General features: G+C 39.7%; 1 protein-coding gene and 1 long non-coding RNA gene across 3 annotated transcripts; both read left to right on the top strand.

Moving 5' to 3' along the window:
• Nucleotides 1-23,075: 23,075 nt before the first annotated feature.
• On the top strand, nt 23,076-26,744 carry rbm15.L (RNA binding motif protein 15 L homeolog). Its single transcript, XM_018241134.2, has one exon. It carries the CDS (start codon nt 23,219-23,221, stop codon nt 25,709-25,711), a length of 2,493 nt encoding a protein of 830 aa, XP_018096623.1. The 5' UTR covers nt 23,076-23,218; the 3' UTR covers nt 25,712-26,744.
• Nucleotides 26,745-27,894: 1,150 nt separating this feature from the next.
• Nucleotides 27,895-50,995, top strand: LOC108704556. Of its 2 annotated transcripts, XR_001933626.2 has the most exons (4): nt 27,895-33,240; nt 34,600-34,786; nt 41,736-41,968; nt 49,578-50,995. It is a non-coding gene; the product is annotated as an uncharacterized LOC108704556 (long non-coding RNA). The 2 variants fall into 2 exon arrangements; XR_001933625.2 differs by lacking the exon at nt 49,578-50,995 and having other exon boundaries at nt 41,736-43,350.
• Nucleotides 50,996-72,089: the final 21,094 nt, after the last annotated feature.

The following is a 72,089-nucleotide window of genomic DNA, read 5'->3' as shown; positions in this document are numbered from 1 at the left end:
TTGGAAAATCCGATTTGGTCACCTTATGTGAAGCCAGAGGTATCTCTATAATAGACAAATCCAAATTAGAATGTATAGAGGCCTTGGAAAGGGATGACTTCCAACAGGGCCCTGAGGGGGATTACAGGCGCTACGGGGGGGCAAGGAATTCTGTAAGCAACTGACAGACAAAATGCCCACTATGTATAGTGTTGTGTCCCCATTCCAGTTTATGACAGCGATCCAGGGCCCAGATGAGGACACCACGGTCTATTGGCAGAGGTTAAAACAAGGGGTAACAGATGCAGGGTTTGAGCCAGGTCCAGATGCCCCAGAGAACACCCAGTCAGTATCGCCCATCCATCTAATGTTAAAGGCTAAATTTCTGGCTGGATTGGTGCCTAAGCTAAGAGATAGGCTAATGGTTGCACGACCAGAGGCCCATTCTATGAGTTTCCACTCCCTTATGGCAACAATCCAGGCCATAGAACTGGACCTGCATGCCAGGAAAGAGGCCAAGTCGGCCAAAATCATGGCAGCTCTTGAGCTAATAGCCCAGGACCACCATCCCTATACTAGGAAAAAGAAACTCACCAAACGTACTAATATAACTTGTTTTAATTGCTATCAAAAAGGACATTTAGCGCGCCACTGTCCAGAAAATGAGGACAAGAAAGAACAAAATTCTCCTAGTCCTTATAAAGTTGTTCCTGACCGGCCTCATGCACATAACCCAAACCCGGGGAAATCTTACCGTAGTACGGAGGGCCCCCCGGGAACCTACCATTTCATACCAGACCCTGAAACAGTTAAAACCTTCGGAGCTGCTACACAGTCCCATAGCTTCGCCCACTAGGGGAAAGGCAAACCGGTGTCGGCCCATTTCAATCTATTTCTTGAGGAATTGCCATATCCTCTGTCCTGCCTCATCGATACCGGCGCAGCCAGGACTGTTCTAAAAACACAAGATCTAAAAGGCAGGATTCCACTCTCTGGCAACACAACCCCCACCATTGGGCTTACAGGTCATCCAGTGACTCTTAGGGAGACAAAACCATTGTACTGCAGGTTAGGTCAACACACCGAAGCAGTCAGATCTCTATTAGTTTCAGATGATGTCCGTATCAACCTATTGGGAGCAGACATTCTGTCGGAGATTCAGGCCAACATCACTTATACCCCAGAGGGTGTTGTGGTAACTAGTGCACTCACAGACGAGTTGCTGTGTGCAGTGGTGGCAGTCCCGTATACTGGAGAACCTGGTACACATTTGTCCCTGGATGTACTAGCTGAGATAGACCCTAAGGTTTGGGCGGTTGACAAATATGATGTCGGCTTGCTGCCAGTACCTCCAGCCACTATACGGATTGCCCCCGGTTGCGTGCTACCAAAATTGCCACAGTATCCTCTGAGTATAGCCGAGATGGACAGTCTCAAGATCCAGATTGATAGATATCTCCAAATCGAGGACTTAACCCCAACACAATCACCCTGTAATACACCTTTATTTCCAGTGGCAAAAAAAATCAGCCAAGGGTCAGGAAGTCACTTACCGACTGGTCCATGATAACAAAATCATAGTCAGTGATGCCTCGTTAGTGCCTAATCCTCACACATTACTTGCGTCCATTCCTCCTAAAGCTTCGTACTTTAGTGTTATCAACTTGTCTAATGCCTTCTTTTCTGTTCCACTAGATCCACTGGGAATAAGGCTAGCAAGGAAAAATTGCAGTTTTGTAAGGAGAAGGTTATTTTTCTAGGCCTCTGTAACTCAAAAGGGACCCAACACCTGACAACACAACAGATACAGACTCTCAAAGACTTCACCCGACCTCGTAATGCCCGACAGTTGAGAGCCCTTCTAGGTCTGATCAATTACAGCAGAGATTGGATCCTTAATATTTCATTCAGAATGGGTCCTCTCTATACTTTCTGTGTTATTACAGAAAGTTGGTGACACAGTTTTAGATTCCCCTCTAACCTTTCTCATCCCACACTCTGTCCAAGAGATTCTCAACCAGGTCCAGACCAAACATCTTTCAGCAGCACGTCTGACCAAATCTGAAGTGACTCTCCTTACCCCTACTAACCTCACACTGAGACGATGTACAATCCTCAAACCATTTTGACTCGGAAGAAGAGGGGGGGACGAAGGGATTGTGACTGACTCTAACCCAACCATGACAGAACCAACAGACAATCACAACTGTCTTGAACTCATGGAACCCGAGACAGAAGCAGTACAACATCCACCTCCCTTAAGGTCGAGGAATGTGACGGGCGGATCCACGCCAGCCACTGCAAGAAGCTGCTGGACTATCAAGTGCAATGATCAGGTGCATTGTTTCTATATACACTTGTTGTTTAATGTATTTTGGATACTGTTATGAGGAGTCATATCCGAATTTACTGTTCAAGATGCATTTACAATTAGCAAAGGCAGCAAATAGGTCCAACTGCTGGGTGTGCTCCAAACCCCCTCCGAGCCAGAGCATCCCGGCGATGGCGGCAGTACATGCCCTTTATGACATCAGGGTGGGCATGAGAAAATTTAGTCCTTCAGGTAGATCAGTGGAACGCAATTTGTCCATAGAATTTAATCAGACATTCTTAGATGGTAATGTCACCTATGGTCTTGATGTCAGCCCCGAGGCTTGTACTAGACTTAACAGACCCGTGTGGGTATCCGGTCAATTAGGCCAGTCCGGGATTTGTTTTAATATCAGCTCTGGTTTTTGAGCCAAGTCCCTGGGGAGGACCGAATGCCCATCTGGGATAACCATCCAGATCGACCATAGAATCCCTGACAATAACAACCTAACCACCAGACATGATTATGTCTGCTGGGGGGGAGGGTGTGACATTCAGGAGAGTGCAGAAATCCCATTATCCATCCAGTTGTTGCGCAATGCCCGTAACCGTAACCCCAATGACCTTTGTGTCTCATTAACTGGGCCCTATTACTTTTTGTGTGGCCAGGCTGCCTATAGAGTTGTTCCCCCGAATACTAGAGGGTCATGCTCCTTAGTCAGGTTAGTCCCTGCCTCCTACATTGCCGACGGTCACAAGGACCTGATGGTGCAGAGGAGGGTAAGTGTGGGAAGAAGGATCAGGAGAGAGCTATTCTCCGCAGGGGACCGTGCATGGGCATGGTTTCCGGCATGGACCGGATGGGGTATAGAACTTATGAAGCGGCTAAATAATTTTTCCATCATAATGGACGAGATGTTTAATGAGACAGTCGAAGCCATGAGAGAAATTTCTTCTGAACAACGACAGCTGAAGACCCTTATGCTTCAGGAGAAAATGGCTCTCGACTATCTTTTAGCATCAAAGGGGGGTTTCTGTGAGTTCATCGGGGAGGATTGCTGTACCTGGGTGGAAGATACTGGGGACAAGGTTCAGGCCCATCTTGACAAGGTGAAAGCGTTACAGGGACAAGCACGCACTATTGCAGAGGAGGGTTGGAACCCCTTTAAAGGTTTAGGGGGCTTCGGTGATATGTTGTTTTCTATTGTATCATGGCTTAAAGAAGTTGGAGTGTATGTCCTGATGCTGCTCTGCTTTCTTTTCCTCTTCTATGTGACGGCGAGAATGACCTGTTGTTTGGTGAACCAAGTTGCAAAGAGCCGTGCAGAGGACCATGTGATGATTCCATAAAGAGCCATCGCCTGAAGCATCCAGGACCCTTTACCTCAGGAAGATCAGCACAGGAAGAACCACCACCTTTTTTTTAACAAACTATGGACTGTCCCTAAAAGAACCGACTTCTTCCCTTCTTGGAGACTTTTTTTGGGCTGTTCTTCTCAAAGAAGACATAACCAAAAACCTTGTATGATGACATCACCTCCCTGAAGGCCAGTCTGGACCTCATGATCAAGATATAAAGAAGATCAAGAATATTAGGCCGGTTCTTTTTAGTGCATTTGTAGTGTAGCATGTTCCCTTTTCTTTCTGTACCCTTTAGAAGCTTTGGTTGGAGTGATTGTAGCGTTAGGAAGCCGTTGCCGACATATGGTGAAAAAGGAGGGACTGACGTGGAAATTTCTCATATTTCGCCATATGGCCGCCACCGATGCGGGATAAGCGTCTTTACGACCGACCTTTGCACAGTCGCCCGATCTTTCCGATTCCCATCCGATTTGTGTTCAACAGGCATGACTGCAGCATGCCGGGTGTGGCTCCGGTTGGGATTGAGGAATACAGACCACTGAACAAAGGTGTACTTTTACAGTACAAGCCATGCTAAGATCACTCTGTCTGTGTATATGTATATTACCGGGGGAAGTGCCTTTTGTCTTGGTGTCTTTTGTTTGCCTAGGGAAGTCTACCTTCCCCCCCCTCTTCTAAGGACATGTGTGCTGGTTCCACCAATTGATTCATAGCATAACATGCTCATTGATTGGATATATTGTAAGACCACCTTTTGTCTTAGTGTATAATAAACCACTGGCCATTGTAGAAGGAGGCAGAATACTGGACCCCAGCTAAGAACGACTGCTGTGACGTTATTTCCGGGGGATTGCGCAACATCACCACACGATACATCAAGGTTTCCGGATCGATTGTCCATTAAGGCAAAAGATCATTTAATTCTACTACAACAAGTCTGACCCTGCCCTTATATATTTATACCTAGTTAATATATCGGCTCTTCTCCAGTGTAAACAATCCCTAGTTGGCCAGTCTTTCGTCACAACTAAGACTTTACCAGTTTTGTTGCCTTTCTTTGCACTCTCTTTAAATCCATAATATCCCATTTAAGCACTGGAGACCAACAAAGGCATGGCATATTCTAGTGTTTTGTAGTGCACTGGAGCTTTGGAAAAAATGACCCTCTCCTCCCATAAGACTATACTCCTTTTAAAGGGATTCTGTTCATGTTTTTTTTCTCCAAAACACATCAGTTAATAGTGCTGCTACAGAAGAATACTGCACAGAATTTTTTTTTATTAAATTTGAAATCTGACAATAGGCTAGACATGTTGTTAGTTTCCCAAGTGCCTTGTGTGTTTTTTGTGACAGGACTGCATGATGATATATTTTTGGTAAACTGTACATGTACATATGTTTCTTAGATGACGACATACATGCCATTTAGTTTCTAGCTATGCCACTGAACAAATACAAATTTAACTGAACAGTAAACAGGTACAGCACTCAAAGGTCAAACCCCCTTTTTGGGGGGTTGTGCTGTCCATCACAGGACTATTGTGTTAAGACATCTAGTGGTCATTTGTGTAACTGCAGTTTAGCTCCTCTCATAAGCAACCAGGAAGTGTCTTACACTTGTTAATAAAGTTTTTTGGCTGGTTAATAAAGTTTCACCCTCAGGCTGCAGGAGCCATCTTACCTCTCAGGAGTGTTCTAGGAAGTTCATCTGTCTTCCCTCCATACATATATGCTTGTAAGTCTGCATATTATTTGTTAGATTTATTGTGCATTGCATCACTGTATGTTCGATGTGAGTATTAGCTGTTCTTTCTCTGAAATGTGTTTATAAATGCCACATGCAATCGCATATTGTAATTTCAGTCTATTTGATTGTATTGCAGTTTTACAAAATAAACAACTCCACACGGAAGTATATTCAGTTTTACCTAAAGAACACAACCTCCTTCTGTCGAGTTATGTTCGCTAGCTGTCAGCTAATCGTTAGTAGGACAGCATAGTAAAAAAGCATACGTATACGTAACAGGCGAAGATAAAGAGCTGTATTTGAATTCATACATCATGAATCCAGATAAGAGTATGGACATCTCGCAACAAACTTACGAGACCAGGTCCCACGTGTCTGGCTCCAGATATTCAGGACACTCCAGCAGATCGTCTGCAAGCTCTGCAGGCCTCAGAGCAAGAGCAAAAGCTGAAGCAGCACGCGCAGCGCTCTCATATGTCGAAAAAGAAGCCGATATGATCAGACAGAAAGCGGAGTTAGAGGCTAATATGCATATACTGCAGATTCAAAAGGCAGCGGTATCAGCATCGGCAGAGGCTGCAGTATACGAGACTGCTTTCGGCTTGGAAGGAGATCAGCTCCACGATGTTCCAGAAGTAGCAATTCATGATCCAGTACAGAGAACTCAGGAATATGTACAGAAACACACTTTGGACCAAGTCAAAACAGAGTATCCTTCTATTGAACCCATCTCCAGCACAGTTCCACAGTTCCATAACTCAACATATAAGCAGCCTGTTCCAGATACATCTGAGGCGCCCCCTGCTGCTCATGATGATTCAAAAAATGTTCCAGCTTCAAAGGTGCGCGTTCAAGAAAACATGGACTATGCTAATCCTCAGTATCCATCAAGTGACCCGGGTTATCATATGCCCTCTGTGAGAAATGTCCCCTTAGGATCATCAGAGACAAATGATCTAGAGAAATACCTAATTCGTCGAGAATTAGTAAGCACAGGCCTCTTAACATTTGACGATCGTCCAGAGAACTATTGGGCATGGAAGACATCATTCCAAGGTATCACCAGAGATCTCAACCTCACAGCCAGAGAAGAGCTAGATTTGCTGACAAAGTGGCTTGGGCCAGATTCATCTCGGCAGGCTCAAAGAATCAGGTCGGTGTACGTTCATAACCCTTCAGCTGGGGTTAGGATGGTGTGGCAGAGACTAGAAGACTGTTACGGCAGCCCTGAAGTAATTGAAAATGCCCTAATAAAAAACTGGACGATTTCCCTAAAATGTCTAACAAAGACAATCTAAAGTTGAGAGAACTTGGCAACATATTGTTGGAGGTGAATGCAGCTAAAACAGAAGGCTACTTACCAGGACTGGCATACCTAGATACAACTCGTGGGGTTAAATCGATCATTGAAAAGCTTCCATATAGTCTGCAAAATAAGTGGATTTCTCAAGGTTCTAGGTACAAAGAAGTTAATCACGTTCCCTTCCCACCATTCAGTTTCTTCACCAACTTTATTGTCAACCAAGCAAAAATCAGAAACGACCCAAGCTTCATATTCTCAACGTACAGCTAGAGATGTCGCGAACTGTTCGCCGGCGAACTTGTTCGCGCGAACATCGGGTGTTCGCGCTCGCCGGAAGTTCGCGAACGTCGCGCGACGTTCGCCATTTTGGGTTCGCCATTGTTGGCGCTTTTTTTTGCCCTCTCACCCCAGACCAGCAGGTACATGGCAGCCAATCAGGAAGCTCTCCCCTGGACCACTCCCCTTCCCTATAAAAACCGAAGCCCTGCAGCGTTTTTTCACTCTGTCTGTGTGTGCTGAAGAGATAGTGTAGGGAGAGAGCTGCTGCCTGTTAGTGATTTCAGGGACAGTTGAAAGTTTGCTGGCTAGTAATCGTTTTGATACTGCTCTGTTATTGGAGGGACAGAAGTCTGCAGGGGTTTGAGGGACATTTAAGCTTAGGTAGCTTTGCTGGCTAGTAATCTACCTTCTACTGCAGTGCTCTGTATGTAGCTGCAGTGGGCAGCTGTCCTGCTTCTGATCTCATCTGCTGACTGCTGCAATAACAGTAGTCCTTGTAAGGACTGCTTTTATTTATTTTTTTGTTGTTTTACTACTACTACTACTACTACTATAAGAGCCCAGTGCTATTAGTCTAGCAGTGTTGGGGAGTGGGACTGGTGTGCTAATCTGCTGCTCCTAGTAGTTCAGCAGCACCAACTTTAATTTTTTTTTTTTAATATTCATTTTTTTTTTTATTTTACTTTTTTTTATTTTACTACCGCTGTAGTAGTGTATAAGTTGACCTTTTAGGCATTATTTGCCCTGTAGGCATTATTTGCACACTGTTTTCTTCAACCCGCCATCTAGCTGTGTGACCTTGTTCACATTCTGTCTAAATATCCATAATATTACCGTCTCCAGAAAAAACACCGGAGTGACTTTTTTCAAGCAGCCATAATATATTTTACGTAATCCGTATCCACCGCTGTAGTAGTGTATACGTTGACCTTGTAGGCATTGTTTGCCCAGTTTTTTTGGCCGCAGCCACTGAAGCACAGAGGCCAGAAAAAATATGCCATATAAATGCTGAAAATAGTCATTTTTTGCCATACGTTGACTCAACGTATATGGCAAAAAATTACTATTTTCAGCATTTATATGGCATATTTTTTCTGGCAACTGTGCTTCAGTGGCTGTGACCAAAAAAACTGGGCAAACAATGCCTACAAGGTCAACGTATGGCAAAAAATGACTATTTTCAGCATTTATATGGCATATTTTTTCTGGCAACTGTGCTTCAGTGGCTGCAACCAAAAAAACTGGGCAAACAATGTCTACAAGGTCAACGTATGGAGAAAAATTACTATTTTCAGCATTTATATGGCATATTTTTTATGGCAACTGTGCTTCAGTGGCTGCGTCCAAAAAAACTGGGCAAACAATGCCTACAAGGTCAACGTATGGCAGTTGTTTAAAGAGAACAGTAGATTACTAGCCAGCAAAGCTACCTAAGCTAAAATGTCCCTCAAATCCCTGCAGACTTCTGTCCCTCCAATACAGAGCAGTATCAAGCAGATTACTAGCCAGCAAACTTACTATCATCTGTCCCTGAAATCACTAACAGCTCTCCCCCTACACTATCTCTTCCAAGCACACACAGGCAGATTTTTCAGATACATTTTTGCCCTTGATCCCCCTCTGGCATGCCACTGTCCAGGTCGTTGCACCCTTTAAACAACTTTAAAATCATTTTTCTGGCCAGAAATGTCTTTTCTAGATGTTAAAGTTCGCCTTCCCATTGAAGTCTATGGGGTTCGCGAACCGTTCGCGAACCGCTCGCATTTTTGCGCAAGTTCGCGAATATGTTCGCGAACTTTTTTTCCGACGTTCGCTACATCCCTACATACAGCAACCAGATGCCAGCACACACAGAGAAGACAGGAGCTAAGTATGGTAACAGACCTTCCGTGTCGGTCAGAAGGACAGAGGTGTTAGCCACGGATTCAGCTGTGCAGATTACTAACTCTGAAAAGAAATCTATGGACCCAGATAGTCCATGCCCGATCCATAGAAAACCTCACCCACTGTCAAAGTGCCGTGGATTCAGGAGAAGCATATCGACGAATGTAAAGCTTATTTGAAAGAAAATAATATCTGCTTTAAATGTTGTGCATCCACCAAACATTTTGCTAAAGACTGCAAGGCCAATATAAAATGTAGTGAGTGCAAAAGTGACCAGCATATCTCAGCACTGCACCCGGGCCCAGCTCCTTGGACATCAGAGACTATTGTAACCGTCAAAGAGCATGGCGGGGAGGACAATGAACCTATTTCATCCACAGTTGTATCCAAATGTACAGAGGTATGTGCAGAAGGGACAAGGCCCAGATCCTGCTCCAAGATTTGTTTAGTAACTGTATATCCCTCTAACAAACCTGACTGTTCTGTAAACATGTATGCAGTATTAGATGATCAAAGTAACCGTTCATTAGCTAAATCTGAATTCTTTACTGTGTTTAACATTAGTGGTGAAGCATTTTCCTACACTCTAAAAACGTGCTCGGGTACTATGGTGAAAACAGGGCGTAGGGTATCTAATTTTACTATTTAGTCTATAGACGGGAAATCACAGTTAGAACTTCCCACTCTCATCGAGTGTGACATGTTACCTGATGACAGGTCAGAAATACCAACACCTGAGATTACACAGCATTTTCCTCATTTGGAATCATTAGCAGACAAAATTCCTGCACTTGACCCTAATGCTCAAATACTCCTCTTGTTAGGAAGGGATATCCTGAGGGTTCACAAAGTACGTGAACAAGTCAATGGACCCCATAACGCCCCCTATGCACAGCATTTAGATTTGGGTTGGGTCATAGTTGGAGAAGTATGTTTAGGAGGAACTCATCCATCAACGGGTGTGAACTCATTCAAGACAAATGTACTACCTAGTGGACGCACTTCGCTATTCAGCCCATGCTCTAGCTTTATGCAAATAAAAGAAAACTTTAATGCTTGCAAACAGCCTTTCAACCCGCTCTATGCTATGTGAAAACGGCAACTCACAGCATGGACAGTTTAGACCATAATGTGTTTGTTACAACTCCAAATGATGAAAAACCTGCTACGTCAATTGAAGATAACATGTTCCTTGACATAGTTGAAAAAGAGATGTTTATAGATTAAACTAATCATTGGGTAGCACCCCTACCATTTCGTTGCCAAACAATAGAGAGCAAGCTCAGAAGAGACTTCTTGCTTTGCAGCATTCATTCAGAAAAAAACCTGAAATGAAAGAGCATTTTGTTAATTTTATTCGAAAGATCTTTAGCCAGGACCAAGCAGAGCCCGCTCCACCGTTGCAACCAGATGAGGAAAGTTGGTACTTACCCATCTTCGGTGTCTATCACCCTCAAAAACCAGGGCAGATCAGAGTGGTTTTTGATTCAAGTTCTCAGTATCAAGGTATCTCACTGAATGACGTACTTCTTAGCGGACCTGATTTGAATAATACATTGTTGGGTGTACTCATGCGCTTCCGCAAAGAACAAGTTGCAGTGACTACTGATGTACAGCAAATGTTTTATTGTTTCATGGTTAGGGAAGACCACCGCAACTACCTGAGGTTCCTTTGGTACCAAGACAATGACCTTAGCCAGGAAATATCAGAGTTCAGAATGAAAGTACATGTCTTTGGGAATAGTCCTTCTCCAGCCATAGCCACTTACGGACTCAGACAAATAGCGAAGCGTGGAGAAAGTGAATATGGCAAAGACGTAAAACAGTTTAACTTAAGAAATTTCTATGTAGATGACGGACTTATTTCTGTGCCTACTGAAGCTGAAGCAATCAGTCTCTTGCAGAGGGCCAGAGACATGCTGGCAGCATCAAATCTCAAACTGCACAAGGTAGCATCAAATAGAAGTGCGGTAATGGAAGCATTTCCTGCAGATGACAGGGCTAAAGAGTTAAAAGACCTTGTTCTAGGTGTTGATCCTTTGCCCCTTCAACGAAGTCTAGGAGTAAGTTGGAACCTACAGACTGACAGTTTCACCTTTCAAGTGTCCAGGGAAGTAAAGCCATTCACACGGAGAGGTATCTTGGCCACAGTGAATAGTCTTTATGATCCACTTGGTTTTGCGACTCCGATCACTGTACAAGGTAAAGCTTTAGTTAGAGAGCTTTCAGTAGATCAATGTGATTGGGATACCCCACTCTCTCCAGACAAAGAGACTCAATGGAGAACGTGGACAGAAGATTTGATTCATCTTGAAGGTTTCAGCATTCCCAGACCCTATGTGCCAGTGTCGTTTACAGCTACAAGGCGAAAGGAGGTATGTGTTTTTTCTGACGCTTCTACTATGGCAATAGCAGCTGTAGCTAGTTACAGACAGCGATGGTCAATGTCATGTTGGCTTTATTATGGGAAAATCCAAACTAGCTCCTAAACCAGCCCATACAGTGCCACGTTTAGAGCTATGTGCAGCAGTTTTGTCAGTTGAGTTAGCAGAACAGATTGTTGAAGAAATGGACTTTGAACCTGACGCAGTTGAATATTATACTGACAGTAAAATTGTACTAGGTTATATTCATAATACTTCCAGAAGATTTTATGTGTATGTTTCAAACAGAATCAATCGCATCAGAAAATCCACTAGTCCAGATCAGTGGCATTATGTTACCACTATTCAAAATCCAGCAGATCACGGGACTAGACCAATTCAAGCAACCCACTTGAAACATACTAACTGGTTTTCAGGTCCAGATTTCTTGTATTATTCAGTCACAAGTCATCAACCTGAAGCCAATACGTTTGACCTCGTAGAACCTGGTTCTGACTGTGAGATCAGACCCGAAGTGACAGCCTTAGCAACTGAGGTACATGAACGTCAGTTAGACTCACGTAGATTTCTCAGATTTTCAAATTGGAAATCTCTTGTGAGAGGTATAACTACACTTATTCACATCAGCAAGTCATTTTCTTGCAACACACAAAAAGATTCATGTAAGGGCTGGCATTGCTGTAGAAAGTTATGCCATCCCTTAGATTACTTGCAAGCAGAGACTGTCATTGTCAAGTGTGTCCAACAAGAGGTTTTTTCAGAAGAGATTAAGTCTTTGTCAAGGACGAAGAAAGTCACAGATCAAAGCCTGATCAAATGTCTGAATCCTATAATTGACAAAGAGGGACTACTCAGAGTAGGAGGGCGTTTGTCTAATTCAGACATGGCCGAGAGTGAGAAACACCCCCTCATAATTCCAGCCAGCCATCATATAGCCACCCTCTTAGTCAAACATTACCATGAGAAGGTAGCACATCAAGGTCGTCATTTTACTGAGGGTGCATTACGTTCGGCAGGCCTATGGATCACAAGAGCTAGAAAACTAGTCTCCAGTATCGTTCATAAATGTGTTATCTGCAGGATGTTGAGAGGAAAGGTGCAGGAACAGAAAATGTCAGATCTCCCACCAGACAGGCTCGTTGTAGCCCCTCCATTCTCACATGTTGGGCTTGATGTCTTCGGGCCTTGGAACGTGATGTATCTCATATGGGAGGAGTGTGGGAGAGGATGATTGGCATAGTCAGACGTATTTTAGACTCGATGTTGGCACAAGGCAAAAATGTTAGACTGTCACATGAAGTGCTGATTACTTTGTTAGCTGAGGTTACGGCCATAATGAATGCTAGACCATTAGTTACCATTTCAACGGACCCTGAGAAACCTGAAGTTCTTACACCAGGAATGCTTTTGACTCAGAAAGCTTGTCCTATATCAGCACCACCTGGTGAGTTCACTTTGAAAGATCTTTACAAGTGTCAGTGGAAGCAAGTTCAGAACCTTGATATTTTCTGGAAACGATGGAAGCAAGAGTATTTGTCATCACTTCAAACAAGAAGGAAGTGGAAAGAGGAGAAACCAAATGTTCAAGAAGGACACGTTGTCTTGTTGAAAGACCCTCAAGCTAAACGCAATGAATGGCCAATGGGTCTTATTGTAAAAGCCATTCCCAGTGGTGATGGGAAAGTTTGCAAAGTGGAGGTTAAAGTCATTAACCACGGAGTTGCTAAAGTATATCTCCGACCTGTTTCAGATTTGATTGTCCTTTTTCATAGTAAAAAGTTATCGGATTGAATTTACAGTAATTCTTAGGTATATTATAGTGGCATATATTTACGCCAGGCGGGGAGTGTGCTGTCCATCACAGGACTATTGTGTTAAGACATCTAGTGGTCATTTGTGTAACTGCAGTTTAGCTCCTCTCATAAGCAACCAGGAAGTGTCTTACACTTGTTAATAAAGTTTTTTGGCTGGTTAATAAAGTTTCACCCTCAGGCTGCAGGAGCCATCTTACCTCTCAGGAGTGTTCTAGGAAGTTCATCTGTCTTCCCTCCATACATATATGCTTGTAAGTCTGCATATTATTTGTTAGATTTATTGTGCATTGCATCACTGTATGTTCGATGTGAGTATTAGCTGTTCTTTCTCTGAAATGTGTTTATAAATGCCACATGCAATCGCATATTGTAATTTCAGTCTATTTGATTGTATTGCAGTTTTACAAAATAAACAACTCCACACGGAAGTATATTCAGTTTTACCTAAAGAACACGACCTCCTTCTGTCGAGTTATGTTCGCTAGCTGTCAGCTAATCGTTAGTAGGACAGCATAGGGGTGGTGGCAATATTTGTGCTAGACTAGGTAATGGGCATGCTGGTACATCCCACAACAATGCCTTGAGTGCTTCTGTCATTCACCCTTTTTACAGATCTAAGGAGAGAATATGGATCGTTAATTGAAATATAGAAGAGCTAACATCTTTTCAGTGGCACATGTAGTCAGATACTGGTTTCATGAACACTATAAAAAAGTAAGTAATCATTGACATTTTTACTAATAACTAATCATTGACACAGATTCTGGTTTCATGAACACTATAAAAAAATAACTAATCATTGACACTTTTTATATTACAAGGTTGTTTCCCTTTCAGTCATAAATTATATTACAGATATGGGATCTAGAAGCCCTTTATCAATAAAGCTCTGAATTACAGAAAGTCCACCTCCCATAGACTCTATTTGATCCAAATAATCCACATTTTTATGTAATAATAAAACAGTACCTTGTACTTGATCCAAATGAAGATATAATTAATCCTTATTGGAAGCAAAATCAGCCTATTGGGTGTATTTACTTGATTTTCTACTAGACTTAAGGTATGAAGATCAAAATGAAAGAAAGATCCATTATCCGGAAAACTCCAGGTCCTGAGCTAACGGAGAACAGGACCAATACCTAATTATTACAGAGTGAATCATGTGCCTGCTAATTGTAGTTTATCATTTGGAAGGTGAATTAGAATTGGGAACAGTTAATCATGCAATACTAAGGGGTACAAAATAGTTTCCCTTATGGTGCCTTTGAATAAGCACTTGCATTGTACAATTCGGGAGGCTCTATTGCATAAAGATGTGTTGCCCTCTGCTGGCTGATAGAGCTCCTTATTACATTTAATTAACCAAAAATGTTTTTGTTTTTTTAAATATGAAATTGCTCTTAATTTGTTTATGGTGTATTCATTAGGATGAGTTGAATACATAATTGGATTTATATGTTAATCTCTTGACCTGTCCATGCTATTTATGCACATATGCTCCCTCCATATGCCTCTCATTAACTGGAGTGCTCTGCAGTGTTTTCCAATATTAAAAAAGTTAAAACCAAATGCTTGGCTCCTAAAGTTACATATGCTATGATAAGGGGACAGTATGCCACCTCTGTTCCTGCCATATAAGGCCCATTTTACAATGGATGGTATATGAAGCATTAAACAAAATTATTGTACAGGTATGGGACCTGTTATCCAGAATGCTCGGGACTTGGGGTTTTCCGGATAACGTATCTTTCCGTAATTTGGGTCTTCATGCCTTGAGTCTACTAGAAATTCATGTAAACATTAAATAAACCCAATAGGCTGGTTTTGCTTCCAATAAGGATTCATTATATCTTAGTTGGGATCAAGTACAAGCTACTGTTTTATTATTACAGAGAAAAAGGAAATCATTTTAAAAAATTTGGATTATTTGGATAAAATGGAGTCTATGGGAGACAGCCATTCCGTAATTCGGAGCTTTCTGGATATCGGGTTTCCGGATAAGGGATCTTATACCTGTACTAGGTTTCTCCCTATTAACAAAATCTCATCATATTTTCCTACCAACTTTTCTGTACCTGGAAATTATAGTTATGTGCAATAATTTTCATCAGACTCTTTATTACATGAATCTTTTTAAGGAACTACTTAATGGTAGCATCATTATTTGTGTGAAAAATAATTGATTTCAGTATTTTATTGCATACACAGTATATTGGTGCAAATAGTTTTTTATGCTGGCAGTTGAGTCAGAAAGTGTTTACAAAACACATCTCAACTATAGGCAATGGAAAAATTGTTCTCACAGGGTAAAAACAGTTATGCATATGTTTTCCTCTTGCACCGTTTATTACATACTGGGGTATTGTGGCTAAAGAACTGTTTTAGGAACAGAAACGGAACTAGAGGGGGAAGGGCCCTGGCGCAGGACGCACAGCCGGGCCCCCCTCCGTACACCCGGAACTGTCTGGGAATATGCGCCACAAAGCGGCGCGCGGACTACCGGGGGGCCCTGAGGGGGTGCACCCTCTGCTCCCCTGGAAGTTCCGCCCCTGTTTAGGAATGTGTAAAGTAACTATGCACTCCAGTTCAATGAACTGCTCTGTAACCCTCTAGAACCCTGCAGTGGTTTCAAAAACAATTGAGAGACAATGCGATAGAATAGAAAAATAAAATAGAGCAACACATTAGTTGCAACATGTAGAATATCATTTATTAATAAAAATTTTTGTGGTCTTCAGAATGCAGAACAGACCACAAAAAAAATCAGCAAAGTCTGCAAAGGGAACACTTAAGAAATATAAAGAATGGCTACTTGAAACATAGCTTATCTGACAGTTTTCTTAAAGTATACATTGCACATGCTATCTATTTGTACTTGGCTTTTAATGTATTCAAAATGACGGTAATTTTATGAAAAATTCTAATGAATAAATACCGTATATATAAATATATACCCACTAGGGGCCAGTAGAAGGTAACGATTATGTTTGAGAAATTGTGTTTACACATGAAATGCATCAGGCTGGAGCAGACCAGCCTGGCCTGGTCGACCAGCCCCCCCATCCCTCACACGCATGAGCACCAGTGGCATTCACCGGTGCAAGTCTAGTTCCAGGTCCGGTCTAGGTGAGGCAGAAGCTGCGCAGCACCCCCCAGTCGTTGCGCCTGAGGGGGGCGTGGCACGGCGATGGGGGCGCGGTTTGCGCCAACATATGCCAATCTCTTCATGGGATGGTGGGAGGAGAACCAAGTCTTTGGGGGTGACAGTATACTCCTTGAGCATATCATTTTGTATCGACGCTTCATAGATGATTTGATATTTGTATGGGGAGGAAGTAGGAGATTATTGGTAATTTGAATAATGAGACTTACCAATTGCTTCGACATGGAGAATATAACATATTTAGATCTGTCAGTGAGTATTAAAAATAATATAATAGAGACTACAGTATATACGAAACCTTATTCTGGTAATTCTTTATTGAGAGCAGACTCCTGCCACCCCAAGCATTTCAATGGAGGGATCCCAAAGGGACAGTTCATACGTTTGCGTCGTAACTGCAGTACTGAGAAGAAATTTGTAGAGGAGTCTTGTAAATTACGGGATAAATTTTTACAGAAGGGGTATGATATGAAAGTGTTACAAAGAGCTTTTGAGGAGGCATTGAGATGCAAACGTGTTGATTTGATAAGTAGGAAAGATAAGGAAGGAAAGAAGAGGGAGGAAAAATACTCGAGATAATATAAGAATTGGGACTTCAGATATAATCAGAAATTCAGAGGGAAAACAGGAACAAAAGTTAATATTGAGCACCAAAATAGTACACAATTCAATAAAATAAAGCAGATTGTCAATAGACATCTCCCAGTTTTATATGGAGATAGTACATTCAAACGACTATTGGAACCAGGTGTACATGTAGTAGCGAGAAGGGCACCTACCCTAAGAATGAGTTTATCCCCTAGCGTGGCTAGAGAAGAACGGAAAACTGATACATGGTTACACAAATGTGGGTCGAATAGATGTGTCACATGTGGGGTGATTATGGTGGCAGATACGTTTACATGTAGTAAGACACATGAGACATTTCAGATCAGGAACTATATTAATTGTAACACCAAGACTGTGGTCTATTTAATAACCTGTTTGAAATGCCACAAGCAATATGTGGGATGTACCATTAGGTGTCTTAAGAATAGAATAAGGGAACACCTCAATGCCATTAAATCGGATAAAAAAACACTCCAGTTTCGAGACACTTCAATGAATGTAATGGTGGGGATGTGAAATGAGTATCAGTACAGGGTATAGAAAGAGTGTCTATGGGGCCCAGAGGAGGAGATCTACAGGCTAAGTTATTGAGAGCGGAAGTAAAGTGGATATTTAAATTACATACCAGACAGCCGGAAGGATTAAATTCAAGATTTGACATAAGTTGCTACTTTTAAGTTACATACACCAAACCAACAATGGAATCGCAACATAGTTTTACAAGTGCTACTAAGTAGTATTTCATAATAGATAGTGTAGCAATACAGACATAGAGGGTTATGGAATAAAGAATAATTATGATTTGTTTTATATGAACTCATGAAGCATGAAATTTATGTATTTATTATATTGGAATTTATATGGAATTGTATTTATGTGTATATGAAGTCTGATTAACCAAATTGATTTTAAATTAACTGATGAATACGTTTTTTAAATGTATGTAAATAGTTAATATGTTAATGAAGGAGATGTGTTTAAAAGACATATATGCTAATGAGAATGGAGGTCTCTGAGGAAGTGCGTAGCCACGAAACGCGTCAGACCTCGGACGCTAGATGTTTAATCAGATGTGAAAATAAAGTTATACCTTTTAACCATAACCTCGCGAGTGGGCGGTTCTTCTTAGATGCCGGTGTGCGCTGCCACAAATCCCTGTGTGCTGTGAAAACGTCTGCTTAGTGACGGACTCGGGCGGCTGCACCCGGGTCACCACGTGGACAGGGTAAGACTCAGAAAATATATTTCACCTATAAGTGATTTAATGTTGGATGACGGGAAGCCCGATAGGACATATATAATTGTGGAACTCCAGTGCAGGGTCTGGGGCAACTAGCACCTGGGCCACTAGCCTTAAATGGTGAGCAACGTCAAAGGTGTTTAGAAGTTCCTCGTGAGGGTTAAATTCCCTGTGCCTTGTAGTTAATTAACCGTGTAAATCTTAATAGAAACGCTGAACTGGAAGTGTGGTTGTGCCCGAGGCAGCTGCTTCTTCTGCCTACCCTTAGTTCTGGCCCTGGGCTGGAGAGCTTTATCTGTACTATTACACAGTACCATAGAAACTTAGGTTTGAAAAAAAGACACGTGTCCAGCAAGTTCAACCTCTTATGTCTAAATTAAACCTAACTATCTAATATTCTCACATGCTAAAAAGCACACACTTTTTGTAACTATCCAATGTATCTGCCAGTACAATTTCACAGAGAGAATTCCACAGTGCTTCAGCTCTCTTCTAAAATCGATGAAAGCTATTGTGTCTACTGAAACAACCTAGTTTTAAGTAAAGCATTAGATAGTTTATTATATAGTGCCCTTGTATATTTATACATTGTTATGGCCCTCCCCTGCAACAAATATAGTCTGTTTGCTCTTGCAGCTGCTGACTGCCATTGCTTGCTACAGCCAAGGGACAGGGACAAGTAAAGCCCATATTTCATACTTTCCACATAGCAGACCTACCTCTTTACTAAGCTGCTTAATTATTTACTGTGCGTGCGCCACTATTGTCCTGCCCGCTGACCTGCAATGTTATTTTTTTTTGTGCGATGCAATGTATACAAACATTACATTATACAAGTAAAGATCTTCTCCTGCTTGCCTTAAAGAAGTGCTCCAGTTCCTGCATAAGAAAGCCTGTGTTGCTATAGCAACCATGTGCTACATATTTCAATTGGCAGTTGTAGTTTTAGAGAGCAGACAACCAGTTGGTCAGCGTTCATGTTCGTCTTTGAAAGCTGCCTGTAGAGGATGATTTATGTGCATTCTCCTGTTTCCTGCACAATAAGGGGGTTATTTATCAAAGTCCAAATTTATCGCAATATTTTCTGCTACAAACTCTGATCAAATCCGCTCTGGTTTTTTATTTATTTATTATTACATTTCCCCCGAAAAATCAGGTTTTCACATTTTTTTCAGATTTTTCCGTGAATTTTCACCCGAAAACTCTGGAAACGTAGGGGTATTGCACAAAACCCAGCGCACATCAAAAAATCATTGGAACTTCACCCATTGACTTATATGCAACCTCGACAGGTCTGAGATGCCGGATTTTTAGATTCCGAAAAATTCGTGATTTTTTTAAATGTACGATTTTATAATAAAAAAAATGATTTTTGCATTCGGAGTTTAGTAAATAACCCCCTAAGACTTTGCAGAATCACGATCTTGGTAAAGACCATGGCTCTATGGGCAAATTATTTTGAACAAGTCAGCTGTATTTAAAGAACAAAAGTTATACAAACCTAAATGTGATTAAAGGTAAATAATACAGTATATTGTTACTAGGCTTTTCATACGGAGTTGATTGACCTTTGCATGTCCTTGCAAGGTATACATGGCTTGTATATTTGCCTCCCAATCCCTTCACTTATCACAGAAAAATACTCGGAATATTCAACTTCTCTCCCCATTGTGACTCTAAAAGGTTAAAAAAATGAAGTGATTGTTTTAAAAAAGGCTTTAGTTCCTCACATTTTTATGCAATCTTTTTGTTCAACCCACTGAATGAAAGCTGAAAGTCTGCAGTTCAACTACATCTGAAATGTTTTATTTAAAATTTATTGTGGTAATGTACAGAACCAAAATTAGAAAAAAAGTGGTCTCTGTCCAAATATTTTAGGGCCTAACTTTAAATGAATGGAGAATGCCAGAATTTCACACTAGTGGGCTGTGGTGATCTCTAACTTCACTTTTTGATAAATATTAGTTTAATTTACTGGCTCTTCTTCTAGACCAGTGATCCCCAAACAGTGGCTTGCGAACATGTTGCTCATCAACCCCTTTGATGTTGCTCCCAATGGCCTCAAAGCAGATGCTTATTTTTAAATTCCAGGATTGGAGGCAAGTTTTGTTTTTACAAAAATCAAGTTTAATGCTAAACAGGGTCTCCTGCAGTCTGCCAGTGCACATTGGGGATACCAAATAGCCAATCACATCCCTTTTTTGGCACCCCCATTAACTATTTTAATGCTTGTGTTGCTCCCACAGCAATTTTAACATTTGACACTGGTTCACATATCAAAAAAGGTTGGGGAGAACTATGTTCTAGACTAAAAACTGGCAAGCATAAAAAAAATGTTAGAAATACCCCTGCTAAAGAATTACAGAATTATGTATTTAATGAAATCCTACTACAAGGGCGATGGTACCCCTGCACGTTAATTTTTCGAGTCACTTTGTATACTACATCCCTACTCCCGAAAGTAGTTTTCAAATTAAATAATCTTATATCAGAGACAGATAATCAAACTTTACCTTACATTGTGGTATTGTAGAAAGATTCAAACTACACATTCGACGAACAGAAATGGAGCCAGATATAAGACACAACAGTGTATTGCGTATTTTTATTTCTTATCATGTTGGTATAGGACGCCATCAAGTTGACATAAAATGAATCCAACATATGCCTCAACTTGTTTCAGAGGTTGTGTACGTGACCCAAAATAAGCCCTATCAGTTAGCTCTAGGGATGTAGCGAACGGCGGAAAAAATGTTCGCGAACATATTCGCGAACTTCCGTCAAAAATGCGAACGGTTCGCGAACGTCACGAACCCCATAGACTTCAATGGGAAGGCGAATTTTAAAAGCTAGAAAAGACATTTCTGGCCAGAAAAATGATTTTAAAGTTGTTTAAAGGGTGCAACGACCTGGACAGTGGCATGCCAGAGGGGGATCAAGGGCAAAAATGTATCTGAAAAATACATTGTTGACACAGCGCTGCGTTTTGTGCTGTAAGGGGCAGAAATCACACTACGTCACTCAGGTGATGTTTCTGGACACGGAATGTGAAAAAGCTCACACAGCTAGGTGGCACTTGGTTAAAGACTGGGAAAACAATGCCTGCAAGGGCAACGTATACAGTAGTGGGTACGGAATATATTATTGCTGCTGTAAAAACATCACTCAGGTGATGTTTACGGACACGGAATTATTATTGTTATTTAGACAGAATGTGAAAAAGCTCACACAGCTAGGTGGCACTTGCATACCTCCCAACTGTCCCTCTTTTGACCACTCAACCCCCTGTCCCTCTTTTGTACTGGAAAGTCCCTCTTTTCTCTGAACTGAACAGCCAGAAAAAAAACAGTTTCTAACTTAATTAGCTTTTGGCAGAGAGCTCAGAACAGCTAACAGGTGCAAATAAGATACTTTGTAACAATTTTGACTCTGGTTGGTGCTGGTAGTGGTGAACTACTAGGAGGAGCAGCACACCAGTCCCTCTTTTCTCTGAACTGAACAGCCAGAAAAAAAACAGTTTCTAACTTAATTAGCTTTTGGCAGAGAGCTCAGAACAGCTAACAGGTGCAAATAAGATACTTTGTAACAATTTTGACTCTGGTTGGTGCTGGTAGTGGTGAACTACTAGGAGGAGCAGCACACCAGTCCCACTCCCCAACACAGCTAGACTAATAGCACTGGGCTCTTATAGTAGCAAAGTAAAAAAACAAAAAAGAAAATAAAAGCAGCCCTTACAAGGACTATTGGGTTATTACAGCAGTCAGCAGATGAGATCAGAAGCAGTGCCCACAGCAGCTACATACAGAGCACTGCAGTAGAAGGTAGATTACTAGTCAGCAAAGCTAACTAACCTAAACTCACTGTCCCTCAAATCCCTGCAGAGTTCTGTCCCTACAATACAGAGCAGTATCAAGTAGATTACTAGCCAGCAAAGTTACTATCAACTGTCCCTCAAATCACTAAACAGCTCTCTCCCTACACTAGCTCTTCCAAGCACACACAGGCAGAATGAAAAAACGCTGCAGGGCTTAAGTTTATATATAGAAGGGGAGTGGTCCAGGGGGTGTGGGGGTGGTCCAGGAGGGAGAGCTTCCTGATTGGCTGCCATGTATCTGCTGCTCTGGGGTGAGAGGGCAAAAATAAGCGCCAGCTAAGGCGAACCCAAATTGGCGAACGTCGCGCGACGTTCGCGAACATTCGGCGGACGCGAACGGTCGATGTTCGCGCGAATTAGTTCGCGGGCGAACAGTCCGCGACATCCCTAGTTAGCTCCAGTATACTTTAATATTTAACAATAACTGATTTAAATAAAACATGTTTTAAAACTTACAGCAGAAGGTCCATAATCATCACTCATCGCTCAGAAAAATGGAGGCTATGCTATTATAAGAATGGTTTAACGTTCCATATTTCATTCATACTATTGGATATACATACTTGCTAGTTTCTTTGCAGCACCCCATTTAAATCAGATATTGGGGAGCAACACATAATGCAAGAACAATGGGAAATTATCATTTTCACATGGTTTGCATTTTGATTTAGGTTTTTGGGGACTGAAACCTTATATTATGAACACTTTCACACTGTTCGGAGTTACCTACAACACATTGTGCACAATGGCAAGTTCATGGGACTTTTTTAGGACATGCCAGAGAGAATAGTAAAATACAAACATGAAATAATCAAAAACCGTCCACAACTGAAAACCCCTCGAACATTTACGTATATTCTATCTGATTCGTTAGTGACTCAGAAATCCGCACGTATAAAAAAAACCTACTGGGCTGTCTTAAAACCTTTACATTAGATATGAGGCTTTTTGAACCAAGCCTAATATAAGACAAACTGAACTTTAGAGCCAAATTCAGCAAAATATATTTTTACGTGTCGGAGCTTAAATAAACCTGCAACGTTGTCATTAACTATTACACAACTCTCCGTGGGAAAGACAGAAAAAAAAGCGGACGTGACGTATTGCTAAGGCGGCCATCCAGTTGGAGCTCATAAGAATGACTGCAAATCTAGCCAATTAAAATTCAAGAAAGCCAAAAGGCATCCAATTGTTATTCGAGGCGGTGAATTAGTTTAAGCCGTTGCAAAATGGCGGAGTGTAGTTGTGTATAAAGACGCGATTCGCCATGAAAGGAAAAGAACGCTCCCCGGCAAAGGCCAAACGGTCCCGGGGGGCGGATGAGTCAACCCGTGAGAGAGGCGGAAAAAAGCTGAGTTCTGGCGGGGGCAGTAACGGATCTTCGGGAAAGAACTCTGAAAGCAGCACCGGCCGCCGGAGCCTGCATATTGAAAAGAGTATTTCCTCGAGCCGCGATTATGAGCAATCCGGCATAACGCAGGGGCTGCAGCGCTATGGCTCCCCCGGGGCAAGCAGCGGCAGTGGCAGCAGCAATGGTGGCCCAGAGAATCGAAGAGGCGGAGGCCGGGCTACAGAAAGCCGTGCGGAGCCACAATACTACAAATCCTTGCGGATAAGTGAGCTAGGCTCCTCTCTAAGTGACGAGGCCATAGAGGATGGACTTTTCCACGAATTCAAGAAATTCGGAGACGTGAGTGTAAAAATGTCTCGTGAGGGAGACGAGCGTGTGGCCTTGGTGAATTTCAGGCGCGCCCTAGATGCCCGAGACGCTAAGCACGCTCGTGGGAGGCTGGTTCTCTATGACCGACCTCTTAAGATTGAAGCTGTCTATTTAAATGTCGGCGGTATCAATCGGAGGCGTAGCCGCAGCCCGGAGGATAAAGACTCATATGGCGGACTCTCTGCCGCAGTTTCCACGCTGGCCACCCAGCGGCACCCTCATGCGCAGCGCGCACTCTCCCCCGGTGGCCTTGGTTACAGAGACTACAGACTGCAGCAGCTAGCACTGGGGCGCCTCCCACCGGCAACTATCCCTAGAGAGCTGGAGAGGGAACGTGATTACAGTCTTTACGATAGTCGCCTGAGGTCTACCTATACAGTTGATCCCCGACTGAACTTCAGAGACGAAGACCTTGCTTTAGAGATTGATGCTAGAGCCAATCGTACACTCTTTGTTGGAAACCTGGATGTCATTGTTAAAGAGAGTGAAATTTATAGGGTCTTTGGACGCTTTGGAACCATTACAGAAGTCGATATAAAACGAGCTGGTCGTGGGCAGCAAACAACTTATGGTTTCATAAAGTTTGAGAACCTAGACATGGCTCACCGAGCAAAGGTTGCAATGTCTGGCAAGATGCTGCATAGCTATGCTTTAAAGATCGGCTATGGTAAAGTAGTACCAACAAACCGCCTTTGGGTGGGGGGACTAGGACCTTGGGTACCAGTGACTGCACTGGCCCGAGAATTTGATAGGTTTGGCACCATCCGTCAAATTGATTACCGCAAAGGGGAGAACTGGGCATATATACAATACGAAAGTCTAGATGCTGCCCAGGCTGCATGTACACAGATGAGAGGCTTTCCTTTGGGGGGTGAACATAGAAGACTTCGTGTGGATTTTGCTGAAGCAGATGTTCATTTTCCGCATCCTTATGTTCAGCCATTGCCCATCCCTTATATTGATTTTGGAGAGGAGACATCAGGGCATCGGACTAGTGAAGCAAGCAGAGCTAGAGATCGTTCACCTTTAATATTAAGGGACAGGGAAAGAGATGCCTATACAAACAATGATTGGGTGTCCCCTGCTAGAGACAGACACAGAGTCACCAGTGACTCTCTTGAAACAATGGAACGTCGTTCTGATAATTGGGCTTTGGACAGAGGCCGTGAAAGAGATGAAGTGACCAGAGATCAGCCCAGAAAAAGGAGACTGGATGATAGCCGTCACCTAGACAGGTCTCCAGAGAGTGACCACCCCAGAAAGAGACACTGTGTCACTCCGGAACGTAGCACTGAAGGCCGTGACAGCCGTTACAGTGACTCTGATCGAGCAGCATGCCGTTCTTCACCTTCTAGAGATTGGAGGGGAAGCCTGGAGCGAGGTCAAGATGACAAACATGATAGAAAAAACTCAATTGAAAGAGAGAGAAGGCATCGCATACCTGCAAGTAAAAGCCCTTTAAAAAAAAAAGATGAGCATCCAGAGGGTAACAACAAAGTGAAATCTCCACAAAAATTAGAAGCAGCACACAAGCTGTGTCTGGCTTGGCAAGGTATGCTCCTTCTTAAAAACAGCAATTTTCCATCCAGTATGCACCTTGTGCAAGGAGATCTTGGAGTAGCATCCAGTTTGCTGGTTGAGGGACCTTCAGGAGGGAAGGTGGCTCAGCTAAAAATTACACAGCGCCTGCGACTTGACCAGCCCAAGTTGGATGAAGTTACTCGACGCATCAGAGTGGCAGGGCCTGATGGCTATGCCATCCTACTTGCCATTCCTGGTACTTCTGAGGGTTCATTAAAGGACCAAGCCAGTTCAACACAGCGACCCCTAAGAAACCTTGTGTCCTACTTAAAACAAAAACAAGCAGCAGGTGTTATTAGCCTGCCAGTTGGGAGCAATAAAGACAAGGATCATGCAGGAGTTCTTCATGCTTTTCCTCCCTGTAATTTTTCCCAGCAGTTTCTTGATGCTGAAGCAAAAGCCCTTGTGAAGTCTGATGATGACTACCTTATAATGATTATAGTACGTGGAGCATCCTAGTTCCATGTTTGTATTTCTCTATACTATACTCAAGGTATTATGGGATACAGTATAAGTTTGTTTGATTAGGCCAATCTTTTTATTGCAGTTTTCTGATTTGCTTAGCAAAGGTGTTTATGCAATTAAACAGGACTGGATCATATCCAAGTTTTGATATTTCCTTTCTTTCCCCCGTTTTCATTAAATGATGTTTTACTAGCATAGGTAATTACACTGTTTTGATTTTTGGCATCTTTTGGATTCTTTTTTTTTTTTAAAGTGAAGTGTAAGGTTTCTACAAATTTCTGAATACATAAGTCAAAATTTCTTAAATTTGGTCTCCAAGCTGTCGCTGGATCACTACACCAAAAATGTCTTTTCCTTTTGGATGCTCTCCAGTAACAATTGGAAATACAAATTTAAGAATTATTCCAATATATATTATTTTAAAACCCTACCATATGCTTGAATATTCCTGGTTTATTCCTTGTCTTCTCTTGGTATGGAGTAGCGTTAAGTGTAATACTGTGTGTGCATTTATATATTCCCTTTATATAAGTGAATAAAGTACCGCCTATTGTAAAATGTGAGGATATTATTAGTCACAGAGGAGTTCCATTACCATATAAAAGCACAAGGCCAAGTGCTTTTATACAGATCGTCGAACTCCGAGGTTACCTCTAATATCCTCATATTTTCTAAATATTTACACCTCTAAAAAGTGAATGAGTGTTATATAAAGGGAATCTTATATTTTAGCTGATTTTGTGTTTTAGTTTATTTCCACTATCTAGAAATGGCCCATATAGCATGGGGATATTGTAGCTCGCACATAGTTTTTCTGGAAGAGGCTTATTATGAAAGACTTTTATATATCAGATGTCTAAAATAGGGTGCACTGTATCACAGAGGAGTCCTCAGCCAGTATGTAGAAGAGGAGTGTTTTGTGCACAGAGTAATCTATGCAAGGAAACTGTACATTTACCATATATCATGTACATCATGTGTATTTTCACTCTGTAGGGTCATGGCTAATAAATGACTCTGTCGGTTATGTTACATAACATGTATATAGAAATAAGAGATGGTCATGTGTGCTACTAAGTTTAGTAGCTAAGGAAGTTTCAAACAGAAGGATGTAGAAGCACAGTTCAATTACAAAATTGTACTGGTAAGGACATGCCAATTCCAATTATTTTCAATGCAAAGTTATTTTAAGGATTTCTGTGTTAGAGGAAATTTTTCGCAGATGTCAAGCTTGTATGCGATTACCTTAATAATTGCGAACCTACAAATGAATCATACAGCTGTATGATGTGGTTTTGAGTGGAAATAATGGCAACATTTATTAGTCATTTTGTTATACAACAGCCACCACTCCCTTTATGGATGATCTTTGCCCAAACAGTACAATGAATATAGTAGAGCTGAGTTGGGCAGTGAGATATTGCAGCTTTATTACAAAGCAGTTTACACAAACAAAGGTTCCTACAATGAATTGGGAGTTATTTTGCAACAACTGGTGAAGCTGCAAATGCAGCTTTGCACTTTGGTTGTACAAATAGTCAATTGCCCTTGTCAAGTGTCTTAGATAAACATGTCAATTAATTTCCCTATGGCCTTTCACAGAAAAATCTTCGTTGTCTGTTATGGAGCTATTGATACAATTGTTGCAAATACTACAGAGACGCTTCTAGGGTTGCCACCTTTTCGGGAAAAAAATACTGGCCTTCCTTATCTTTTTTTCCCTATTAATAACATTGGGATCAGCCATCAATTTTACAGGCCGGTAAACCCTAGATCAGTGATCCCCAACCAGTAGCTCGTGAGCAACATGTTGCTCTCCAACCCCTTGGATGTTGCTCCCAGTGGCCTAAAAGCAGGTGCTTATTTTTGAATTCCTGATTGGAGGCAAGTTTTGGTTTGATAAAAACCAGATGTACTGCCAAACAGAATCTCAATATAGGCTGACAATCTACACAGGGGCTACCAAATGGCCAGTCACAGCACTTATTTGGCACCCCAAGGACATTTTTCATGCTCGTGTTGCTCCCCAACTCATTTTACTTCTGAATGTTGCTCACGGGTTCAAAAGGTTGGGGATCCCTGCCCTAGATGCTGCTGAAGAATGTATCAACTAAGGGTCAGGCCACACAGGCAGGTTCGGGGCGTTTAGTCGCCAGGCGACATCTCTTCTTCAGGGCGACTAATCACCCTGTACTGCCTTCCCACTGGCTAAAATGTAAATCGCCGGCGGGATGACATTAGGAGCGATTTGTTTTCCGAAGTCAGAAACTTCAGACAGCTATGGAAAATGAATCGCTCCTACAAAATTGTAGCACTTTAGAATCTGCACAGGGACTTTAAACTTAGATTTTGGGAAAAATAGAAAACAAAACAAAAAAAAGTCATTATTTTTGATGAACAATCTGAAAACAATTGACCTGAAAAATGTTTGTAAGGAGAACGACCTCTTGGTGATTTTCTTTTTGCAAATTCAATAGGTTGACATGTAATGCAAGTAGGACAGTAATGCATTTTCCCTTTACTTGAGAAGATGTCAAAAACAGAGCTGTACATTTGTATTAAGAACATGGTTTACAACTTTCTTATAGACTTGTCTTTTCAAGCCTCTCTATCCCAACTGGGCAATGTATGTGAAATTTGTAGGGGTCAGCAAAGCCATTCTTAAACCTTACAATTGTCCTGTTTAGCTACATTTGTTATCATTTAACTGTATCCCATAATACAAGTGATAAAGGTAATCTATACCTGCTACACACAGGGACAAATTATAGATGTAACTATGACAGTTTTGAGTTTGTGCTAGAAGCTTTTGGCTTTAGAAATCACTTGTATCTGTGTATTTTAATGGCGGAAGGTATAGAAGTTCAGAATCCAGTGCTAAATATAAACATTCCTCTTTTTCACTATAATACAAATGATCCAATGCCATTTGGTTTATAAGATCTAACTAGCACTAGCTTAACCATTTTTTTTGCTAAAAGACAACTTTGGTTGCCTTACTTATTAAGGATGTGACTGGAACAATATATATATTATATATCTATATCAAAGGCACCTCACAGAGCATACCTTCCTGTAAAGAAATCTGCAGTTTTAGTTACAGAAATATATGCAGTAGTAACTACACTTAGTATTCATCTGCCCCTTTACTGGGGAACAGTAATGTGTGATGGTTGCTGAGAAGTGCTTCTCTTGTAAAGTCTAAAAGCAAATTTTCATTAAAATGCATTGAGGTATCCAGTAGCATGGGGTTGATCTGCACAACCTAACTGACCTCTAGCTATGATGGCAAGTGATTGTTTGGAGGCTGCTAGGGTACCCAACAATCTCTTTTAGTAAGAGACTCCTCAAAGATGCTGTGTGAATAGCTGCCATGACATATTTATAGAATTCTCATATATTTCAGAAATCATTACGAAAGGTAATTGCTGACATCTAACTAGTTTTAATGTGGCAGCACATCACACCACCATTCACCCATTATAATAATGTGGACGTTTCTAGTCTAGAGTGCAAGTCCTAAACTAATTCCTATAGTTGATTTTTCCTGAAACAGACCCCTCCCCAAGGGATAATAGTATGCAAGTTTTCCCTCCCCAAGGGATAATAGGATGCCTTTTTAAAAGCTCCCACTTATGAGAATGACTTAGTAGTAGACATACTTAGCATCTTTATATAGTAACAGGGGTATTAAAAAGGCACTTAAGCATTACTCTGGAATATTAATTTCCTCAAATATACAATAGCAGTGTCACACTGGAAAGATAATTAAGCTTGATGTCCACTTGTTTAACTGGGATGTCGAATCAATATGGTGGGCAAAATCTGAAGTTGATTCCTTGAACCAGTGTTCGTATCACACAGGTCTATGCTAGTTTAAAGACATACCACTTTGCTGAAGTAAAGTCAAATTGTTAACAGGTTTCTGCCTCTATTGACACCATTAGTGTCCTGTTTCAGTAAAAGATCACATATTTATATACAGAATATGCATCAACCTAGGTGACTCTTAACAGTATGGTAGCACAGTTAGCTTTGCTACCATGGTAAATTACCATCTGTAAGTTTTCCATATTACAAGTTTAATATAGACCCGTAGGTAAAATGTTTCCATTATGTAGAATGGCATTTTGAGGAAGTTACTTGCAACTGAAAAAGAAATGTATTTTGTATCTACAACATTTTAAAGCAGTTCTGTATTTGTCATACATAGATAATTTCTAGAACCCTTTGGAGTTTTTTTACATGGCTGTGGTTTGAAAAATAACTAAGCATTGTATTACCTTTTTCCACTATATTCAATGTAAAATCATGAAGGTCTTCACAATATTTTGCATAAACTAGGTGTACTATCCATTGTATGCCAGCTCTATGCTGGCATACAATGTATACTGATTTTGTGGCAGATTGTTGTACCAACCTTGTACCTAAGGGATGAGTTAAGTGTCAGATTATTTTTTTCAGATACTCGCTATGTCTTGTGCATAAAGACCAATGACCAGCAAGTGCAAGAATAAATGTGATTCGGTGAAATATTTCAATGTTATTTGGACTTTGAAAAGGTCACTAGTTAAACATTTTCTTTTGATTAAATGTAAGACTTCTTTACTGGCATGCCTTATTACAGAAATATATGTAGTCTTCATATATTTGACATGGTTATTAATATTTACAGTGTGGTGACACCGAGCTGAGTGCACTGCTTGCATGCGTACCTCCATGCATTGTGTAGTGTTTGCTATTGATGATGAAAAATGTAACATTTGCTTTTAATTCTGCACTAGATCAGGTACTTGGCACATAATGGTACAGAAGTGTACATTTAAAATAGAAAGCAACTATGTGACCTAGGCACATGCCTTTAACCAACTTTGATGTTCAGCTTGAAATTTATCATGCAAAGGATTTACTTTTGTTCAACTGTTTCCATATACTGTGCTGATTATTTACTATAATACATGTTTGGGCCAGTTTATAACAAATTATGTCATCCAAAGAGGTCAGTAGAGCTGGTAAGCAGCATTTGGGCATAAATATCTCTTAGAAGGCCACATTTATCCAACAGGCCTCCATTTAGTTATTCACTTGTATAATGCATTCTTTGCAATTGGGCATCACTGAGATTACTGCTAAATTACTGTTCATCAAAAACTATATTTGAAATAGTCATTGGACAAGCAAATGCTAATAATTTGAGGGGTGTCAATATGTTATTCACCCCTATCACAATATTTTTCTAAATGTTATCCCCCCCCCCCATATAAAGTCCTTTACTGCCAGCTAATGGACAGTCCCATTAAAAAACCTAATCTTTCCTAAGCTTTTATATTCATACAACTGCATTTCACATAAAGCCTCCAAAAATGGCAAATTTGCTTTAGTTCATTATAGGAAAATTTTATGGCCCCCATAGTGTAAACCTGTTAATGCATGTGCTCGGGTCTGAGCCAAGGTTGCGTAACAAGGTGCATGGTTATGCTTAATTGCCATTGTTTGAAAGTCAATTCTGTATACGTGTATGGAATTTGTTGTGTTGTGCAGTATTTTAAGCATAAAACTAGCAAATATTAAATGTGCAGTTACTTTTTGCTGTAAACACCTGTACTTAGAGAATAAGCTGTCAGTTTATATGAACTTTTGTATATCATAATAGCCTAAATTATGGTATTTTTGTTCTGAAAGCAGGCATTTTGTTTTAAATGTGTTTTATGTATTTCTTCTTTCAGGACTTTTTTCCATTTTAATAGTGGGGTGTTTTGTGGAAAAATGTTCTGTAAGATATTGAATGGAAAAATGTCACATGAAATAAGTCTGTTGCCTTGGTAGCAGACCTAAATGCCTTAGTTCACCAACATTTAAAAAGGATCTACATTGTAATATACAAAAAACAAATATGCTACTATTGGCATATTAGCTTGCAGATTTTAAAATATTGCCTGTTACAGTTTAGCAGAAAAAATCTTTAAGTAAAAAACCATAAACACTTCCGATAAATGCATTCCTTTGGTACTATAGCTATCTGGATTTGTAGCTGGCGCATGGGAAAAATAGATCCTTATTTTCAAGCAGCTGTTTACAAGTAGAAAGCTGATAGAAGAAATGTCACTTTATTACTTGCACATTTAACTATATTGGCAGCTTTAAAAAGGAAATATATATATATATATATTAGTGTATGTGCTTTTGTGATGCCAGTTCCCGTGTTTTAAGTGAAAACATGATGATTTCATACATTTGTGCTGTGTCCACAAGATTTCTGGAAAGTGAAGAATATCCATTTCTGGCTCACATAACATAACCTAGCAGTCATTCAAACAGTGCATACACAGTTGAGCTATTTTTGTTTTATTCTCAATAAATAGTTTCTTTTGAGGAAAATGTCTTTCTGCCTGGATGTGAATTGACGGCAACATTCTCCCTTGGTTTTCAGCTGAGGGGACTGTCCCATTTGTGAATGCTTGCAATGTAAAACAAAGGCTGTGATTCATAATCCACAACCTGTACAACACTGACATATTCATTAGACAGATTTTTTTTTTTATAAATTTTCTTTTGTTTAACTTTTATTTTTTTAACGTTTGTTGAATTGGAAGAGAACCTCTAGCTGTTCCATTATCCGTTTTGTCATTTGAACGGATTATTTGGCTGCTAATTCACCTTAGGAAGGACCTGTGTATTAATTTCCTACCTGAAACCGTGAGAATTTGACACTTTCATCTCATCTGAGGCTGACACCACTATCTGAAGAGCACAGTTTCCTCACTTAAGGCATTTGATTTGTTTTGTTCATCCTGATCCTAATTTGGTTTTATTTTGAAGTTTGGTTTTAATCTTTCACATTTTCAGCAAATTCTCAAACCAAAGAGAACATGATAGCAGATATAAAATGTAATTAAAGGTGTTTTGTAACAGTCTGAGGAGCCCTCTACTTCGGGGATCTTTGAGCTTTGCAGTGAAGTTTTGTTTTTTTTGTTTTTTAGCTCTCAGGAGAAGCATTTCATCGATGTGTTATTTCTCCCTTTCCATTGGTCATCCTTGAGGCCAGGTGGGAGGGGCTTTCAGACAAAATGGATGTGTATTTATTTACACAGTTTAAAAATGCGGAGGAGCCAAAGATTGCCCAGTACTTTTTACTTGGTAAGGCAAAGCATGAACGATGGAACCATCTTTGAGAATTGTGCTGCTGCATCCTTCTCTACCAGGTTTTCACCTTTGTCTCTCCCTGTGGGAAGCCTGGTGCTGTTACAGGAGCATACAATTCTGTGCTAGGAGATATTGTGTGCCACACTGACAACAGTTTATGAAGAGGAGTAGACCATGGAGCACTCTCTGTCTCTGAAAAACCTCCCAGTGATCCTTGGTCTGGATGCAGCAGTGGCAGAGTTGACAACATACAGTTATTGTTTCCATCTTGCAACTGATGGGAAGAGATGAGCTGGCTAGTAGGGAACAGGTGATTAACAGCAACAGCTGTCCTGATAATGTCTGCAAGGTGTGTTCTCATGGAAATCTCTGGTAAAGAGGTAAGGTAGTCTAGAATCATTTTTATGTATTTATAAAAAAAAAAACACACACCAAATTTAACTGTTTTTTAGAAAAGTTTTTTCCTCTTCGTTTTGAATTTGTTGTGCACAATAATTTTAATTTACAGTTTATAGTGTTTTGTGAAGGGAATGCCCAACGGTATCCTTTACAAATCTGTCCACAAACACTATATTTTGCAAGGGTAGCCTATCTTAATAAAACATCAAAAAAGTGCTATCAGAATATAAGTATTTTAACCATTTGAATATAATTAGAAATATCCATATCAGCATTCGTTTTTATAGATAATGCAGTTTTATTGATAACTGGAAAAAAAATAGTATTTGCCTGCATAAATTTTTGCTTAATCTCTCCCCTGTATTATTCTCCATTGTAAATAAATACAAGAGCGTAGTAATAAAAAAAATTGTATGTATACACACAAACACATGTCACAAAAAGGATGCTTGTTCTGCATTTTTAAATTTTTTTAAACTGAAACAGTCTTCCTTCCTACGTGTATAAAACAAAAAAAAAATAACATACTCTATTGTGGTACTGTTTTTTTTTTTCTTTTTTCTGGCTAGCGATGTAACTGATCCTAAGACATGACATGACAAAATGTCAAAATCAGATTGCAGCATTGATGGGGTTGTTCACCTTCCAAACACTTTTTTTTCAGATTGTTCAAGAGAAATATACTTTTTTCAGTAGCTTTCTATTATTTATTTATTTTTTGTAGTTTTCTAAAATTGAAGTTTAATGTTCCTGTCTGGCAGCTCAGTAATACAGGTTACAGGTTCTGAACTGTTCCAATTTGATATATTATTTGATACATTTCTCAGCAGCATATGTTGAATATTATCAACTACTGTATCAATTATAACGGTTGCCTTTAAAGGAGAATTCAACCCTAAACTTAAAAAAAAACCCTACCCTACATAGACCCTGCCTCCCCCCAGCCTAAGTGTTGCCCCTGGCAAATGCCCCTAACATTTTACTTACCCCTCGGTGCAGATTCAGGCATTGGAATTCACGGGCGCCATCTTCTTCTCTTCAGAAATCTTTTGAGTGAAACCAGCATGTCAGCGCATGCGCAGTTGGGCAATTTTCTCAACAGAAGCGCATGTGCCAAAAAAGATGTCGCGGTGAACTGAGATGCCTGAATCTGCACCGGGGGGTAAGTAAAACGTTAGGGACATTTGCCAGGGTAACAATTAGGCAGGAGGGAGGATTTGTTTAAGTTTAGGGTTGAACTCTCCTTTAATGAAACTCTGGTAGTCAGTGACCGACTTACAGTATCTTACATTTGCTCCACATATATACCACTTCTCTTCTTCCCCTTCTTTTCTCCACAGCACCCACCTCCCCATTCCTTCAGTTTCAGAAACTGGGCATCACGGAGTAAAATGAGCATAAGCAATGCTACACCAGGGTGAAAAAACAGTATTGGGCACTGTGCTGGTCAGTCGTTTCAGATTCTCTGTCTGCAGCCTGACCGCAATCATCTTTCATTCAGCTATTGGCAAGCAAGCAGCGAAGATGGTACTGTGCACAGCTTCCTTCCTTCCTTAACTTTTCTCCTCTCTAGTTTTCATTTGTGCTTGTGTCCCCCCCCCCTCCCCATTTAATTCATTGTACATATGCAGTTCTTCCAGTCTTCTTTAACACCTCATTCCTGGCATTATTTTCATCCTAACCTCTTGTCATTTAACCATGTACCATTTGCTTTCCCATTCTCTGCTCCTGCTGTAACTGTGTTTTTCATACATTTTGACCCCAAAATTATTCAAGGATTATCGTATCTTTCAGCTTCCCAGCAGAGACAAAGTTTTCCTATTGTGAGGCTTTGCTCTACCAAAAGAGCATGGCAGTTATTCTCCTAAAGAGAGGATGGCTAGCACTAAAGGCAAACAGTTTAAATTGCTCTCCACTACTTATTGCCCCTCTTCCCCCCCCCCATATACATTAATTAAAAATGTTCACTTTGTAATTGCAATTGAAAGCAGTATTAGTATTAGAAAGTTCACTTTCTGAACTCTAGTTCTGACCAATGTAGCATAAGCAAATTCTCATCCAAGTTTGTAATTCTTGAGGCAGAAACCAGCTGGTTAACAGAGTATGTAAAAATACAAGCAGATACTGCTTTTAATAGCTGTTACGTTTACAACCATTGTCATTTTTAAATGATGTATGTTGGAAAGTTGCTTAGAATTACAAAGTATTGTGGTAAAACCAGCTTTATGCATGGAGATCCCCTTTTTAAAGTGAAATGCGCTGCTTACTGGTGCTTCTCACTTAGAGCGATGCACTATGCATGTAGCAACTATTGTCTGTGGCAGTGCAAAAACCTTGTAACTGGCAGCACCACATGTCATGGGGGAAGAAGATTTTGCATATCCAGACTACTTGAACTTGTCGTGGGGTTTAAAACCTATGGGATAGGATGAGCTCTGCTATATATAGCCATCTGCCTTTCCTTAAAGAAATATCTTGTTACATTTTAAAAAATACAACTAAGTGAGTAAACTATGTTAGGGCACTTTAGCACCCTGGTGTTATTGGCCATTTGAATTTTTCCTTTGTGTGACTGCTTGACATATATAAACTATATATATATATATATATATATATATATATATATATATATATATATATATATATATATATATATATATATATATATATATATATATATATATATATATATATATATATATATATATATATATATTTTGCTACTTTGAATGATTATTTTGACAGCACCCAGGCAATGCGCTAACAGTTGTGAGTGCACCAGGTCAGACCCATTTTATATATATATATATATATATATATATATATATATATATATATATATATATATATATATATATATATATATATATATATATATATATATATCTCTTTCTTGTGCTAAAACTTTTGAAAAGATGCTGCACAATGTGTATAAATGTCTTGTTCCTCATACACATTAGGACCTTCAAGTACCTAGCTTACCTTCACTCTAGGGTCCGTTTCATCAGGAAGCAATTTGCTTGCCTGTGGTTTTGAAGTTTGGGAGCTAACTAAAATACCTAGTGGAAACTCATTCAGAAACATGCAAAACATCTTGTATATAGTGCCCTGACTAGAATTGAACTCAGGACCCCAGCACTGCAAAGCAGCAGTTCTAGCCACTGTGCTAGCTTGGCAGGGGTGTTTTGAAAGGTTATTATGTTTGTCCCAGCACATTATGCTTAAGGCAGAAGGGCAGCCTGGAGCTGCAGAAAGGATCAAGTCATAATTCTGTTGTTAGTTGCAGGACTTCCTGTGGCAAACTAAAGGTAAGTCACAAAGTTTCAGTTGTTTCCTTGTTGTGTTCTTTTAGCACATATTGTACAATATAGGAGCACATCCTGATCAGGGATTTATAGCATTCTCTTATGTGTCTGAGGACAGTTGAATAACACTAGAACTACAGGATGGATACTGGCACTGGCTGAGCCCTACATCATGGCTGACTTTAGAACAGTTTTGTCACTAGTTAAAGGGATACTGTCATCAGAAAACATGTTTTTTTCAAAACGCAACGCTCTCAAAAGAGCAAACAGATTTTTTTATATTCAATTTTGAAATCTAACATGGGGCTAGACATTTTGTCAATTTCCCAGCTGCCCCTGGTCATGTGACTTGTGCCTGCACTTTAGGAGAGAAATGCTTTCTGGCAGGCTGCTGTTTTTCCTTCTCAATGTAACTGAATGTGTCTCAGTGAGACATGGGTTTTTACTATTGAGTGTAGTTCTTACATCTACCAGGCAGCTGCTATCTTGTGTTAGGGAGCTGTTATCTGATTACCTTCCCATTGTTCTTTTGTTTGGCTGCTGGGGGGGGAAAAGGGAGGGGGTGATATCACTCCAACTTGCAGTAAAGAGTGATTGAAGTTTATCAGAGCACAAGTCACATGACTTGGGGCAGCTGGGAAATTGACAATATGTCCAGCCCCATGTCAGATTTCAAAATTGAATATAACAAAATCTGTTTGCTCTTTTGAGAAATGGATTCAGTGCAGAATTCTACTGGAGCAGCTCTATTAACTGATTCATTTTGAAAAAATTTTTTTTCCCATGACCATATCCCTTTAAAGTCAGCTAAAATGATACAGCTAGATGGTACAATTGAACATTTATTTCTATTAAAATACTATTAATTAGTATAGTCAATGTATTCTGCCTCCGGGAAAACCTTCCCAGCTGTTATCTGGGTGAATATTTATCACAAATTCCTGTTAGTTAAGGACAGCATTGATAGTAGCTTGGAGCATCTGTGTGGGTCCACAGTACAATTGATTTGTTGGTCCCTGGCCAAAAATTTGCTCAGCCCAAACAAAAGAGGATCTTAAAGTTTATGGTCAGCTTATTTTAAGGTTTAAAGGGCATCTAAACACTTAGGGGCAGATTCACTAAGGGTCGAATTTCGAAGTTAAAAATACTTCGAAATTCGACCCTCGAATTGAAATCCTTCGACTTCGAATATCAAAGTCGAAGGATTTAGCGCTAAACGTTCGTTCGATCGATCGAAGGATTTTTCGTTCGAACGATTCGAACGATTTTAATCCAACGATCGAAGGAAAATCCTTCGATCAAAAAAAGGTTAGCAAACCTATGGGGACCTTCCCCATAGGCTAACATTGACTTCGGTAGGTTTTATCTGCCGAAGTAGGGGGTCGAAGTTTTTTTTAAAGGGAAAGTACTTCGACTATCGAATGGTCGAATAGTCGAACGATTTTTCGTTCGATTCGTTCGATTTCGTTCGTATTCGAACGAATTTAACCAATTCGATGGTCGAAGTACCCAAAAAATACTTCGAAATTCGAATTTTTTTCATTCGAATCCTTCACTCGAGCTTAGTGAATCGGCCCCTAAGAAATGAATGTAAACTTTGGTTACTTCTCTTCGCACTCTTGTAATTTACATTAATTATGTTTAGATTTTTCTGAAACATTTTCAATTTTATATTCCATGATTTTGGCTCAAATCAGCAACCAAAGGTTTAACTGAATACAGGAAGTGCATACGATTGCTGACAATATGGGTCTTCAGAAATCTGTTAAGATGAAAGTATAGAAACTGCTATCTCTAAAACCACTTTACAAGGACTTCTAAAGTGTAGTTCACTGTGAAATATATTGCAAAGTTTTGGCATCTTCCTTTAAGATCTTTGTTCTTTTGGCGTTCGAGCATGCATAGTACAGTACATTTTGGCTCTTCTAAAGCTTGGCCATACACTAAAAGAACTGCTTGTTGGCAAGGTCACCAAAGGATCTATCCCAGATATGCCCACCTAAAGTGGAAGATATCGGGCTTTAATCCAATCGTTGGCCATAGGGCCAAATAATTTGGTTACAACTGTGGTTATATGAGCAGTTGGAGCGAGTAACGCATCTATTCGTCAATGCGGTTTCCATACGCACAGATAAACTGGTCAGTCTAAAGGGCCCGAATTGGCAAATTAAATCTGCCAGTGTATGCCCACCTTAACTATACTACCTATGTGTAAATAGGAATTTGTGCCTAGGAAAGGGATGCCTAGGATATCGGTAGAAAGTTAAGTAAAATGCTGGCTAGAGGACAGTGCAGTTCCCTCCAAACAGGAGCACCCCAACCCTCCCCCACCCGAATGAAATACACTTAACATGTCCTTTAATATAGAAAATTAATGTATTTCAAAAGTGCTCCGATGACTAGTAAATGTACACCAACTCATTCTTTTGTGTTTAAGGGGTTGTTCACTACATTTTTCAGTTCAGTTGATTTCAGATTAATCATCAGAAATTAAGATTTTTTTTTTAATTGCTTTCCATGTTCTATTTTGTACTGTTTTTAATACAATTTCAATTTTAATGTTCCCGTCTCTGGTGTTTCAGTCGGGTAGCTAATCCAGATGCAGAATCGGAACTGTTACTGTATAAACTGTAAGTTTATCTTGTAAACAGCTGCCATAAAGGAACAGTTCAGTGTAAAAATAAAAACTGGGTAAATAGTCTGTGCAAAATAAAAAAAATTCTTATATAGCTAATTAACCAACAATTTAATGTATAAATGCTGGATGTCTAAAAGAACAGAACAGTACTTCCTGCTTTTCAGATCTTTAAATCTGAGTTAGTCAGCGACTATAAGGGGGGGGGGCACATGTGACATAACTGTTCAGTGAGTTTGCAATTGATCCTCAGCATTTAACTCAGATTCAAAACAGTTATGACCCATGTGCCCTCCCCTCAAGTCACTGATTGGTTACTGCCTGGTAACCAATGAGTGGAAACCAAGAGAGCTTGGAGAGCAGGAAGTTGTGTTCTGGCTATTATGTCAGACATCCAGTCACTCCATCCTTTATACATTACATTATTGGCTAACTAACTATATTAGAAACATTTTTTATTTTGTACAGCCTATCTACCCAGTTTTTATACTGAACAATTCTTTTAATTGAATGAGCTTGAATACATCTGCTAGGAAAGGGAGCCCACCCTATAAGATATATTGGATCTAACTGTCAATGATTATCTGACACCCAACTTGATTATTTCAGAAACGATGCAGAATATTTAACTGATTGCATTTAGAAAGTTTCTTATTTCAGTATGTTGAAGCTTGTATTAAATTTCATTTTCACGACAGTTCCCCCTTAAGCGTACTGAGCATGTGAGCTCATGTGACAAGCTTTGAAGACATGGATCATAACTCTTAGAGAGATTTTGAATCTTTAAGGAGAGGGAAAAAAAAAACAAAAAACATTGACAGGCATCTATCTATCTATATATATATATCTATATATATATATATATATATATATATATATATCCCCCCCTTCCCCCAGAAGAATTGGCCACATAACAGCACCAGCAATTCCCTGGTGTCGGCCTCAAACTGCTGGCGTATTTTTTTTTGGACTAACACACAAATTGGAGGGGTGCATTGTTTATTAAAACACACAAGATTCAATGAGTCATGTGAGAAATTACATCACTAAGCACAGATTCTTTTTGTGTGTGTGTATGTGTCAAAATGAATACTTGACACACAGTTGGACAAGGCTTCCAAAGTAACATGTCTTAGAAATACAACATAGTCCAGCTTCAGTTCTTCTATGCAAGTGTGTTTATTGGGCACCACTAGTCACTAGAGCCTCAACAGGTTTACCATTAGTTTCTTCAAATTAATAATAATTGTTATATCCTTCAAGGAAAACTATACCGAAAACAGAAATACAGAAAAGCCAGAGCTCTGTAAATTTATTGGCTGATGTAACATATATATATATATATATATATATATATATATATATATATATATATATATATATATATATATATATATATATATATATATATAATTTGTGTGTGAGCACTGTATCATACGATCGGGGGGGGGCTTAGTACTTAAAATGGCAATGTTCTATTTAGAATTACCCAATGGAACATTCTACTAGAAAAGCAAATTTTTATGAAAATGGTTTATTTCGATGAAGCAGGGTTTTGCATATGGGCTGTTTCATGTAATTTATTTTTTATATATACCAACAATGTTTAGGGTTATACTTTCCCTTTTAATATTAAGCTCATATAACACACTGATTCCCATTCATTTAAAAAAGAACCACAAAAAATGTAATTGACTGGCAGTTCTCAATCTGAAAATGCTGTATAGTGTGTTCTGTGGCCAAGAACTAATAATACTGCCGCTGTTTAGTGATCCCTGTTAAAACAGCCATCAGGGCAGAAGTGGCAGATTTCACCACTGGATGAGTTATGCCCCAGGAGATATGAGGAAAAGGCAATAAAAGACCATTTATTTTGTAGAATTGTGGCACTCAGTCACTAAATAATGATTCTTGTTCTTTATATAGTGCCTGTATATTCTACAGAGTATTGAGGATAACCATTCCTGTTTTTAAAATGTTGGAGGAAAATCAGCCCACAGAAGCTTAGGGAGAACATGCAGATATAGCCATGGCTGCAGTCCGTGCTAACCACTACAATAATGTAGTTTAATCAAGAGGCAGATAACCTAACCGTATTTTTGAGCTGTTGGAGGAAACTGGAGCGCCTGGGTTAAACCTATGCATGATCCCAATACTAGGAGTCCTGAATCCTAACCACTGTGGCAACAATCATTAAAGATTTTAATATTTTTAGCCTTTGTCAAACTGACTAATGCATAATTTGCTGTGAAAGTAGCATTTTATCCAAGCCAAGGTTTTTCCTTCATGTGGTGCATACAATCTCCACTGTCTAACCAACACTGACTGTGGAACGATTGTGTTTACAAACTTGCCTGGAGTGAGTAGTGAATAAATGTTTATAAGCATGGATTTAACTGCTCTAAAAAACATTTTAAATGAAATTGGTGGAAAGTGTAGACACACCAGCATTGTTGCATAGAACGTTATTAAAACTGTAAATAATTCATAAACTATAAGATAAAAATAAAAATTGTGATTTCTTTTTTTGTTATAGTAACAAGGCTATGGACCTGACATACAACAATCCATAAATGCTGATCGCCATGGGTTGTGTTTAGTTGACTGGAGTGGGGAGCTTGTAGCTTCAGGCCCAAAACTGATTTGAACTCTTGTTATCAACGGATATGGATGAAATGAAGCTGCAACAACTCTGTATTCCATGAATAACACAGGTCAGGTGGGTTTTGCAAGAACATTTTATGATGTCACAGGAAGGAATCTGGAGAGGTGAGTTTGACATAGGTAGTTCATAGGCAGTGTCATTAAAGAAATAGCGTTAAAAGTTACTTTGTTTGCATCGGTTTGAGTAAGGAAAGAGTAATATTAAGCACTGTAGGTAAAGGTATGAAATCTGGAATATATTTTATTTAATAATACTTGTATGCACACATAGCACAGTAACTGAGTTTTTTCATTACACGCAATATATATACTCTACTGAGAAATGCACTTTTGTATGCCATTAACACCTCTTTCTTTGCATCCCATCATGGGAATAGTAGGTACTTTGATATAACAAATTTTGGTTTGTGCAGTGTGAAATATACAGTGTGTCTGAATAGGAGGAGACTTTTGAAATTTGATATAAAAACACTGCTCTGAGCTTGACACAAGCTCAGAGCAGTGGAGAGCCAGCTCTCCCACACCCAGTCCATACATACACAAGCCAACCCCTTCTACCTCAGTTATCCAAAGCAGTACACTTAGACATCACTTGTCCCAAATAGCCAATCCCGTGTAGAAGTATTACCTTTACCATGATAGCTACAGCTGGTCATCCAAAGACAGTAGTTGCTTTCCACTTGTTGCAACTAAAGATGGCCATAAAGGAACTGTGTCCATCAATTTGGGCTGCTGACCAAATGGGTGTGTGTAGTATACTTTACAATGTCAGAAAGATGTGAAGGTTCACTGTGGCTATTTTAGCTTCATCTGCCGATGCAATATGCACTGGCCAGCTTGGTGCATCAGCAGATTAAATTTCAGACCTGCAACTTTATCGGTATGCGCTTAACCAAATTAGTGGTCACCCAGTAATAAATGAGGAACAAATTCTACAGCTGCTGAAGAAGCCGTGAGTAAAAAAGACCCAGTAGGACCCTGACTGCTGAGAAATATTAGCATCTACTTGGAAACAAAGATGTATTCCTTATGTTTTGGGAGCCCTGACATAATTTTCAGTGAGGCTCAATACCTTCTCCTTAAGCCACTTGTTTATTTACTACCACTGAGAATATTTCACTTGACAACTCCACCATAGGCACGCACTCCAGCAACTTCTCAGACGCAGCGTAAGATTAAAAAAAGTCTTTATTTCACATCAGATAACACCCAACGCGTTTTGTGTGTCTCCACACATAGTCATAGCTGAAATTATAAAAAGGTGTTGTAGCAACCTAGCCACCAATCAATTAATTAAATAAGCTTGCAGCATCTGTAGATTGTTGGCACTGAGAAAAATTGCCTCAATGCAGTAACTGAAAGTCGAATTTAGAAATTTGCCTTAAAGTGGACCCGTCACCGAAAAAAATTATTCAAAATCTTATTTTATCACATTAGTCAAGCAAAATGAACTTTAATTACACTATATAAATTATTTGAATCTTGTTTCCTTCAGTCTGGGAATTCATAATTATAACAAGCAGGCAGGAGCCATTTTGTGGACACTGTTATTAAGACAAGCCTTGCATCATCTCAGAATCTTGTTTGTGCACCAGAATGGGGGACCTGATGTCAATCCCCATGCGCTGGCTACACAATTAAATGGTGAAGAGAACTGGGGGAATGTGGGGAGAGCAGTGACATGTAGGAAGTGCTGAATGGAAAGTGAAAGTAATTGTCTGCCCCGCCTCTATGCCTAGGCATAGAGGCGGGGCAGACAAAATTTGATTGACAGCTAAGATTTTTATATGAGTTTACAACAGCTATAAATGCTTTAATAAAAAATAGAAATTGGATTTCATTTTTAATTTAAAAAGGACTTTTATTATACAGATTTTTGTGTCTGGGTGACGGGTCCACTTTAATATTCTACTTATAAATGGCTACATAGTTAAATCGCGTTGAAAAAAGACAGAATCCATCAAGTCCAACCCCTCCAAATGAAAACCCAGCATCCATACACACACCCCTCCCTACTTTCACACAAATTATATATACCCATACTTATACTAACTATAGAGTTTAGTATCACAATAGCCTGTGATATTCTGTCTGTCCAAAAAACCATCCAAGCCATTCTTAAAGGCATTAACTGAATCAGCCATCTCAACATCACCCGGCAGTGCATTCCACAACCTCACTGACCTGACTTTGAAGAACCCCCTACGTTGCTTCAAATAAAATTTATTTTCTTCTAATCTAAAGGGGTGGCCTTTGGTACGGTGACCCACTTTATGGGTAAAAAGGTCCCCTGCTATTTGTCCTATAATGTCCTCTAATGTACTTGTAAAGTGTAATCATGTCCCCTCGCAAGTGCCTTTTTTCCAGAGAAAACAACCCCAACCTTGACAGTCTACACTCATAATTTGTCTTCCACACCTCTAACCAGTTTAGTTGCACATCTCTCCACTCTCTCCAGCTCATTTATATCCCTCTTAAGGACTGGAGTCCAAAACTGCACTGCATACTCCAGACGAGGCCTTACCAGGGACCTATAAAGAGGCATAATTGTTTTCATCCCTTGAGTTAATGCCCTTTTTTTATGTAAGACAGAATTATTTGCTTTAGTAGCCACAGAATGACACTGCACAATTTAGTATCATCTGCAAAAATAGAAACAGTACTTTCAATGCCCACCTCCAGGTCATTATTAAACAAGTTGCAAAGCAAGGGACCTAGTACAGAGCCCAACAATGGTCCAATTAGAAAATGTTCCATTTACCATCACTCTTGTAGTCTTATCCTTTTTTTTTTTTTTTTTTTTTAAAGGTTTTTATTTTTCGTTTTGAAACAAACACACTTAACAACAGACAATGTAGGCATTGGTGATAAAAAAGTGCAGTTGGTCACGCAGGACCACAACATATCAGTTAAGGCATCAAGGTACACAATCGGAGCATAAAGTCTGCCACATGTTAGGTTAAAGTGAGTATTACATGTTACTTCCAAGTCTCACAGGATTGGAGCGCGCTTATATAAGACTGAATTCGCTGAAAAAGAAATAGTTATACTACATATATGTTCTCTCATATACACGCATTTATTGAGACTCTGGGTCTACTTCGGGACAGAGCTCCAACCAGGGTTCCCAGATTTTTCTGGGCACTGTCTGGCTATGTATGTTAGTTTTATCATTGGGAGCCTGGTATTGATCAGTTTTATCCATTGCTTTATTGTAGGGGGTCGTGGGCTCATCCATGTCATGGCAATTTGCTTTTTGGCGTAAAATAGAAGGGTCTTTAGTAAATACCGCGTTTTATTTAGAGGTGCCAATTCGTCCACCAGTCCCAGTAGGCACACCTCTGGTGTTAGTGCTCCAGGGAGCAGAATTTCATTAGTCAAGTAGGCTATTACCTTGGCCCAGAATCTCTGTACCAGGGGACATGACCAAAGCAAATGAAAGAAATCAGCGTCTGGGTGCTGGCATTTGGGACAGTTTCCATTGGGACTTTTGCCCATGGCTTTGAGCCTGATTGGAGTAATATATGTACAATGTATGATACAGAATTGCACCATCCTATCTTTTGTAGAGATTAGAAAGCTGTATAGTTCCCCTATTGCATCTTCCCACATATCATCTAGAGCAGGGATAAGGCCATTCCACTTGTTTTTTGCTTTGTTAAGTGGACTATGGATGGTGGATATTAGTATCTTGTATAGCCCAGAGACCAGCTTTTGTGGATTCGGGTCCCAAAGTCTGTCTTCATGTGTGTAGTCTTATCTTTTAGCCAGTTCTCTATCCGGGTACAAATACTATGTTCCAGGCCAACATTTCATTTTAATTTAACCAGTAACTTTTTGTGTGGCACTGTATCAAATGCTTTAGCAAAGTCTAAGTAAATCACATCCACTGCCATCCCAGAATCGAGTTCCCTGCTTGCCTTCTCATAAAAAGAAATTAAGTTAGTCTGGCAAGATCTATTGCGCATAAAACCATGCTGGCATACACTCATAGTATTATGATTTGCTATAAAGTCCAGTATCTTATCCTTTAATAACACTTTAAAAAGCTTTCCTACTACTAACGTCAGACTAACTGGCCTATAATTTTGAAGCTGAGAACGGGATCCTTTTTTGAATAGAGGCACTACATTAACAATTCGCCAGTCTCTCTGCACTTTGCCCGACCTCAACGAATCTTGGAAAATTAATTATCCTGGGATGAATACCATCTGGCCCCGGACCTTTGTTTAGCTTAACATGTTGTAGTCTCTTTTGAATTTAATCATATGTGAACCATGCATCATTAGTTGTATTACTAGAATTGGGACTATTAAGAAGGAAACCTTCAATAACCGGTTCCTCATTTGTGTAGACAGACGAAAAATATGATTTCAGAATCTGTGCTCTTATTTTGTTTTCATCAACCAGCTGACCCCCCCTCTGAAACTAAAGGTCCCACCCCTTCCTGCTTAATTTTTTTACTTTTTTAACATATTTAAAAAATTATTTTGGATTATTTTTACTGCTTGCTGCAATATCCTTTCCCATATCAATTTTAGCTTCCCTTATAGCTTCTTTGCATGATTTATTGGCCTCCTTGTACCTTATAAATGATTTGGCTGGAAATGAGTACAGGAGCTCAGAACATTACCTCCAAGTTTCTGACTACTGTCTTTTCAAAGGGTTGCACATTATGGGGAGACCCATTTATCAAAAATCTAATTTTAGTGGTTTAAAACTGGATAGTCTCTATATAAGGATACATTTCCCTGGTGGTCTAGTGGGCGGCAGGGACGCCCGCTGCGTGCTGCCTCATTCCTCCTGTGCCGGTATCCCTATGGCCCACACTTACGGGTTTTACGTGCCGGCGTGATGACGTCATTGCGCTTGACGTGAAATTCAAACACTATTTAAAGGGATCTCAGTCTTTGAAACATTGCCCATTGTTAGGTTCTATTTGCTAGTTCATAGGTGCTTTATTCCTACTGATTCCTGTCTGATCTACTGTTATTGACCCTTGCCTTGCCTGACTATTCTGAACTCTCCAATCTGATCATTGCCTGCCTGATTATTCTGATCTCTCCAAGCTGAAACCTTGCCTGCCTGACTATTCTACGCTCTCCAATCCTAAATCTTAGCCTCTCTGACTATTCCTTGAACTCTGCCTGCATCGACCTGACCTGTCTGACTATTCTAACTCAGCTTGTGCTGGCCCGGCTTCCCTGTTCCACGCTGTGTTGTCTGGCCTGTCTTCCAAGTTGTGTTCTTCCATCTAGTATACTTGGTGAGACTATCGTGCCCCTTTGCTCATCCAGAATCTGTAGCTTTGCTCCTCTCTTGGTAAGACCTGGCGGCATCCAATTAGCCGAAGGCTCCTCCTCCCGAGGTTAAAGGCAGAAGCAAGAGCCGAGTCCAGGGAGTCTAGCACTGGTTCTGGATTTAGGGTGCCGAACGTGACACTCTAAAATCACAAATGCCTTTATTTTATTAAAATTTATTTTTATTTTATTAAAAGATCCAAATACGACCAGCTGACGCAAGGGCACCCATTCCGATTAGAATATTCGGAAGCGTTGTTTTTACAGGCTGATACATTAGATAGCTTTAAGAAGGGGTTGAATGGCTTTTTAGCAAGTGAGGGCATACAGAGTTATGGAAGATAGCTCATAGTACAAGTTGATCCAGGGACTAAATAGATTGCCATTTTGGAGTCGGAAAGGATTTTTTTTTCCCCCTTCTGAGGGAAAATTGGAGAGGCTTCAAATTGCCTTCCTGTGGATCATTTTAAGCAGGTTAAAATAGAGTTAAAAGGTTGAACTTGATGGACGTGTCTTTTTTTTTTTCAACCTAACTTACTATGTTACTATGTAAAAAGTACGAATGGAAAAAAGAACCTGAACAATGCACTTAACATTTTTTAAAACCTCTAAAAAAAATTTAGTTTATCGACAATTACAAGCAAAAAAAAAAGCCTCAAAGTCCTAATGGCTAAAGAAAAAAAAAATCCTCCAGATTTGTGTTTTTTTTGTGGTTTTTACAATTGATAAATCTCGAGTTTTAAATACATTTTTTTAAATACATTTTTTAGAGAAAAAAAATAGAAATTCCAATGTTCGTTAATAGATTATGCAGTTCATATAAGTTGGTGTGTGGCACTTAAATTTACATGTTCTTTTGGGATCAATTGCAACATATTTTTGGTCTTTTAAAAGTTACTTGTAAGTGGAAAAGTGTTTTAAATATGACCTGTTTTATGTGTTGAGAGACCATCAATGATCTGGAACATAATTTCACTTTAAAAGGGGTAGTGGCCTGCATGGAGCAGATGTGTACTTCTGAGCTTTGCTTCAAATATCCTGCTAATACCCCTTTGGTGGGTGAATTCTTTAGTCTCAAGGGGCACAATTGACCCCAATATGTTTGGCAGCTGTCACAAAATGGGGCAATTACTTCTCCAGAGATGACAATCCAGTTTCTCAGTCGACTTTTAAAGGCCCAATGGTCCAGTTAATACCTAGAGCTATAACTTACTTCCAAGCTGCCCTATCAACTAAAATTTAGAAAGTTAAAACCCCTTTTTTCCTAAAGGCTTATCTCCTTTAGGAAAGGAGCGCTCGTGAGGACGTAAATATTGCAAGAATACACCGCCATTTGCCTTTGAAAAAGCCTATAATCGGTGAAACGTGCGTCAGGCACTGCAGCTCCGCCGCTAAGTTCTTTAGCGGTGTAGATAGGGGAAAAGAGAACCGCAACGAAAGCCTTATAGTGGGAATGAAAAACATGGGGAGGTGGAACGGAGGAAATCGCTAATATTTGGGGGGTCCGGAATTCCATTGAGCACACGCATAGCCACTCTCAGTACAAGGTGTTGCTTTTCATAATGTCTAGGGAATAGGCCATACAACATAGGTGCCTCTGAGAGGACACAGTGTTAGTTTAAAACGAATTTTTGCACACCGTACTGTACAGTGGTGGATTACTTTACCAATACAATATACAGGGCTCTTGTGTCCTGAATGTATACACAGGGCAATTTGGTTTACATTTGTGCTCAATGAATACTGTTACTGATCAGTTTCATTCCCAAACCCACCCCCAAGAGAGAGTTTAAGGGCCTGACCCAAAGATTAACTCTCACTACATCATCCATCCTTCATCCTCTCACCTACCACCATTACAATTGCTAAGCAATGTTCTCTATGTACCCCATCAATTCATTATAGGGTTATTGGGTCATGTAGGATCTAGAAGGGAACAGTCTAATGAACTAATTACGCTGTAATCCCTATTTACACATATTTCAGATTGAATCTCCACCCCTTTTCTTAATTGTTTTAAGTGATTTTATGAATTATTCCCCCTCACAACTGATGAATTTTAGGAGTTAATAAAAGTTATATTTTATCAGGTCTCTTATCCATGGGTCATATGTCGTGGGTCTAATCATGTATCATGTCCACAAAAAGCACCTTGCACTTTAAAAGTTTTTACTTCACAATGAATTTCACAAGATTTTTCACTTTATTTATTTAACTTTATTAATTACAAAAGCTATTTTCACTAATCAACACAACCAATTTACTTGTTTGTTCATGATGAACTAGTTGATCACCATGTTTTTGAAGACACAATCACTTACCCAAATCTACAAATAGATTGTGCGACGCTATATACTCCTCTTTTTGTCTCTTTCTGTGAGCATTGAATCAATCCTTATATCCAATCCCTGCAGGAATTAATAAAAAGAGGAAGGAAATACAGTATATCCATGCTAGAGAAAACCTGTAACCTTTTCACAGCTCAATTTCAACTGCAGACCCTAAGGTTCCTAACGGCAGCAAAGCTAGATGAGAACACACAGAACAGAACTCCTGAGCGAGTGGATGAAAGGACCCAACTATGTTTGCTGCAAGATTGCTTCATGAGAATATTCCCAAGGCTTCTCACTTCAGTTTGTAATTGAGCTCATTGTGTGCTGACTCAGAATCCCCCTTTGTGAGCACCACCAAGACCATTTCTTATGCTGCTGATAAAGTTAAAGACCTTGACCTTGAGCAGCATGCCTCCATCAAGTACTGACGCACAAAACAGTCTAAATCTTCCCCAATTACGCAGCAGTGCATTTGTGTGGTTCAGTTAAAGGCTAGGGGATGCCAAATATTACCTATGCTATGCTTTGTCCAGGACACTGTCGAATGGGAAGGTCATATTCTTTACCTCAACTACAGAAGCTACTGAATTCCTGGGAAATTTGATTAGCTCAGCTTACTACTAGGAGGTAGTAAGTAAAATGACCTATGATCTTGAAGGTCGGTCTTCTGTCTCAGTTGGGCATTGTCTCTCACCGTTAAACCTACTACTGTTAGACTCACTATATACCATAAGAAATGTAGTATCTGTCAGGGCACTATATACTTAATATATAATTCATTGGGGCATATTTTTTAACACTGGAGACAAACATCCCCGGTGATATTGTCCATTGCATTTGTTTTCTAACTTGTAGGTGACTGTTCAAATCTAATTATCTTAGGCCCTTGGTCACCACTGTAAGGTTCCTAGAACACTATGCTCCACCATTACTGGTCCATGGCCAGGTACCCAGCTCCCCTATCAAATTTACCCTTAGATTTTTTTATAGTTACTTCTCCCTTCACCATTGACACAAAACTACAGTATGAATATAATATAAATACTGTACATTCTTTAAAGCCATATGTAGAATTGATTATATATCTATATACTGATGATGTGCAATTATATTTCTAAGACCCAGGCCCATCTCTACAGGCAGTTTTTAACTTAGTAGAAGACTAATCCACTGGGAAAAAAGCCAATGTCTTTCCTATAAACAAGAACATACAGTGGATCCTCATGCCTTCCCACACACCCTTTGGGTTAATTAATTAAATTACCTAAGGATAGTGATAGTTAGGGATAATAAAACAATACACTAGCCTAAATCTCAGACTAATAACCAAGGAGATGGCACAAATGCTCACTAGGTGTCTCTCCCATTGACAATCTAGGAGAGAATCCATTTATTGAAAATAATATTCCTCCCTTAGTACCTATATAGATAGATAGATATCCCCATCTATATTAATACATGTAACATTAAAGGAGAACTCCACAAAAACATAACTTAAAGGGCACCTATCACAGCCAAAATCAAACACATATTAACAATCTGACCAGTACAAGCTAAACACGTTTACTCAAACTACATATATAGTTTTTTGAAAAAACTGCAGGTTTTAAAAAAAATCCCTTACTTTGTCAAATGGGTTCAATCACTGAGGGAGGCCATACTGTGACTATAACAGAGACTCTAATATGCAAATTTCAGGAGCATGCTCAGATTGTAACACTGCTTTGAGTATTCTACCCAGAATGCCTTGTTTAAGTAAACTCCTCCACTAGAAGTATCAGGATATTTCCCTATCTTGTCCCCTGCTGGAGATGTCATTATGCAAATGAAGGGCACACACTAACTTCCAGCAGGTGGCAGCACTACTGAATAGCAGCTAACACAGAGGTTTGGCTGATTTGAAAATAGCTTAGAAGGGTTGATAAGCAAGCAAGGAATTTCAACTGAGCATGTGCGAGATTTCAGAGCTACGATTTCAGAGCTACAGTTGGCTGGGAGGATATAGGTAGGAAGAGCCAGTGAAATCCAAGATACCTGCCTCAGCTAGAACTGCAGGGGAGATCTTGCAGAAGGTATAGTGAGCTGATCATTTACATTATACAAACAATTCTAACCGTTTTAAAAATAAAATCGGATTTCTTGAACTTTCACATAGTGTATTTACTTAGTAAATGATTTTGGTCATGATTGGTGCCCTTTAAACTTAGATTTTGAAAAAAACAGTAAAAAATAATGGAAAGTAATTAAAAAAAAGTCTTTATTTCTGGAGAACAATCTGAAAACAACTGAACTGAAAAAAAGTGTTTGGATGGTTAACAACCCCTTTAAGCTTTTTTTTTTAGATTCACTTTAAGCAGACCTGATCTTGTATAATATATTAAAAATATTTATATAACTCCTCTAGGACATACAAAGCAAGACTCTATCAGTATGCTTTATAACAGAAGAGCAGTAGCAACTTCAAAACCCAGGCTAAGAGAGAAGAGCTCCCTTGCTTTTTAAAAATCAAATACTTTCTACCCACCTGACTGGTGAATCAAAATCACCATTTTTAGTTCCTTGTTCTGGCAACACATTAAGCAGTGCTAGCCACAGCAGCAATGTATGTTCCTAAAATAGAGTCAAATCAACAAATAGGTAAGATTTTCACTTCCAGTCAGCCCAGACAATAATGGAAATACAATTCTACAATTTATATAGTTAATTAGGAACGATGGGTTACTGTACATTATAATGACCAAATTAAGATCTCTCATACAAGAGATGTTTCAATCATGTTATTGCTTGGTGATTCCAAGCAAACTATTCTATTTTTAGCAGAATTTGATGTCTTAGTATAAACTATTTATCTGTTTTCACTTTCAAATAAAACAACTATAGTAACACAGTAGATAAGGCTGAAAAAACATGTCCATAAAGTTCAACTAAGAAACCCCCACCTAACTGCTAGTTGATGCAGAGGAAGGCAAAAGGCCCTCATCAGAAGCCTCTTCAATTTGCCTCAGAGATGGATAAATTGATTCCTGATTCCAAGATGGAAATCAGAGCCATTCCTAGATCAACTTATTTAGTCACTTTCTAAAAAGGAATCTCTTTTTAAACTATCAAATGTATCTTTAGGAATAGAATTCCATAACTTCACAGCTCCCAAGGTTGGTGAGGCTAGACTTGATTGGGTTGTAGATATCTGGGCTACAAATAGATGTTTGAATTGCAAAAAAACATTTGGTTGATCTGTGTGTGTTGATTATTCTTTAGCAATTGCTTTCTATTTCTAAGTTAGCTTTCTGTTTTGGTGTCCTGCAAGGTTTAGAATACTAGATCTGGGCCATCTCATAAATGTAAGATGCTGTTATAAGTGATGGAGTTAGGAATTTGCCCAGAGATGGAGATCTGGTGACCAAAGTGGAGGCTCTAGAATGTACACTGGTGCTACAATTTTCCATGCTATATAGGGTTAACGATAATTTGGTGTTTAATTTGTAAGTCAATTAGTTTCAAATATGGCATACTGTACATTTTAGAGTTTCTTTGGAACCAACCAGTGTAGCCTGCAGTTAGGGTTCCTGAAATCCAGAGACCCTAAACCACCAGGCTATATAGTATATTTGCAAGGCCAGAAACTATGAGTCTAAATCTAGGGTCCAAGCCTTCCAATGCAATTGGCCCTAGCAGGGGGGGGGGGGAGTTATCTGGCCTTAAACAGATTAATATATGTTTGTATAATAATACATATTTTCAATATTAGTTAAAGAGGAACTCCAGCTTCCAAACCAAAATTTGATAAAGAGGCCCACATAACACAGAAACCCCTAATATATACATCACAGTTACCGGTTTCTTCAAAAAGTATGAATAAATGTAATTTTCTATGCTGCAATCCAGCTAGTTAACAGTTCTTCTCTTTCTGCATGATTTGAAACCCTGCCACGGAAGGAGGAACTTAAACACTGATGTTACAAATTGTAATAACTTCTCCACATCTTACAGACATCATGCAGGAACTACATAACCCACAATGCATTGTAATGTGATGTTCAGTTCCTTATTGAAATCACGTGTGCAGGGAATTGTGGGGTTTGGAGGATGCAGGTTAAAGACAGGACAGCTGGCTGCTGATACAAAGTAACAGTAGTCAGCCAGCTCAGCAAATAAGTCAGAAAGATCAGTAGAAGAGCAGGGGACTAGGCTTAGGGAACTGTCAGAAACGATTAAAAATCACAAAGAGTCTGCATATTTTTTAATTGATGTATATTGCAAAGTTACTTGAAATTATGTTTACTTTGAAAAGACTTAAAGGGATACTGTCGTGGAAAAACATGTTTTTTTACAAAATGTATCAGTTAATAGTGCTACTACAGCAGAATCCTGCATTGAAATCCGTTTTTCAAAACAAGAAATGGATTTTTTTATATCTAATTTTTAAAATTTGCTATGGGGCTAGACATTTTGACATTTCCCAGCTGCCCTCAGGTCATGTGACTTGTGCTCTGATAAACTTCAGTCACACTTTACTGCTGCACTGCAAGTTGGAGTGATGTCATTACCCCTCCCTCCTACAAGCTGCTGTAATGTAAATAGAGCCTTGTCTGTTGAGCCTGTCAATTGAACAATAGGCAGGAATCAAGATAAGCTCTCACTGACACCACTTCAGAAGGACTGAAATAAGATAGTCCTGTGATCACTGCCCCCACTTACGTTTCAAAAATAAATATATATATATATATATATATATATATATATATATAAAGTGGTGTGAAAAACTATTTGCCCCCTTCCTGATTTCTTATTCTTTTGCATGTTTGTCACACTTAAATGTTTCTGCTCATCAAAAACCGTTAACTATTAGTCAAAGATAACATAATTGAACACAAAATGCAGTTTTTAAATGAAGGTTTACGTTATTAAGGAAGAAAAAAAACTCCAAATCTACATGGGCCTGTGTGAAAAAGTGATTGCCCCCCTTGTTAAAAAATAACAACTGTGGTTTATCACACCTGAGTTCAATTTCAAAGGTTATAAAGCCATTTCTAAAGCTTTGGGACTCCAGCGAACCACAGTGAGAGCCATTATCCACAAATTTCAAAAACATGGAACAGTGGTGAACCTTCCCAGGAGTGGCCGGCCCACCAAAATTACCCCAAGAGCGCAGAGACAACTCATCCGAGAGGCCACAAAAGACCCCAGGACAACATCTAAAGAACTGCAGGCCTCACTTGCCTCAATTAAGGTCAGTGTTCACGACTCCACCATAAGAAAGAGACTGGGCAAAACCGGCCTGCATGGCAGATTTCCAAGGCGCAAACCACTTTTAAGCAAAAATAACATTAAGGCTCGTCTCAATTTTGCTAAAAAACATCTCAATGATTGCCAAGATTTTTGGGAAAATACCTTGTGGACCGACGAGACAAAAGTTGAACTTTTTGGAAGGTGTGTGTCCCTTTACATCTGGCGTAAAAGTAACACAGCATTTCAGAAAAAGAACATCATGCCAACAGTAAAATATGGTGGTAGTAGTGTAATGGTCTGGGGTTGTTTTGCTGCTTCAGGACCTGGAAGACTTGCTGTGATAGATGGAACCATGAATTCTACTGTCTACCAAAAAATCCTGAAGGAGAATGTCCGGCCCTCTGTTCGTCAACTCAAGCTGAAGCGATCTTGGGTGCTACAGCAGGACAATGACCCAAACCACACCAGCAAATCCACCTCTGAATGGCTGAAGAAAAACAAAATGAAGACTTTGGAGTGGCCTAGTCAAAGTCCTGACCTGAATCCTATTGAGATGTTGTGGCATGACCTTAAAAAGGCGGTTCATGCTAGAAAACCCTCAAATAAAGCTGAATTACAACAATTCTGCAAAGATGAGTGGGCCAAAATTCCTCCAGAGCGCTGTAAAAGACTCGTTGCAAGTTATGGCAAACGCTTGATTGCAGTTATTGCTGCTAAGGGTGGCCCAACCAGTTGTTAGGTTCAGGGGGCAATTACTTTTTCGCACAGGTTTGGATTTCTTTTCTCCCTAAATAATAAAAACCCTCATTTAAAAACTGCATTTTGTGTTTACTTGTGTTATCTTTGACTAATAGTTAAATGTGTTTGATGATCAGAAACATTTTGTGTGACAAACATGCAAAAGAAATCAGGAAGGGGGGCAAATAGTTTTTCACACCACTGTATATATATATATATGTATGTATATAACACGATGGATCAGCACACACTGTAATTTTGCGAAGCAATAGTGTTTATTTCATACAAAACACATTTTAATCCGACGTTTCGGTCCCACCTGGGGACCTTTTTCAAGGATAATGTGGTGTAACAAAAAAATGGTTTAAATACCCACCCCCTGAGTGAATAATGGCGCCAAACATGACGTCATGCAGTGAATTGCAAAGTGTAATTCGAGTCCATAAGGTCTTGTGTCCATCTGATTCATTTGAAGAACATAGTGTAGTTATTCCAGTTCGCCACTGGGTGTCAGTGTTCACATTGTTTTATCAAGTCAATGGAATGCTGATAGTGATTGGAAAAAGGATACATATATAGTTACAAAAAACTTTCTGATGTAGACAAGCAATCAGAGAAAGCAACAATTACTTACAGAGTAGGAAGTGTTCAATTCAAACCCAGAGATATACATTATCTGTAAGTCAGAAAGAAACAGGTGGGTGTTGAAAACATGTATAGCTCAGCATAGCACAATCGCAAGAAAAAGCAAAGATTAATTATGTCAGAAAGCAATTCAATTGGAGTTGTCCATTCAGACCCTTAGGTGTCACGCAATCTAATTCATATATCCAAAAAGCCTCCCTTTTCAGTAGTAGTTTTTCCAGATCCCCTCCTCTGGGGGGCTTTATTATTCGATCGATAGGCATGCACTTAAACTGGGATGGATTGTGTCCTGCTTCCCGCCAGTGTTTGGCCACTGGTTGTTGGGCAATGTCTTGTTTACCAGGATCTACTTTACGGCTGGTGTCTAATGCTGCCCTGATACTTGCACGGTGCATGTTAATCCTATCCTTAAGTGGCCTAATAGTTTTACCACAGTAAATTAGGCCACATGGGCATTTGATGATATAAACCACCATGGGGGAGGTGCAGGTTAACCTATGTTTAACAAGATATTTTTTGCCAGTCCTTGGGTGCCTAAATTCTGGCCCTAATATCAATGTGCCACATACCACACATCCTGTGCATTTGTACACACCTGGACGGGTACTTAGAAAATGTTGGGCTTGGGGCTGGGTATACTTGCTCACAGGGTCTGATGGACTAAGATACTCCTTTAGATTGGTGTTCCTAGAGTAGCTGAATCTAGGTTTACGAGGGACTTTATTCCCGATGTCTTCATCATTGGACACTATCTCCCAGTGTTTGAGTACGGACTTCCTTGTGTCGCTACTATAGGGATTATATGTGCTGACATAGTACATATCATTGCTGTCGTTGGTCCTAGTTTGGTTGGCATTGGGGTTTAACAAATCCTCCTGTTTCATGGCCAGAACTGAGTTGATGGTTTTACTGATTAGTGTGGTAGGATATCCTCTATCCAAAAATTTTTGTCCCATTTTTTTCAGATCCACCTCTTTTTGTTTGGGGTCACTGTCAATACGAGCTACTCTCAACATTTGGGACTTGGGAAGTGATTCGATGAGGTGCCTAGGATGATGGCTTGTGTAATGTAGCAGCGTATTCCTATCGGTTTCTTTAGTGTACAGTCGTGTGTACAATCCCTTGTTGAATTTATATAGTTGAACATCAAGGAAATTAATCTCCTGTGCACTGTAATTCAGAGTAAATTTAACAGGCGTATCAAGTTTGTTGAGATAATCTACATACAATTCCAGTTGTTCAGATGTGCCCGTCCATAAAAAGAAAATATCGTCTATGTAGCGCCGAAAAAAGCTACCATGCGTACGAAACATCTCGTGGCCATATATGTGCTTGTTTTCAAACTCATACATGAAGGCATTCGCATAGGCTGGCGCTACCCTTGAACCCATCGCAGTTCCTGTGCGTTGTAAATAGAATTGGCTCTCAAATTTGAAATAATTTCTCCGAAGGACAAAATTAAGCAACGCTAATGTGTATTCAATTGGTGGGCCATTGTAACTGGAATTGTTTGCTATAAGATTCCCAACCGCTGCAACACCTGAGTCATGCGGTATACAAGTGTACAGATTTTGTACATCCATGGTGACCAGCAACAAATCATCAACTTGCATATCAATGCTTTTAACGACATTCAAGAAATCGGTGGTATCTTTAAGATAACTGCTTATGGTAACAATGCATGGCTGTAGTAAAACATCTAAATACTGGGCTATTTTCTCATTCAATGACCCAGTAGAGGCTATGATCGGTCTGCCTGGGGGTCTTTCCAAGTTTTTATGTATCTTGGGCAGTGTATAGATTACGGGCAATGTTGGATAATTAGGGATTAAATATCCACCCATTTCCTTGAAGAGATAACCTTGTGATATACCCATATCTATTAGGGCCTTCAGTTCATCTTTGAATTTGCTTGTGGGGTCAAACGTGAGTTTCTCGTAATTTGCAGTATTAGATAATTGCATTAATAATTCATTTCTATAGTAACTGTAATTCATAATTACTATAGCTCCCCCCTTGTCTGCATTTTTAATGATTATCTCTCTATTAGATTTTAGGGATTCCATAGCCTCTTTTTCTGCTGGGCTAAAATTGCCCCTCCATTTCCTGTTGTTGTGATAGCACTCTAATGCATTGTTGTTTAACAACCTGTGAAAAATCTTAAGGGAAGTATTGTTACTAGGAGGATCAAAAGTACTGGCAGGTTTAAACCGATTGTCATTTGCTGTTGTGCTTAGTTCTGTATCCGAGTCTCTCCTTCCCCCCTCTACTAACTGTACATCCTCCCCACATGTTGCAACATCTGAAAAATGTTCCCGCAGCCTTAGTTGACGTGTGAATTTGAAATTATCCACTACGTGTTTGAAGGGGTGATTACTCACCATTGGGACGAAACTCAATCCTCTGCGTAGTACTGCCATCTCTGTGGGGGTCGGCGTGTATGTGGAGAGGTTGAAGATCATGTTCGCTTCTCCCGCTGTTTGATCTGCTGCTGCTGCTGCTGGGCGCGTGTGGTGACCGGCGTGCTTCCTGCCGCCCCTGCGGGTGGCTTGCCCGGGTCTCTGGCGCCGGTCTTTCGGCCTAAAAAAGACGAAGGAGTAGTTGCTGGCGTGGGAGGGGATGCGCCGCGTCCGGCGAGGTCTCTCTGCGAGCCGCTCTCAGGTTCGCTATCAGATCCGCTTCCTCCGTGCTGGTATCCCAGGGGTCTTTGCGGTCGGCGAACTCCTCCCCTTCTCTTAAAGGGACTGCTACCCGATAGCCAACGATACACTCTAGACTCCCTGTAGTCTAGGTTAACTCTTAGCCGCTTTGAATTTTTAAAGGACAAGATATCAGCCCTATATTTAGTGATCTGGTCCTGTAGACGTCCCTGCCAGTCGGTGTCCTTATCCGCTGCAATTGAATTGCTTTCTGACATAATTAATCTTTGCTTTTTCTTGCGATTGTGCTATGCTGAGCTATACATGTTTTCAACACCCACCTGTTTCTTTCTGACTTACAGATAATGTATATCTCTGGGTTTGAATTGAACACTTCCTACTCTGTAAGTAATTGTTGCTTTCTCTGATTGCTTGTCTACATCAGAAAGTTTTTTGTAACTATATATGTATCCTTTTTCCAATCACTATCAGCATTCCATTGACTTGATAAAACAATGTGAACACTGACACCCAGTGGCGAACTGGAATAACTACACTATGTTCTTCAAATGAATCAGATGGACACAAGACCTTATGGACTCGAATTACACTTTGCAATTCACTGCATGACGTCATGTTTGGCGCCATTATTCACTCAGGGGGTGGGTATTTAAACCATTTTTTTGTTACACCACATTATCCTTGAAAAAGGTCCCCAGGTGGGACCGAAACGTCGGATTAAAATGTGTTTTGTATGAAATAAACACTATTGCTTCGCAAAATTACAGTGTGTGCTGATCCATCGTGTTATATACATGCCTACCTTTGATCGTGCACTACTGGAAACATCGGTTTGAGTGCTGGTACTGTGGGACTCTATATATGTATGTATATATGTGTGTGTGTGTATATATATATATATATACACACACACACACAATTCATTTTGGACACTGGAAAAAATATTTTATATAGATAGTTTATTATATTTGTTTACACAAAAATGAATGGCAGAAACACAGGAGTACACTCCCAGGAATGATGACAGGGAATAGAAAAAAAGGATAAAATAAGGACATCTTGAAAACCAGGAAAACTTAGTAGGAAGTCTAGGAAGGGTTAAAATAGCTCATGAGAAAGGAGGCAGTAAGTAAGTTAATGAAAAAAGAAGTATTGCAGGCAGGAAAGGAGCAAGGTCTGTGTGAGGTGGATAGCAGAGGGAACTCACAGCTCCTTTACCTCATCTAGTAACCAGTAAAACAAACTAGGAAGGCAGCAAGGAGAGAAAGTTCCTCCTCCAAAGGAATGCAGAGAACAAACTTACAGAACGGCAGGAGCTTTGATAGTGTCTGTGGGAGGAGGGGCTGCTAGTGCAGCTGTAGAGCAGGACGTAGGAAAGTGAAAGTAATTGCTTCCCTGCAAACCATGTGACCGCTCTCCTCCAAACATCACACGCATGGGCAGAGAGGGGAGGGGGAGTGTACAGCTAGATTCTCATGTTGTAGTGCGACCTGGCTTTTCATTACAGAGTGGCTGTCTCCAAGCACACAGGTAATGCTGTGCCTGCTGTTAGAGCAGCACAGGATGAATATGTAATGAGCAGAAATGGAAGCCCCCATGACAAATACAAACTAAAATAACTTATGCATGGATTTGTGGATTAACATTTTATTTGCCAGACAGTGTTTATGGATGTGTTTTTTATAAATATGCAAAAAAAATAAATGACGACAGATTCCCTTTAAAGGAACAGTTCAGTGTGAAAATAAAAACTGTGTAAATAGGCTGTGCAAAAGAAAAAATGTTACTAATATAATTAGCCAAAAATGTAATCTATAAAGGCTGGAGTGAACAGATGTCTAATAAAACCGCCAGACTCCAACTTCCTGCTTTTCAGCTCTATAACTCTGAGCTAGTCAGCGACTTTAAGGGGGGCCACATGGTACATTTCTGTTCAGTGAGTTTGCAATTGATTCTCGGCATTCAGCTCAGATTCAAAAGAAAGAGATATGACCCATGTGGCCCCCCCTCAAGTCTCTGATTGGTAACCAGGGTAACCAGTCAGTGTAAACCAAGAGAGCTGAAAAGCAGGAAGTAGTTTTGTAGCTGTTATATTACACATCCAGTCACTCCAGCCTTTATACGATACATTTTTGGCTAACTATATTAGAAACATTTTTTATTTTGCACATCTATTTACCCAGTTTTTATTTTTACACTGAACAATTCCTTTAACTGTTTATGCACGTCCTGGATTCAGTTAACCCTAGCATTACCGATTTTCAGTTCAGCCAAAAGCCTGGTATTAGCAGTTGGGGCTAAACTACATGGGAGATTTTGATAAAATATTTTTGACTTATCTAACTCAGAACGATCGTACGAATTTACCATCAACTAAAAAGACCAGTTTGCCAGGAAAACAAAGGGGAGCTGCCTGCTTGGCCCTGCAAACATAGATAGATTGCACTGGGGCCGACAAAGATTTTTTGACCTGGCCGATCAATTTCCTGACAGATGTCGGCCGAAAAATCGTAAGATGTACGATCGTTCGAATCCCACTAACCGCACGATAATTTCGAAGGATCGGTCGGGCCTCCCTAAAATCGGTCGTTCGGCAAGAAGAATCGTTGCGTCTATGGGGAGTTTAAGGGATTTTTTAGTAGCTGTATGCACAAAATGTCTTAAATATATTGATTATGGGTTGAATCCAGAGGACCTCTTGTATTTGTCTACATTATATGATGCACCCTGCTGTAATTTAAGTTGGATCAGATAAGTGGGTTGATGTGTTATGTTCATGTAGCTACATCCGACAATCAGACTGTATCAGTGATTCAGGTAGAGAATTCCACATCTTCACAGCTCTCACAATAAAAAAAAAACCCTTCCGAATATTTAGCATGTTGTTTATTTTTCTATCAGTCTTATTATATTTCGACCACTGTAACTACATCCAACTTGTAGAATGCAATCTGTCAATCAAACATCATCCTACAAAATCTCCTGTGTATTTTAACTTTAATAATACAAATATCTCAAAAACTTAATATAGCAAATGAATGTACATTGCATAAGGGAAGCACTCTGAATAAGTACACATCAATTAATTTTTTGGGTTTGGATCCCCTTTACAGCTATCACATGTGACTAATCTCTTAGTGAGCCATCAGCCTTAAGGCATGGGAAGAATCCTTAATTCCATGGTTGTTGTCCATAAGTGTACTCAGTATGACAGGGTGGGACCTAGGACCAAACGTTTCTTTGAACTGAATAGTTTGGTTTTCTGTGGGGCTGTTTTGTTCAAAACTATCTGTTCAGGTTTCACCATTTTGACACCATAACAAAAATCTGGCCAATGCTCCCCTCTGATGTCCCATCCATGCCCCCACACAACCCTATCCCAAACCAGGCATGCTGCCACATGTCATGGTGCTACCCCATATGTGCCTACTCTGTCCCTGATGTTATCGGTCTGTCTCTATCCAGTTTTTTGCAAAGGCCAAAGGTGGCAACCCGAATAGCATGTCCGGTTTATAAAAGCCTTTAGTCTATCTAAATTTTAAATAAGATACACACCTGTCAAGTTCAACTTTTAAATCCTGCTATGGCATTGTGCAAGGGAAAGAAGAAAAATCCACGTAAAACTTGTTAGGCAGCTGTGCTCCAACAATCCATCACTATTTTCAACCCCAAAGGTAAGTGTTTTTACAATTTTTTACACTATGTATTCATGTTATATAAAGAGGTGGAAAGCAGCGAATCAGCTTTTCTATGCTAGTTTATATATCCCGGTGGACAAAAACAACACATATGCCAACAGCCTACAGTGTGCCTAATTTTGTTTTGTGAACCCCAAATCTCGTTTATGCATTAAACCAGTGCTGTCCAATTGGTGGCCTGCCTCCGTTCATTAAAGGCTGGCTGCTCTGACTGCTTACCTTTGTGTAAGCTTTAAAAATGTATCAGAACTGAGATAATTTAGCCCCTGCATTATTCACACCTGTAAGGTTAATGCCTCATCAGGGCTGAAATCAACCTGCTGAAGTATGCAGGGCGATTTCAGCCCACACATGGGCAGTAGCCTCCTCTTCTTTACGCATCTGGAACCATTGCGTTGGCACCAGCGCAAACACACTTTGCAGATTTCAGCAAAGAACGACAAGACTTTGCATTTTCTAGTCAAAATCAGGCAAGTGTGTTTATGCTGGTGCCAATACAATGGTTCCAGATGCAAAAAAAAAAAAAAAAAAGTCTACTGCCTGTGTAGGGGCTAATATCGGCCTGCAGATTTCAGCCCTTGTGTGGACCTTTTGGGAAAAGGAGGCATATATTTAAGGGTATGTCTTAATATGACAAACTTTTGGTGAGCACCAAACATTTGTTTTTTTTTGGAGTGCTACAACCATTAATATAGGTATGGTCTTAACATTTCTTTCGATAGCATAGGTGTGGTCAACACTGAATTTATTGATCTGCCTTGCACCACGTAGCCCAGATAAATTCAAGCCCTCTGTACCAGAGAAGTTGGAAAAGCACTATCTTAAAAAGACAAGTGTACCCTCTTATTGCACTTTTCCCGTGCTAATTGGCTCTGCTTCAGAGTGAAATACAAGTCATTTGTTACAATGGTATGATTAATTAGTATGTAATTAAAGGGGACCTTAAGTCTAAGCAGAACAGTTTTATGTTCCATTTGTATTTTTACATAGCTTTGCTCTGCAGTTTTACAGATACAGAATCCCCTGCCAAAATCTGTCCAGTTCATGAGAATTCGTGGGGTCTTGTCAATCAGATCACAGTTTTGCTAAGGTTTCCGATTTACCACTACAGGAATGGGAACTGTTATCCAGAATACTCAGTGGTTTTTCAGATGAATCTTTCCATAATTTTGATCTTCATACCTTAAGCCTACTATAGGCTGATTTTGCTTCCAACATGGATTAATTATATCTTAGTTTGGATAAAGTACAAGGTACTGTTTTATTATTACAGAGAAAAAGGAAATCTTAAAAATTTGGATTAAATGGAGTCCATGGGAGATGGCCTTTCTGTCATTTGGAGCTTTCTGGATAATGGGGTTCCAGATAATGGATCCTGTACCTGTAAGTAGTTTAGCAGTTGCTTAAAATTACTTTAATCTCACAAAGGTTCTTAACTATATTATATGCTGAGAAAATGCCTAGTTTATTGCTATTTTGGAGAGAGATCATATTCAAGTCTTGCTGAGCAGTTCACCCTGTGCTGTCCTAGACTAAGGTTTTGCAAAAAATATTTTATGGCATATCTATAATGCAGCAAATTGATATTACCAGTGTTTTGGCTGTAACAAATAATTTCCTAATAAAATATCTAAAATAATTGTATTTTCTTGTGATTTGTTACAAACTACACTAACAAAAGTCCTCTCCTCAGCATCCATTTTTTTCTTTGTCGTATCAGAGGTGTTACAAAATGGTTACTATGCAGACACACACAATGGTGCAACTGATTCAAAAGCAGAAAGTAATTTATTTTGTTTAGGCTTAAGTGCGCACATGAACAAATATGCATAGAATGATATAAAAGATTTTTTTTACACAGGAGAGTTATGAACAGAACACTTTTGCACTCGTGTCTCAAAATATGTATTGTGGTGATAACTGCAGGTCCAGCACTGCTTTGAGGTGAGGCTTCACATTGCAGCCAGAAGAATGAGGCTGCTGCTTAGTTACCTTGGCTAAAACAAGACTTTACCGTTAACATAGGTATTCATTCTACTTTATAAAAATGGAGTTATTTTCATTTTTGCACTTCTCAATATAGGTACATTTACTTTTCAGTCTGCAGATAATTGGCAAAGCAAAAGTAAGAATATTATAAAAGCCACGTTAATGGAGCATCTATAAAGGAAATATGTTATTGGAGCACACATTCCTGTTATATAGAACCTCTTTCCGCTTCACAACGAAAGGTATTACTGCCACACACAACTTCTAATGGGCATCAGGTGATAAAGGAGATTTATGCTGTAAATATATGTATGTACAAAGAGTAGTGGATAGCACCTTCCATTGCCTAAGTTAAGAAAACAAATCAAGCGGTGTGCAGGGTCACATAGCATGTAGATAAGTCCAAGACCCAAAATTTTGCACCCCCCCACTGTATCAGTCGAAATTCCCACCATGTATTTATGATAAAACTTAACCTTTAATCATAATTGTTTAAATGGTATGTCCAAAAATCTTCAATTAAAAAGAGATTAGGAGAGAAAACCTGTCCCGACTCAAAGGTCATCAGCTTACAGATGGAAGATAAAGGGTTAAATTGCAACTGGATAACTAATCTCAATTAGTACAATTCTGTCCTTCATAATATATTGTTCTGATAACCGTGCCTTTATAGGGAAAACAGTGTTGCGGGAGTAAGATCTAACACAGGGGTGTCCAAACTGCGGCCTGAGGGCCACATGCGGCCCAGGGTGCATATGAATGTGGCCCAGCTTGAAACGCTTGGTTCCTGAGGAAATAGGAGGCAGGGGGACTCTGCCCATTGCCCAGTTAGTAATAATAATATAATAATACGTCTATTTAATATCCAGGTGTCCCATATTCCAGTGTATAGCTCCATCTGGTTATCCAACTGGCATTGTAGTTATTTTCTGTGTATTTCCTTTACTTTTACAAATCAAACATGTTTGTGTATTTCATGTGTGGCCCCAGACAATTTTTCTTTTTCCAATGTGGCCCAGCGAGCCAAAAGTTTGGACACCCCTGATCTAACACCAGTTCATATACCTAGGTATTGTGAAGTGTAAATAGAAATGTTAGTGGTTTTTGCACTACAAGAGGGTAGAATTCAGCACAGCCAGAACTCATATCTCCTGTTAACAGCACTTTGTGTCCACTAAGGGAGCTGTGCAGGAGTGATTAGCGGGCCGGATCTTAGACGCTCATGCAGATCATGATATACTGGCAAGAGCGAGTTGAACCTCCGATCCATTAAGATATGATATACGCTAACATTTCTATTTATTATTACTTATTTTATTATAACTTATTTATTATTACTTGACAGAAATGCGGAGAAAATCAGGGCAGCTCTTTTGCTTAAATTCCTTTAAAGCTTGTAAAGGCAATGCTTAGGTGTCTTGTGCCATATTAAAAGGTTAAGTGAAAGCACAAACATACAGTCCTGTTAAATATATTACATAAATACTAGCATTTTCAGTAACAAACTTTATTTGCTCTGCAGAATGATGTTATGACGTCACTTTGTGAACAGCTACAGTCAGGTGATCATGTTTTTGAATCATAACAGTTCTAGGAGAAAGGAAAAAGAAATATTAAAAGGCCATAAAAACAAAATATGAAACACAGATTACATATCTGCAGATGATTTGTTTGTAGTTCAGGTGAGATAATGAGCTTGTTAAGGTGGCCATACACAGACCGAGTCGGCAGCTTATTGGCCCGTGTATGGGGCCCCCCGACGGGCTTCGAAAGTCGGGCAGATCTCGATCGGATGGGACTAAAAATCCCGTCGGATCACGGCCGCATCTGTTCGTTGATTCGGTCCCGCAATTCGACCGTCCGTAAAGCCACCGTAGGATCCGATCGTTGGGCCCTAGGGCCCACGATCGGATCAGCCCCATATTGCCCACCTCAAGGTGGGCATATCGGGGAGAGATCCGCTCGTTTGGCGACATCGCTAAACGAGCGGATCTCTCTGTGTATTGCCACCTTAAGACTAATGATTTTCAGATTTTTAAAGATGTTTAATCTGATTTTTCAGATTTTTAAAGCTGTGGTAGAATGGCAGATAGGGGCATTTTGGAGCTCCATGGACAGTGAACAAAATGCTGAAGACAGCCCCACCACCTATTGATTCTAAATTGAAAGCTCCTGGTGTAGTTTTGTATGGGCAATTATCACAATAAGCTCAGCATCTCAACAGCAGCCCAGAGCACACTAAGTATGTACAGTGCAAGTGGAAGGTAAAATTCTGGCGTAATAATGGCAAACATAAGGGAGCTTCTGTGAACACCTACTGCTGTAGAGGAAGCATATACCTCCCTTTTGACATGAGATCATTCTATTGGGCTTATTTTCTGGAAGTACAGATGGTGTATATGCATTTTATTATTTACTTCACAATGAAACAAGGTAAGGGAGGAGTTGGATCACCGTCATCCTAAATGAGGCGAGGAACTGGTCCCTGCAGACCACCTTTACTTTATGTAAAATCGGGTATGCAAGTGAAAAAATATATTTTTTAAAAATTTCAGATGTTTATGCACTTCTATGCAGAAGCCCAAATGAATGAGCTCCTGTCATCTCTATTTAAAAAAAAACACTGCCCTGGTTGCTTTACTAAATATACTTTAATCATTGATAATGTGGTAGTATCACTTTAAAGCAACAGTAACACCATAAAGTTTAAAAGTAATGAAAATATCATGTAATGTTGCCCTGCACTGGTAAAACTGAGTTGTTTGCTTTAGAAACACTACTATAGTTCATATAAACAAGCTGCTGTATAGCAATGGTGGAAATTGAAAAAAAAAATGCTATATGGCACATGTTAAATAGTGGATAACAGATAACACCATTATGTTCTGCAGAGCTTATCTGCTGTCTAGCCTGAGCCTTTTCTCCTTTGAATGGCTGCCCCATTGCTATACAGCAGCTTATTTATATAAACAAAAGTAGTTTTCTGATGCAACTAGATCAGTTTTACCAGTGCGGAATATTTTTACTACTTTAAAACACAAATTTTTTTGATGTTCCTGTGCCTTTAACTGCAAAACAAGTTGCACAAAAAGTATTTCCCAAGTAAAATGGGCCGTGGAATAACCTATGTGCGCTGCCAATTTAGATCAGTGTTAAACCCAGGACCAAGTTGTACTGTAGTATTTCAGTGCATCTTATTGTTGTATATGCTACTTTGAGGTCAGCTGTAAGTTACCTTGGTTTGCCTAATTGCAATTCCTCCACTACTGTACTCCAGCATGCATGTTTGAGCAACGCTAGCCTTATGAAGACAAAAAGGAACACCAAGAGCCCCAATAGTGTAATATGTTTTTACAAGGAGTAATGGTAGAGTAAACAAGTTAATACTCACAACCAGGGTTACAGATAGGCAACCACTGTATAGGCAGGTGGGGAGATTATCCTGACCCCACTCAGGAATAAGACGTCGCTCTCTGTAGAAGAAGAAAAAGGGGATGATACCCCTCCACTCGAGGTGGACTCGATATAATAGTAAGACAAAACAAAGGCGCCGAAAGGATAAAATTAGCTAAAAACACTTAAAAACCCAATGGGTAATTCAGAGGAGGTAGTAGTGGACTTACCTCCTCCAAGCAGACACCAACGAAAGTGGTAATTTTCAGTAATAGTTTATTCACAAAACAGTATTGCAACGCGTTTCGCAGGCATTTCCTGCTTCATCAGGCAATGTAGAACGGGAGCAAAAACAACAGTGTCTTTGTATAAACACGCCAGGCGCCTCGGCTAATTTTATCCTTTTGGCGCCTCTGTTTTGTCTTAACGCTAGCCTTATATTCATTCAACTAACCTGATGCTGCACACATAATTTGATTTGCACATTTTGTTAAAATGCAGAAAAATCTTAAATTGATAGAATTAGGGCGAGCGTTTTTAGCTGCGCTCCCCTGCGTTCCTGTTTCATGCGTTCAGTCGCAGGGGAGCACAGGAGTAAACGCGCTGAATTCTTTTCAGTGGGGCTGTACTCACACAGACGCATGTAAGCGCAGGAAAAATGCAAGATGCTGCGTCCCAACCTGCGTTCGGCGTTTACATGCATCTGTGTGTGTACAGCCCCAATGAAAAGAATTCAGTGCTTTACTCTTGCGCTCCCCTGCGGCTGAATGCAGCTAAAAACGCTCGTTTGTAAGAGCCCTAAAACAGATGAAGGTGTAGTTAATAAAATATGATCCTGTTCACTAACTGGGACACAGAGTATACAATTGCAAAAAAAGAAACATCACAAGAAAATAATTATTGGCTTGTACATTGCCCCCGAGGTATATACTGGATACTCTAACTTTATGAAAATGGTCTTGTCTGATTCTAGGCACACAACTGGCACATCTGTGGGGTCTGTTGTAAGCTTTGCTGCATACTGGGGAAGAATGGAGATCACTCCAGCATGTTTATCAGAAAGACTTCCGCAACCTTCAAGAAAAATAAAAATTTTTTTTTTAGATACTCGACCACTAGAAACTTGGGACATATTTGAGGTTGAAAAAAAGTAGTGCAATACCAACAATGAAAATTCTCTAATGTATTATGTTTTAGTACTCTTGAGAAGCTTCAATATGGGGCACAATTGCATCAGTAAGGCAATCAAGAAACAAAAACCAAATATAAATGTCTTCAAAAAGCAGACAGAAAGACGGCTGCATTTATAGTCTTCAAATAGGGGAACCTTTTAAATCCTGCTTCTGATGTGTATAGGTCTCATTGAATCACACATCACTTAAAAAGAAGGATGGTCCTGAGACTACAACAGCACTTTTTTTTTTTCCAATATCATTGTTATTGCAGTTTAAAGGAATACTGTCATGGAAAAACATGTTTTTTACAAAATGTATCAGTTAATAGTGCTACTACAGCAGAATCCTGCATTGAAATACGTTTTTCAAAACAAGAATTGGATTTTTTTATATCTAATTTTAAAATTTGCTATGGAGCTAGACATTTTGACATTTCCCAGCTGCCCTCAGGTCATGTGACTTGTGCTCTGATAAACTTCAGTAACACTTTACTGCTGCACTGCAAGTTGGAGTGATGTCATTACCCCTCCCTCCTACAAGCTGCTGTAATGTAAATAGAGCCTTGTCTGCTGAGCCTGTCAATTGAACAATAGGCAGGTATCAAGATAAGCTCCCACTGACACCACTTCAGAAGGACTGAAATAAGATAGTCCTGTGTGTATAATATATATATATATAAAATATATATATATATATATATATATATATATATATATATATATATATATATATATATATATATATATATATATATAAAAATATAATTCATTTTGGGCACTGGAAAAAATATTTTATATAGATAGTTTATTATATTTGTTTACACAAAAATGAATGGCAGAAACACAGGAGTACACTCCCAGGACTGATGACAGGGAATAGAAAAAAAGGATAAAATAAGGAGGACATACTTGAGAACCAGGAAAATTTAAGAGAAAGTCTAGGAAGGGTTAAAATAGCTCATGAAAAGGAGGCAGTAAGTAGTTAATGTAAAAAGAAGTATTGCAGGCAGGAAAGGAGCAAGTGAGATGGATAGCAGAGGGAACTCACAGCTCCTTTACCTCATCTAGTAACCAGTAAAACTAACTAAGAAGGCAGCAAGGAGAGAAAGTTCCCCTCACCAAAGGAATGCAGAGATCAAACTTACAGAAGGGCAGGAGCTTTGATAGTGTCTGTGGGAGGAGGGGCTGCTAGTGCACGCTGTAGAGAAGGCAGAACGTAGGAAAGTGAAAGTAATTGCTTCCCTGCAAACCATGTGACCTCTCTCCTCCAAACATCACACGCATGGGCAGAGAGGGGAGGGGGAGTGTACAGCTAGATTCTCATGTCGTAGTGCCACCTGGCTTTTCATTACAGAGTGGCTGCCTCCAAGCACACAGGTAATGCTGTGCCTGCACAGGATGAATGTGTAATGAGCAGAAATGGAAGCCCCCATGACAAAATACAAACCAAAATAACTTATGCATGGATTTGTGGATTAACATTTTATTTGCCAGACAGTGTTTATGGATGTGTGTTTTTTATAAAAATGCAAAAAAAAAAAAAAAAGTTTAAAATGACGACAGATTCCCTTTAAGGTTTACAATTAAACAGAAGATGAACAGGGAGATCCATATTAATAACCATACACAAAAGATCCAGACAGAGGCATCCGGATCATAATTAAAAGTACAATCTCAAAGGCGAAGATGTGAGTTTCAAATAGTTTGACTCTTTAAAGCAGAGCCATCTGAACCATTTTGTACTACACTGATCTGGCAATATGAGAGTTCTTCGAATTTGTGTATTTCCTCTAGTTTTTTATACTATTCATGTACAGTTGGTATTGTGGGTTTTTTTCCACTTCTGTGGTATTAGAATTTTAGCTGCATTCAGTAGGTGGGGTTTGATTGTGGAGGTGAAGGTAGAGAGAGGATAAATTCCTATCATACTTACAGTGATTTTCCTTTCCTGGCCATCCCCCTGGTCAGCATTAACCTTCGGGTAGCCCGCCCCCCAAGCTCCGTGTAGACGTGTCCCCTAGCAATCATTTAAATTCCCCTCCTCCCTCACCACTGTGTCTCTGTAAAAAGCTAGTGAGTAAGGGTGGGCATGCTGACCAGGGGGATGGCCAGGAAAGGAAAATCACTGTAAGTATGATAGGAATTTATCCTTTCCCTGGCCATCCCTGGTCAGCATTAACCTTCGGGAAATACCAAAGCAATCAAGGGAGGGAACAATTATGCTTAACATTTTAATTCTTTTTTGTAGCACTCTGAATAATCATTTGGCCAAAATTGGCCCTACTTTTGGCTCTCGTATCAATACGATAATGCTTTATGAATGTATTAGAACTGGCCCAAGTAGCTGCTCTACAGATGTCATCTGCTGAGACTCCTGCCTCTGCCGCCAAAGATGCCGCCACACTTCTCGTTGAATGAGGCCGCACTCCCTCAGGTGTATTCTCTCCCTTCAACGAAAAAGCTTTCTTGATTACTGTCACAACCCATCTTCTGAGTGTTACTGTGGAAGCCACTTCACCTTTTCTTGCTCCCGTCGGAATTATAAATAACCTGTCTGATTTCCGAATCAACTCTGTAGCTTGCAAATAAGTTTCTAGACAACTTTTCACATTTAAAGCATCACTCACATCTGTAGCCTCTGCTGGTAAGTATATTGGCTCATTAATGTGGAAACTTGAAACTACCTTCGGTAGAAATTCCAGGACTGCTCTGAGCGTAACCCCTTGAGCGTTAAAAATTGTATGTGGCGAACGAGCTGATAATGCCTGAATTTCTGAAATTCTTCGACCTGAAGCAATAATCACCAAGAAGACAGTCTTTAAGGTCAAATTCCACAAAGAAATCTCTGCCACCGGCCAAAAAGAAGAATTAGACAGAACATCCAAAAGAAGTGGCAAATCCCAAGGCGGAGCACATTTCTTCACTGGAGGCCTAATCCTTACTCTTGCCTTAAGGAACTGGATGACCAAAGGTTCTGCCGAAAGACTTCTTCCCAATATTGCTGACAACGCAGATACCTGTACTCTCAAGGTGCTAGCACTGAGGCCTTTCTCCAGACCTGACTGCA

The sequence above is a fragment of the Xenopus laevis genome, chromosome 2L (assembly GCF_017654675.1).
Source record: "Xenopus laevis strain J_2021 chromosome 2L, Xenopus_laevis_v10.1, whole genome shotgun sequence".
In the NCBI taxonomy this organism is placed as follows: Eukaryota; Metazoa; Chordata; class Amphibia; order Anura; family Pipidae; genus Xenopus; species Xenopus laevis.
The sequence above is the reverse complement of the archived record's forward strand: the minus strand, read 5'-3'. Positions and strand labels throughout refer to the sequence as shown.

Bases quoted from the DNA above. Each gene is read 5' to 3' on its own strand.
- rbm15.L (XM_018241134.2), top strand. From the start codon at position 23,219: ATGAAAGGAAAAGAACGCTCCCCGGCAAAGGCCAAACGGTCCCGGGGG.